General features: G+C 39.7%; 2 protein-coding genes and 1 long non-coding RNA gene across 5 annotated transcripts in view; 1 reads left to right on the top strand and 2 right to left on the bottom strand.

Moving 5' to 3' along the window:
* Window positions 1–15,624: 15,624 nt before the first annotated feature.
* LOC127527156 (uncharacterized) lies at window positions 15,625–16,134 on the top strand. Its single transcript, XR_007934454.1, has 2 exons — window positions 15,625–15,942; window positions 15,973–16,134. It is a non-coding gene; the product is annotated as an uncharacterized LOC127527156 (long non-coding RNA).
* LOC114647910 (zona pellucida sperm-binding protein 3 receptor-like) lies at window positions 15,756–42,771 on the bottom strand. 2 transcript variants are annotated; one of them, XM_028796615.2, is made up of 7 exons: window positions 42,604–42,771; window positions 39,687–39,786; window positions 36,530–36,606; window positions 31,748–31,927; window positions 22,506–22,685; window positions 21,373–21,552; window positions 15,756–16,287 (listed from the first exon to the last, which is right to left on the bottom strand). In XM_028796615.2, exons 1-7 carry the CDS (start codon window positions 42,683–42,685, stop codon window positions 16,235–16,237), a joined length of 852 nt encoding a protein of 283 aa, XP_028652448.2. In that variant the 5' UTR covers window positions 42,686–42,771; the 3' UTR covers window positions 15,756–16,234. The 2 variants fall into 2 exon arrangements, with proteins under 2 accessions (XP_028652448.2, XP_051780802.1); XM_051924842.1 differs by lacking the exon at window positions 31,748–31,927.
* Window positions 42,772–57,286: 14,515 nt separating this feature from the next.
* The window catches only part of LOC114647905 (sushi, von Willebrand factor type A, EGF and pentraxin domain-containing protein 1-like), a 46,601-nt gene continuing 31,798 nt past the window's right edge, over window positions 57,287–72,089 (bottom strand). The window contains exons 9-13 of one of the 2 annotated variants that reach the window (XM_051924820.1): window positions 70,534–70,607; window positions 69,912–70,097; window positions 65,185–65,281; window positions 61,628–61,708; window positions 57,287–57,828 (exon numbers count right to left, since the gene is read on the bottom strand). In XM_051924820.1, the coding sequence (XP_051780780.1) occupies window positions 57,825–57,828; window positions 61,628–61,708; window positions 65,185–65,281; window positions 69,912–70,097; window positions 70,534–70,607 (442 nt within the window). In that variant the 3' untranslated portion in view covers window positions 57,287–57,824. The remainder of the gene's footprint in view (window positions 57,829–61,627; window positions 61,709–65,184; window positions 65,282–69,911; window positions 70,098–70,533; window positions 70,608–72,089) is intronic. The other variant, XM_051924821.1, reaches the window with a different exon arrangement.

Here is a 72,089-nt window from a genome sequence, read left to right as displayed (position 1 = left end):
GCCTCCGTCTGGCCACTCTACCATACAGGCCTGATTGGTGGATTGCTGCAAAGATGGTTGTCCTTCTGGAAGGTTCTTCTCTCTCCACAGAGGACCTCTGTAGCTCTGACAGAGTGACCATTGGGTTCTTGGTCACCTCCCTGACTAAGGTCCTTCTCCCCTGATCGCTCAGTTTAGATGGCTGGCCAGCTCTAGGAAGAGTCCTGGTGGTTTCGAACTTCTTCCACTTACTGATGATGGAGGCCACTGAGCTCATTGGGACCTTCAAAGCGGCAGAAATTTTTCTGTAACCTTCCCCAGATTTGTGCCTCGAGACAATCCTGTCTTGGAGGTCTACAGACAATTCCTTTGACTTCATGCTTGGTTTGTGCTCTGACATGAACTGTATTCTGTGGGACCTTATATAGACAGGTGTTTGCCTTTCCAAATCATGTCCAACCAACTGAATTTACCAGAGGTGGACTCCAATTAAGCTGCAGAAACATCTCAAGGATGATCAGGGGAAACAGGATGCACCTGAGCTCAATTTTGAGCTTCATGGCAAAGGCTGTGAATACTTATGTACATGTGCTTTCTCAGATTTTTTATTTTTAATAAATTTGCAAAAACCTCAAGTAAACTTTTTTCATGTTGTCATTATGGGGTGTTGTGTGTAGAATTCTGAGGAAAAAAATGAATTTAATCCATTTTGGAATAAGGCTGTAACATAACAAAATGTGGAAAAAGTGATGCGCTGTGAATACTTTCCGGATGCACTGTATATACTGTATATATCTGTTTGTACAGTTCTGTTTTGTGTGATGTACATTTGGACATTTTTCTACAACTCTTATTTACTGTATTTATTTATTTGGTATCTCATTGTTTTATTGCCTGTACTTACTTCCCTGCATGCCCCACATAGCAGTGTACTGTATGTGACCATAAAGATCTAACCAAATCTAACTTAATCCATTGGACTCCCAGCTAGGTGAGCAGACACCAATCTCACTAACCCATCCATATCTGCCTTCAAACCTTATTGTGCAGTCCCACACAATGCTACACTGCACATCTCCTAACCTCCACTCACCTAACTAGTCATTGGCTCACTAGCCCTCAATTTTCACTTATCTACACTTTCTTTTTGGGAGCTCTTATATACAATTCCTCAGGACATGCTCCATCAACCAGGTCCTTCATCCTGCAAGGATTCCTCCCCTGGCTGGGATTTAAATGCTTGGTTTGTGTCTTTGTTGTTCGTTTCTTATTTATTTATATGTGTTGTTATTTATTTTGTTTATAATTTGTAGTATTCTTTATGTTTTCTGCATTTGTATCTAAGCTTTTGTTATGTTCTAAGTGTTTTATGGGTGTTCCCCAAGAGATGGGGCCATCTACCAATCACCACCAAAAACTGCCTTCCAATCTATAAATCTGGAGGGTCTCCCACACTACCTGGTGGTTCAGTTTTAATGCTCTTTGAAGTTGTGAGCTCTTGTGATTTTTGGGATTTTCAACATTTCACTCTGTATTTCAACTATTCTTGGGATTTCATTTTGGACATTTCTTTTCTTGTTTAGGACTGCCTTATAGCTTTTGAGCTTAACAGAGCCTTGTTGATACTGAAGAACATTTTTGTGAAGAAAGCATTTTTATTTAATAAAGATTCTATGAGGCCCTATTTGTGTCTAGCCTGGGTTTTTGATTGGATTTTTCCCTCCATTGGGCATTTTTGGAAGGGTTTTTAAGACTTGAGTGCTTTGGTGCTCCCTGTTCATAACACTTAGGTTCAACTAAATTCAAATGGGCTTCTGGGTGGTTGTGTTTTCTTCTGTCAAAAAAGGAGTCTGATTACGAAAACCTGTTGCACAAGACATAGTAACATTTCTGGATGACTAACACCTATTAATTCTGACTTCTATGGAAATGTAGAACTTCAAAAGACAAGTGATGACTCACATTGATGGCTTGAATCCAATAATTCCTGTGTGCACATCAAATAAACCCATCATGAAGTATTCCTGTCATTTGGGTTGTTCACATTGTATTTGAAGAAATTAACTGGCCATGCATTATTGTGAGAAATGTCCTTATGATCTTTAACATTGCGTCCACTAAGATGGTCATGAAAGTTAAACACCAGGGGCCTCATGTATAAACGGTGCGTACGCACAGAAGTGTTGCGTAAGAACGTTTCCACTTTCAAATCGCGATGTATAAAACCTACACTTGGCGTAAAGCCACGCACTTTTCCACGGTACCTCATACCCTGTTGTACGCAAGTTCTCCGCTCGGTTTTGCAGACTGGTGGCACCCAGCGTCAAAGCAGTGCTACTGTTCCTGTGTGGTTACCCTTTCTTAGATCCACATCCACGACGGCGGCTTTATTAAATACACTGAAATTAACCACATATCGTTCATAAATTTAATGCATCTGATTGTAATTAACCTGTAACAATATAATGGTCCACAGAATGGTCAAACTTTTCTAAATACCATAACTGCTTTAGCCTTCTTCTTCTTCTTCTGTCAGCTGCTCCCGTTAGGGGTTGCCACAGCGGATCATCTTTTTCCATATTACTCTCACTGCACCACTCGGGGTATTTACATCACTGTATCTGAGTGTGAATCACAGATCTACAGTAATCGGAAAGAGAATTATCGGTATACAACAGCAAGCACTCGCTGCCTCAGCCATTCGCTCTTTGAACTGCTCTCATCTGACCAACGCTTCACAGCCTTTCCTATTCGGACCTCGCGGTTCACAAACAGTTTCATCCTAACAACTCTAAACGCACTCAATCAGTCCATCAAGTGCTCCTTGTAGAACTGTTTGTACTTGCAAGTTACCGTGAGGTAATTGTACTTATGATACAGTTATAATATTGCACAACCTGAGCCACTTTATAAAGAGCGTATTTACGTATGATGACGATATCATTTTGAAGATGAAATGCAGCAAAATATGTTGATTATATTATACAGATAAAATTTTAACTTTAACTACACGGTGCTGCAGCGCTAGTGAGCTTCAGCTCTGTTCACAGGTTGTTCCTGCCTCGCGCTATTTTCATGCTGTGGCTGGCGTGACACTGGAAGGATAGATGGATAGAATAATTAAACATTACGAAGATATTTTGTTGTTCCTTAAAAGTTTTGAAGATTCGGTGTTCTAAGCTTACAGATGGCTTAACGTCTGTTACAGAGCTGATTGTGTGGCGATTGGGTATTTGGAGAAAGAAAAGTAAGTGCAGGAATTGGGGGTTAGTACATTTGAAAAAGACAGTACTTCTGTAATAAAGCATTTTATTGAAGGTCACGAATGGTGCAGCAAGCATCTTGTGTAAGACATGAACAATCACTGCGCCACCGTGTTCCCTTGTTTTATTAACATGCTTTAACTCATATCATCATGAAAATGATATCATGTATACTTCTCAGTATTTTAATTATTCAGAGAGCTGTAATATTATGAACGTAATGGATTCTGTGTCCTGTCAGAGGAAGAGCAGGTAGTGATTCAGGCACATAGAGCACATTTAAGATCAAATACAGAACAAAACATTTAACGTGCTACTTTAGTTACGATGGGATTTGAGAAACTAGTAAATTAAACAATTTTAAGGTGAAGTTTATGATGTTCTACTTTAATGACGAAATAAACTACGTGATTAAAGTGGAAATTTTGAGATTAAAGTTGACATTTCGTGCTTTTTTCACACTGTGTGCCTTTTTTTTCACTGTACCCTAATAAGCTTTCATATAACACTCAGACGGTGGGCTACGACTTGCCTTTTCACACCGACTTTGATATGGGACAACTTTTTTATTTCGGGCACTGTGCGACTTTGTGAACTTGAGCTTTTGAGTTTCTCCGACACGCTATGTCACTCGATCAACTTTCTTTTGTTGCTTATATAACTGTTTAAGCCAACAAATAGTACGTTTTTCTTTGCCTCCATTTGGTATTCGCTGAACTTCTTCTATTTTTCCTCGTACTTTTGCCATTGCCTTTTCATAGAACGCTGGGCATAAGGGCTATTTATATTGATTTGCATATTCAAAGAGGCGTAATTCTGGGAGGAGTTGGGGCGGAACAGCAGGCGCGTGCATGAGCATTTATTTCCACGTTGAGCGGGATTTATGTAGCGGAAGAACGCAGAAGTTGGCGAAAGCACAGATTCCTGCATCTGGATTTTTCTGTGCATAAGCTCATTTCGGCTTTTGTGCTTACGTCATGTTATAGTGCAAATTCTGTGCACGGCGTTATGCATGAGGCCCCAGGAGATGTGCATCTCCATTGGCAGTTGAGTACTGGATTTTCTATCTAGCAAATCACAACTCCTAAAAACTGACCTCTTTCAGGCAAATTTGGAAAACTCTGGCCCCTCAGGGCTGCTGTCTCATCCCACATTGTGCTCAGTGTTCATGTACTACTGAACTGCTGACTCATCACATCCTTGAATTCAATGACACCACAGTGGCTGGCTGACCACTAACCACGTCTAAACTATACATGAGAGTGATGAGGTAATTCTGACAAAGACATCTCTATCAATGAACGTCACCAAGACGAAAGAGTTCAGTTTGGCTTTCACTAGACTTAAAGAGAACCACAGGATAGAGCAAAAGTGGCAGTTAAATGTTTCATTAAACCCACAACAATTGAGTAATAAAGAATTTTAAAAAACCACAGCATTATCCCAAGTCACCCTAGAAATACAATGCCAATGAACTGAAATGCTAAATTGAGTTACTGGATACTTAGAAATGTTCATATTAGTAATTCAGAGGATGTTGTGACTAAAGTGCCATCACCATGTATCATGCAACCCAAATACACAGAAGAGAAAGGTCATGACGTCTGTTCAAAGGCGATAAGGTGTGATTCAGAGCAATTCACTCCTAATTTATTTGGTTCTGTTTTGTTGAACCCCAAAAGTCCTGTTCGTTTAAGTAGATGTGAACATGACGATCACACTCTGGTGCAGACCAAATCAACCGTACCAAGACCCTTTGGAAAAAGCGGTATTAGTATAGTACATCCCCGGCGCATATCGGGCTGAGCCCCGCCCCCACCTCGGCTACTCAGACCACATCTCTGTTATGCTAATTCCGGCATACAGACCACTTGTCAGGCGTTCAAAACCGGTTCTGAAGCAGGTGAAAACCTGGCCAGCAGGAGCCATCTCTGCTCTTCAGGACTGTTTCGAGAGCACTGACTGGAACATGTTTAGGGAGGCTGCAACTTACGGCGACTTCACTGACTTGGAGGAGTACACTTCATCAGTGACCAGCTACATCAGTAAGTGCACCGATGACGTCACTGTCTCCAAGAACATCATCTCACGACCCAACCAGAAACCGTGGATTACTGCGGAAGTGCGTGCACTTCTGAGGACCCGAGACTCTGCCTTCAAAGCGGGAGACAAAGTGGCCCTTAGAAGAGCAAGGGCCAAACTCTCTCAGGCCATCAGAGAGGCGAAGCGCGCACACGCCCAGAGAATCCACAATCACTTCATAGACAGCGGCGACACACGGCGCATGTGGCAGGGTTTACAAGCCATCACACACTACAGGACGACATCACCTGCCTGTGATGGTGACGGCTCCCTCCCAGATGCGCTGAACAACTTCTACGCTCGGTTCGACAGACAGAACGATGTGGCGGCGAGGAAGACCACCCCTCCTCTGAACGACCAGGTGCTGTGTCTCACTACAGCGGATGTGAGGAAAACTCTACGCAGAGTCAACCCACGTAAAGCTGCTGGACCAGACAACATCCCAGGCAGAGTGCTCAGAGAATGTGCAGAACAGCTGGCAGATGTTCTTACCGACATCTTCAACATCTCTCTGAGCAGCGCCGTCGTTCCCACGTGCTTCAAGGCCACCACCATCGTACCCGTGCCCAAGAAGTCTTCTGTGTCCTGTCTCAATGACTACCGTCCTGTTGCACTTACACCCACCATCATGAAGTGCTTCGAGCGGCTCGTCATGAGACACATCAAGACCCTGCTGCCCCCCTCACTGGACCCACTGCAATTTGCGTACCGTCCTAACCGCTCAACGGACGACGCCATCTCCACTGCACTCCATCTTGCCCTCACACACTTGGACAAGAAGGACACATACGTTCGAATGCTGTACATAGATTTCAGCTCAGCATTCAACACGATCATCCCCCAACAACTGATCGGGAAGCTGAGCCTGTTGGGCCTGAACACCTCCCTCTGCAACTGGATCCTGGACTTTCTGACCGGAAGGCCTCAGTCAGTACGGATCGGGAACTGCACCTCCAGCACCACCACACTGAGCACAGGTGCCCCACAAGGCTGTGTGCTCAGTCCCCTGCTGTTCACACTGCTGACTCACGACTGTGTAGCAACACACAGTTCAAATCACATCATTAAGTTCGCTGATGACACGACCGTGGTGGGTCTCATTAGCAAGAACGACGAGTCAGCGTACAGAGAGGAAGTGCAGGGGCTAACGGACTGGTGTAAAGACAACAACCTCTCTCTGAATGTTGACAAGACAAAGGAGATGATTGTTGACTTTAGGAGGACACGAGGCGACCATTCTCCGCTGAGCATCAACGGCTCCTCTGTGGAGATCGTCGACAGCACCAAATTCCTGGGCGTCCACCTGGAGAAGGACCTCAGCTGGTCCCTCAACACCAGCTCCCTACACAAGAAAGCCCAACAGCGTCTCTTCTTTCTGAGAAGACTGAGAAAGGCCCAGCTCCCACCACCGATCCTGACCACCTTCTATAGAGGAACTATCGAGAGCATCCTGAGCGGCTGCATCACTGTCTGGTTTGGGAATTGTGCCATATCGGACCGTAAGACCCTACAGCGGATAGTGAGGACAGCAGAGAAGATCATCGGGGTCTCTCTCCCCTCTATTGAAGACATCTACACCACACGCTGCATCCGCAAAGCCACCAGCATTGTGGCTGATCGGACACATCCCTCTCACACACACTTTACCCTCCTGCCATCTGGAAAAAGGTACCGAAGCATTCGGGCACACACATCCAGACTGTGCAACAGCTTTTTTCCACAAGCCATCCGTCTCCTCAACAAAAAGGGACTGGACTGATAAACACACACACACGCATGCACACACACACACACACAAACATTATCACTTAGCTTAACTCAACTACCTCAAAACATTGAGATTGGACTGACTAAACAACACAAGCGCAAACACACTGACCTACACTACCAAACTATCGTATACACCAACCTGTCAATGCTTTTTTTGCACAATATCCATTACTGGACAACTTTTTGCACTAACTTCTTTACTTCCTAATTTTTGCTGCTACACTAAGGAATGTTTACTGTTTCTCCACTACCTCAACTCATCACCACAACACCTTATTATTATGTTACGTTTGTGTTTTTGTCACACTGTCACTTTGTTGCTTTTGTTTGCACATTTCTTAGTTAGCTAGTTTAGTTTTTCTGTTAATTTATGTTGTAATTTATGTTGCATGTAGCACCTTGGTCCTGGAGGAACGTTGTTTCGTTTCACTGTGTACTAACTGTATATGGTTGAAGTGACAATAAAGCCTACTTGAACTTGAACTTGAACTTGAACTTGAACCAAGTGAAACTTGGACTAGTTCACATGCAGTTTGAACGAGATCTGACATGAGACAGATCTAACTACAGGAAATACTGTGAATTATGGGTGAAACTGTGTGTGCTGCGATAGTCACGTCAAACATCTGTTGCTGGTAATTTGGGAAGGTCAAAATAATTTCACACATAAGAACAAATGTAATGCGATTCACATAAAAACAACTTGTGAAATTAGCAGTTAATCAGATGAAGGGTCTGGATTCAAGCTAACAACCTCATGTGCGCGATCGGACAACAGTTGAAGAAAATAAAAAAGGTGTAAATTCACCTGTGATTGAGTCAATGAAAATTCATACAGAGGTGACGTGAAATGAACAGCAGTGCCCCGTGAATCCGACGATCAGACCACCTAATCTTACACCACGGAAGTGACACACGCAGATTGGGTGTCCTCTCAATGCGATCACTTATTGGGTGTGATGTGACTACTGACACATGAACTTTGACATATGTGGTAAACGTTAATCAAACATTACAAAATGAATATTACTATTATAAGATATTTACAAGATTTAAGACAGTAGACGTGTTCAAACATAACCTAAATTTAGGTTATGTTCATATGGTGGCTTCTGGAGTGTAACTGAGCAACATCACACAGTTAAATGAGACTCATCTGATCCGGCTCCTACTATAAAACTGAAGCACATCAGTGCTTGTCCTCAACAGCACTTGCCTTCTGATGTACACTCACCTATTTGAAATGTGTTGTTCTTTCCATACCATGCACGTGGTCTTCCAGTTGTTCAATATTAGTTGTTTTGCTGATACAGTTGTGCTTGGTAAACAAAACAAATAATTATGGAAAAGGCAGCGGTACGCAAACACAACTGTTGTCGACCCACTGTGATATTTACTCACGACAAAATAATGTTTCTACCTAATGAAAAAAGTCCACAACACATCAATGTGTGTTTATTGATATTGTAACGACCTGGTGATGCAGGAGATGGAGCAAGTTTTAGCCTCATAATCTTCATTGATGGTGATTAGCCTTTAAAGGGACCATTGGCATCTTCAGCGTTGTTTCCACCCACCGCTCAGGTCTTCAGCGATGCCATGTGCTCTAAATTTCTGGTCCCTTTGCCCCTTTATGCACACCACCCTGATCCGCCTCACCTGGTCAGAGGCAACCCGTTTGCCACACTATACCCCTGGCTCTCTGCGAGCCGACCTAAGTCCAGGGTCCAATCTGAGGTTCACTGATGCCAACACATCCAAGCCAATGGGCTTCAGAAGGTGGGAGATGCATCTGACTGACGTGCTCTTCTAGGTGCTGTGTCTGCGCCCTTCCTACCTGCTGCTTATGGGCTGCTTTATAGCCGGCTTCTCCAGGTATATACCCTTCAGACAGTCCGCAGCCACCTGAGGCGAGTATTTCCTAGTCTGTTTAAATGCCATCATCATAATTACACACTAACTCTGTTGTTAGCTGGCAATTCAGAGAGGTTGACAGGAACAGCAGATGGACCTGGTCAGTGTTGTGATCCTTCCAAGCCACTCTGAGGACTTGTAACAGAAATAACATGAGGTACCTTATCTGTTCTGCTTAGGGCAGCTGCTGATCCCTTAGCTGAATAGAACAAGCCACTCTCGGGGTGCTACTTTTAATTCCAACAGCATCACAGGGAGTGTTCTGAGATATAAATGGTAGTCTGGAGTGGTTCAGTGTGATCTATAAGGGCTTGAATAATGTAGGGCTAATATGTCTGTAACCTACTTCTTCTTCATCTTTTCCCACTTCTAGGTGGAGTTGATGTACCTTATCAACCTTCTCCATACAGCTCAGTCCTGCACCTCCTCGCCAATCAAACCCTTTTCCTTCAAATCTTCTTTTACTTTATCCATCCATCTCTGCTTTGGAATCCCTCGCTTTCTCTTCCTCTGTACTTCCATTCCTATCACTCATTTCCCCATATATTCATTGTCTCTCCTCATTACATGTCCATGCTACTTCAACCTACTTTTCTAGACTTTTTTCACTCTTTTGTTGTACCTCTGATTGTCTTATTCTGTCCTTGTTTGTAACTCCACACATCTATCTCAACATTCTCATTTCTAACACATCCAACTTCTTCTCCTGCTCTCCCGTTACTACCCATGTCTCAGCTCCATACATCACTCTTGGTTTACCACTGTCTTAAAAACCTTATCTTCAACCTTTGCCTTAATTCTTTGATCACACAATACTGCTACCTTCTTCCAATTGTTCCATCCACACTGCTCTCTTTAGGTTATCTCTGCATCCATTTCTCCATCTTGGGCTACCACTGATCCTAGATATTTAAATTTATCCACTCTTTTCAATTGGTCTCCCAGTAGGCTGAATTCTTAACCTCACTAAACCTCATATATTCTGTCTTCTTATTTATCTTCAAACTTCTAACTTTCAAAGTCCTTATTCATTCTTCCAACTCCATCTCCACATCCTCTTTTCTGGTGCAACACAACACATAATAATAATAATTCTTTCCATTTATATAGCGCTTTTCTCACTACTCAAAGCGCTCAGCAATTGCAGGTTAAGGGCCTTGCTCAAGGGCCCAACAGAGCAGAGTCCCTATTGGCATTTATGGGAATCGAACCGGCAACCTTCTGATTGCCAGTGCAGATCCCTAGCCTCAGAGCCACCACTCCACCTAATAATAATGCAACACATCCACAGCCAGATCAAAGAGATAAGGACTTAAAGAAGACCCCTGGTGCAGACCTACTCTAACTGGGATCTTGTCTGTTACCCCAACACTGATTTTAACCTGAGTCCTCACTCCCTCATACATATCTTGGACAATCCTCACACACTTTCAAATCGTATTATATGATGATATCATCTACTGTTAAATTCTGCTCTGTACTTGTAATATTTTTATTTTACTATTATATTGTATTGAGGATTACTTGTGTTCTGTTCTGAGTATTTTATTGTATTTACCCCCTTTTTTTGACACTCACTGCACGCCCAACATACCTGGAAAAATAAACTGTATTGTATTGTATTGTATTGTATTCTATGGTCCTCCTTTTCCTCTCATCTATCTATCTATCTATCTATCTATCTATCTATCTATCTATCTATCTATCTATCTATCTATCTATCTATCTATCTATCTATCTATCTATCTATCTATCTATCTATCTATCTATGTGTAAGACAGCTACTGTATATAGGAAGTGTTGGTAGCAGTTAGACATATTTTGGAACTTTCCCCAGTAGAGGCTCACATGATTAACACAACGAAAGAGGAAGATCTCATTAACATAAAAAGCCCCATCTGTTCAGAAAATGTAACTAGAACCAGGAGTTTCACAGGAGTCCAGCCTGCTCAGTAAGGTCAACTTGAAGATAAAGGAGGACACCTTCTCTGGTCTGATGATCCCATGGGAATATAAGAAAGGCAATTAAAGACAGTATGGCAGCTCATGTCTGACTTATAGTACAGGAGAAGGAACACGAACATGGATACATGCATTACCTTATGAATAACAGACATATCTTCTGAAAAAATCACTGTAATAGAAAAGAATTTTGAAAGGAAAGTAAAGAATATTTCCCTGATAACATGGACAGCCCTGAGATTTTTCAGTCAGCTATAAAAAGAACAAGTATAACTGATACAGTTTTCTTGAGTAAAATATACTGTAGGAGGGATGGACTCTTCAATGAGTGACTAGGTGTTTGGGTAGTGGAGCACTCCTAGTGGTCACGACACTTACCAGTGGCAGAAATATTTAGCAAAATGCTTTACTGCATATAAAGCCTGTTGTAAAGAATGGATTGCAATATGGGTAACCATTCAGAACAAGACGTGATTCTCAAACAAGAATACACATCTGGTGACGACTCAAATTAAAATGTTTGTAGTGAAATTCACTGCTGCAAAGGCTCCGCCCACAGGGCTTCACCCTAAGACACCTGCCCCAATTCAGTTCATGTACTTTAAACCGCCAGAAGAAAAGAAACTGAACGAAAAACTTGACGCTGACATAAAATCCGTTTTCTGTTCTTTTGACTATTTGTATCACTATATGACATATCAACAGCAAATAGAGTTTAGATAAGCATTGTGGTCTATGTAAATACAACATGATAGACGCTGCGGCTATATTCTGTCATGGCATGTTTGCATTTCAAATTAGACAGTAATATTGACTCACTTTAGATATTTGTTTAGACTTGCAGTGAAAAGGTGGATGTTGTGCAGCCTTTTCTGTGCTTCTACTGGTGTCATCTGGCAGATTTGTGGATTCAGGTGTTTTGAGTACTGAAGTCTGCATCTCCTGTGGCTCTTTATTATCACCTCTCTTAATGGCAGTCCTTTTCACAGGGTGTGACATATTGTTTAATTCAAATGCATATTTTCACAAACTTAGCTGCCAATTCTTTCAACTTTACATCAACTCCAATATTTTTGTCATAACTGTGAGTGACAGAGAGCACACACAGCACTTGAGGCAACTAACCATTCACTTCTACCACTCATCCATTGAAGTCCTCAAACGCAAATGTATAATCTAATGTTATAGAAAGATTTTTCCCTTTCTATAGGTTGCATTTACTTTTAACGTGAACAAGAAATATGCATTTATATATTTAACATGGGTCTTTTTAGGAGACTGTTTAGCCATAGAAGTTTTAATCATCATGACCACTGGCTTGCTGCCTGTTGGATCAGGTTAACTAGAGCACCTCTGCACTCTGCAGTTTAAAATCACCGCCACTACTTTGAGCGCCACATTCATGAGGCGTCTGATTGGTTTAAAATGCGACACTCAATGAGCCGTCTAAACATTCCCACCAAGTTTTAAGCAGAATTTACTCATTGTCGTCACCATGTTTGGCTTTGCAAGACTACAACATGGGTAAAGCAAATCAATGTATTTAGTAACATCCATCCATCCATCCATCCATTTTCCAACCCGCTGAATCTGAACACAGGGTCACGGGGGTCTGCTGGAGCCAATCCCAGCCAACACAGGGCACAAGGCAGGAAACAATCCCGGGCAGGGTGCCAATCCACCGCAGGACACACACAAACACACCCACACACCAAGCACACACCAGGGACAATTTAGAATCGCGAATCCACCTAACCTGCATGTCTTTGGACTGTGGGAGGAAACCGGAGCATAGAATTTTTTATATTTCTGCATAAATATGACTTAAAACATCATCAGATTTTCACTCAAGTCCTATAAGTAGATAAAGAGAAACCAGTTAAACAAATGAGACAAAAATATTATACTTGGTCATTTATTTATTGAGGAAAATGATCGAATATTACATATTTGTGAGTGGCAAAAGTATGTGAACCTCTAGGATTAGCAGTTAGTTTGAAGGTGAAATTCGAGTCAGGTGTTTTCAATCAATGGGATGACAATCAGGTGTGAGTGGGCACCCTGTGCTATTTAAAGAACAGGGATCTATCAAAATCTGCTCTTCACAACACATGTTTGTGGAAGTGTATCATGGCACGAACAAAGGAGATTTCTGAGGACCTCCAAAAAACAGTTGTTGATGCTCATCAGGCTGGAAAAGGTTACAAAACCATCTCTAAAGAGTTTGGACTCCACCAATCCACAGTTAGACAGATTGTGGAGGAAATTCAAGACTATTGTTACCCTCCCCAGGAGTAGTCGACCAACAAAGATCACTCCAAGAGCAAGGCGTGTAATAGTCGGTGAGGTCACAAAGGACCCCAGGGTAACTTCTAAACAACTGAGGGCCTCTCTTACATTGGCTAATGTTCATGTTCATGAGTCCACCATCAGGAGAACACTGAACAACAATGGTGTGCATGGCAGGGTTGCAAGGAGAAAGCCACTGCTCTCCAAAAAAAACATTGCTGCTCGTCTGCAGTTTGCTAAAGATCACATGGACAAACCGGAAGGCTATTGGAAGAATGTTTTGTGGATGGATGAGACCAAAATAGAACCTTTTGGTTTAACTGAAAAGCATTATGTTTGGAGAAAGGAAAACACTGCATTCCAGCATAAGAACCTAATCCCATCTGTGAAACATGGTGGTGGTAGTATCATGGTTTGGGTCTGTTTTGCTGCATCTGGGCCAGGACGGCTTGACTTCATCGATGGAACAATAAATTCTGAATTATATCAGAGAATTCTAAAGGAAAATGTCAGGACATCTGTCCATGAACTGAATCTCAAGAGAAGGTGGGTCATGCAGCAAGACAACGACCCTAAGCACACAAGTCGTTCTACCAAAGAATGGTTAAAGAAGAATAAAGTTAATGTTTTGGAAAGGCCAAGTCAAAGTCCTGACCTTAATCCAATCAAAATGTTGTGGAAGGACCTGAAGCGAGCAGTTAATGTGAGGAAACCCACCAACATCCCAGAGTTGAAGCTGTTCTGTACAGAGGAATGGGCTAAAATTCCTCCAAGCCGGTGTGCAGGACTGATCAACAGTTACCGGAAACGTTTAGTTGTAGTTATTGCTGCAAAGGGGGGGTCACACCAGAAACTGAAAGCAAAGGTTCATATACTTTTGCCACTCACAAATATGTAATATACGATCATTTTCCTTAATAAATAAATGACCAAGTATAATATTTTTGTCTCATTTGTTTAACTGGTTTCTCTTTATCCACTTTTAGGACTTGAGTGAAAATCTGATGATGTTTTAAGTCAAATTTATGCAGAAATATAGAAAATTCTAAAGGGTTCACAAACTTTCAAGCACAACTGTAAATATATATCCCAAATTCACTCAAGAAGTGTCGCAATGGGCTTTAACAGGCCCTGCCTCTTGACAGCCCCCCAGCCTTGACTCTCTAAGAAGACAAGGAAAAACTCCCCAAAAAAACCTTGTAGGGAAAAATGGAAGAAACCTTGGGAAAGGCAGTTCAAAGACAGACCCCTTTCCAGGTAGGTTGGGTGTGCACTGGGTGTCAAAAGAAGGGGGTCAATACAATACAATACACAGAACAGAACAAATCCTCAATAAAAAATAAAAAATAAATTTTTAGAAGTAAAAAAAAATAAATAAAAATGTTAGAAGTACGGAGCAGAATTTAACAGTAGATGATATCACATAATAAGATTTAGATAATTTTAGACTCCTGGAGCCCTCATCCATCAAGCTGCCTCCCCCATTTGGCCATTCCATGGCTGAAACAGTGTTGGGCCAGCCAATCCGATAAAAGGTCCCCTCCTTCCCATGATTCCTGCGTTCCTCCATCAGGGATGACTTTACCTTAGGCAGGCAAAACAACTTGACAGGTGGGCCGTGGCTCCAAGTGCCACATTTGAGTACCGAGAAGTGAAACAGAATAGGTGAGGGTTAGTATCCAATACTAACTATCATGTTACTTATGTTTTAGTGCTAATGACTAACAACAGAGATGCAGTCTGTACAGTTAATCAGCAGCTCTAGTCAGGATATGCTAAACTGAAGTAGTGAGTCTTCAGCCGGGATTTAAAAGCTGAGACAGAAGGGGCATCTCTTATAGTAGCAGGCAGACCAGTCCACAGTTTAGGGGCCCTGTAACTAAAAGCTCGACCTCCCATTGTTATTTTATTAATCCTTGGAATCATAAGCAGACTGGCATCTTGAAATCTTAATGTGCGCTCTGGTTTGTAAGTCATGATAAGTTCAGACAAGTAAGCCGGACCTTGGCTATTTAATGCTTTATATGTTAAAAGGAGGATTTTGAAATCTGCCCTAAACTTAACCGGGAGCCAGTGTAAGGATTTAAGAACTGGAGTTATGTGTTCGTATTTTCTTGTTCTTGTAATAATTCTTGCATCTGCATTTTGGATTAACTGGAGGCTGTATAGAGAACAGTTTGAACATCCAGTGAACACCGCATTGCAGTAGTCAATCCTACTAGAAATAAATACATAAATTAATTTCTAAGAATTCTTTTTATTTAGAAAACTTTGCAACATTCTATGATCTGCTTCTCGCAACTGAAAGAGGGCACCGTGGCGGATGTTTGCCGGCTTGCAGACCAACCACAAGCGTTACCTGGTATACAATCAGATTGTGATTCAGACTACGAATGCCATGAATATATATATAAGTGAAAACACAATGTGTTGGATTCTTGTGAATGGCAGACTGAATTAACAAAATTGAATAAATATGTTTGGTTAAACAAAGAGTTTCACTGAAGACTGGAACCTGTGTTTATTTAAGAAATTCTGGGGGCAGCAAAAACAGCTGGTCCTCAAGACCAAGATGAAGATAGAGCAGTCTAAGATCAGGCTAGTACAAAAAAATCACTCCAGTTGGTCACAATTCTGGATGGGAGGACATTCAAATGAAAGATTCAAAGGGAAATATGCAAGTGTCTTACATTGTGTCAGAGACCCCCACAAGAAATGGGCTTGTGTGAACTGAAAGCTACTGACAGTGATGGCCAATCCAGGATCAATCTTCACATTGAGTTAGTGCTAAGATGAGGAACATGAGGTTTTCCAATATAGAAAATGTTGTTGAGTCTGGTAGGCACATCAGTTCAGGTTGGTGTGTTAAACTAACCCATTCTGGTCAAAAGTACATCTGAGTTGCTTTGCATTAATTCAGTTCATGGAGTTGGGCTCAATCATCCTAACGTCAGATCTGAAGCTGCATCTTCAAGTCAGTTAAAAAAACATTTTATTTTATTGAAGAAGCCATCAGTTTGGCAGGGATCTGGAAAAACAAAGTAGGAGGGAAGAGAAAAACCTCAAAAGATAAGAATATTCAAAGCAAAATTTCAGGTGGCACTGAAAGAAGTCAAGGTTACGGTTGACTTTATTATCCCAAACATCCATTTTCTAACTCTCTTATCCAGTTCAGCCTTAAAATGAAATTACTCTCTGTCCCTCAAAATAATTGGGTAGGAGTAAACATTTATCCTGCAAAATAACATGCCAGTGCAGGATACCTAAAGAAGTAGATGAAATGATGTAAATCTATGCTTTGGGCCATGAACGAATGTTCTGACTTTGATGCAAATCATGTGTCTGTCCTCAAGCATGGATAGACCACCAGGAGTATCTTTATGGAAGCTGCCTAAGCAGACATGGGTGTGATTCAGTTCATGCTAATGACTGACATTAACAACATGACACTTCGTCCATCTGTTCATCCATTATCAAAGCCCATTAAGTGTAGTTCAGGACTGATGGGGTACGGGCTCATTTTGGCAGTATCAAGTGCAAAGTAGGAACCTGCCATGGACAGGACACTAATCCATCACTGGACCCACTCACACACAGAATTGCTAATTAACATCTTTGGAATATTGTAGGAAAACTGAAGTCCCAAAAAGAGCTCCCACATAAACACTGGAAGAATCTAAAATCTAAACTCCACACAGACAACAACTGAACATGAATTCTGATACAAGTAGGCTAGAGCTGTGATGCAGTAGCACTAATCACCACACTGGTGTGCTGACCATTAATAATAATCATAGAAATTATGGGTTCCACGCATGGTTTTGGTTTATGTGGCCCATAGTGTAGTACTGGCACATTTTTCCATGCTTACATTCTTTCTGTGTATTAGTTCTTGCAGATACTGCATTATGTGGTGGGAGACCACATGCTGTTAAGTTTTTAAAAAAGCAAGATCTATAACCGTTGCTTAGTCCAAGAAGGGGCACAACATTGTCACATATTTTTTTCTTAAACAATGTTCTTACAGTAACCAAACCTTAACTTTGAAATCTGTGCCCGTATTTCAAGTGTCTCAGAATTACTGCTAGAAAAGTCTGACTAGGACAAGAATTTGTCCTACCTCAGGGTAGGACAGGACAAGTAGTTATGAAGCGTCCTACACCTACTCCCAGCCAGGAGTGAGAATTCACATTTGAGTATAAATGACCTTTATGGCACCCCATACTGCAAAGTGGTACTCATGATGATGTTTTGTAGTTTCCTTGAATATCATAATTAAGCTTTATAGTTTTCTGATACTAATACTAAAGGTTCAGCACAATAATAATAGAAGGAAAATAGGATATGGTGCTAAATTGCATATTTAACAATGAATGATCTACAGCCATCTTTTCAGAAGAATCACCTTCCAGATGCTATGCCCATGAGAAATGCCTCGTAAAGTACCTAGCCACGGCACTGTTACTGAAGTTATGTTCATGAAATGTTCCTGACTGTCTTCCACTGTAGTGTGCCATGTCTATTTTCCGTGATACCCCTTATTTTCTGTGAGGCTCTATTTATCTAATGGCCTGGAAGTCTCCGCCTGCTTTCTTGAACCTTCCCGGGCTTGTAAACTGTAACTTGAATGTTCCAAGTGTGTGTGGAATGCAGAGATTCAGCGTACCTGTGTGACATTTCACTGTCAATCACTAATCCAGCCCCGCTTATCTTCAAGGTAATATGCTGGCTATCACTATACTGTTTGTACCCATGACCACCTGTGTGTTGATAGTGTGGTATCTCTTGTGATTCAAATATGTGTGCTCAACCACACTTGGGGTATCTGCATGTCGATTTTCATGAAAGCAACTTGCTCTAATGTTACATCACTTAGAGTTGTGGGAAAATGTACGAATCACGGTATTATCTCACACATTGCAAAGGTATTTAAAGTTTAGTGCAAAATATGAGAAACTAGCCAACCCGCGGCATAGAATACGCTGCATAATTATGTATTGATGGGTGAACACTTCCTGAACGACACAGTTGTCCAAATGGGGTTGGTTTGAGGATACGACTGTGAGTGAATGAAAAGATGGACCTCTGGAGAGAGCAACATACAATTGCCCATGACTGAAAGCGGGATCGTCTGTGACGAAGAAGGCCACGCTGGTGAAAGTTACTTCATCGGTAGGGATAAGTGTCAGTACTTGTAGATTAAGGTGCAGCGAGTCTTCGTTGTTGACGGTTAATATAGCTTGCGTACTGAGTTGTTGCGGAGACTCAGTTGAGAAACACTTTTTTAATGTCTTTTAAGCACAGGGAAAAAAATTAACATGTGAAACATCCGTAATGTAATAAGCCACCAAGAAAAGTAACATTGCAATAATGCACGCTACGACCCATTCGCTGTAAACAGAAGTGAAAACAAAATCGAGCCCGGTGCATTCTTTAACTGCCTTGTAGCGCAGTGGTAGTGTTGCTGCTGTGCAGTAAGAAGACTATGGAAGATTTTGGGTTCGCTTCCCGGTTCCTCCCTGTGTGGATAGCGCTTTGAATACTGAAAACACCGGTATATCAATGTAATGAAGTATAATTATTCTTATGCGTCCAGCGCTCTCTCTCTCTCGCGCGCACCTGTATGTGTGTGTGTGTCGCTCGCTCTCTCTTGCTCGCTCGCTGCACGTGTTCCTGCAGGCATACACCGCATAATTATTTATTGATGGCTGAACACTTCCGGAAAGACACAGTTGTCTAAAAGGGATGACTTTGAGGATACAACAGTAAGTGAATGAAAAGATGGAACTCTGGAGAGAGCAACATACAACTGTCCGTGACTGAAAACTGGTTTTGGCAGATACATACATATCTTTTTGAAAGTTTGGCCCTGTGCCTTATTAATTGTCATCGCAAAGGCCAATCTAACAGGAAATTGTCTTCATGTAAAAGTAAAAGGCAAATTATCTGCGACAAACAAACTGTTTTACACGCTGCAAACCAACCCGCGGCACTACGCCGCATAATCACGGCGCTTTTTTAATGTTTTTTAAGCAGAGGGAAAAAAATTAACCTTTGCAAAATCCGTAACGCTGCTTTCAGTAAGTACAATGCACACGTGTTTAATTTGTCAGCCACTTTCTGCCATCCGTCTTTTCTGGTTTGGGCTGCTTTTGCAGTGTTACCGCTTGTGCATATTAAATCTTGAAATCCTTCGAGTAACTAATTAACTAACTAACACCCACCCACACACACAGCTTGTGTGAAAAAAATGCGCCCGTTCTTTCATCATTTTGTTGCAGCCTATCAAAGACTTGCTGATCATGTTTTCTAAACTCAATATACATTGGCTTTTCACTCAGCGCGGGGGCGCGCATTCATCTCGGATTATTACATCCAGCTGGACTAATCTGCTACACGGCTGCGTTTGAAAAACCGACTTATCCCGGATGAGTTTCACCAGCATTAATGATTAGGAATCCAGTTGGAACAAAACCCTGCAGCCACAGGGGTTCACCAGGACCGAGTTTGGCAAACACTGCTGAACACAGACGAAACCGACTCAGGTGAGGAGTTGGGGCAGGCAAAGTAGTTGCAGCTATTGATTATTCAGTGTTGTTTGCCTGGGTGTCTGATCTGCTCGACGGGATCAGAAATAAAAGGAAAACAATGTGAAGGCAATGTCACAGGTGTTCCTGTAGTATAGCGGGTCTACAGCTCCCCTTCAAAAGGCCATTTTTAAATAAATAATCTGTCACCGCGCTCACAGCGTAGCGAGGGGCGTGGAAGTGTGGCTGAAACGGTTTCTGGGTGGAGTCGTGCTGTGGGCGTTTCTCCCCTGTGCAGTGTGCGAGCGAGTGAGGAGAGAGAGAAAGCCGGTACGCTAGAGTGAGCGAGAGCAGGCTCGAAGGCAATGTGTTCCAGTGGTATAGCGGGTCCATAGCTCCCCTTCAAAAGGCCATTTTTAATCAGGCGACTGACAGTAGTGGAGTCAGGCACAGAGAAGGTCAGCTGCTGAGAGAGCGTCTCGACTGTTGCAGGGCTTGCATCGGTGAAGCAGGTGAGACGCTAATGAAAAAGAGGCACAGGGCTTATTGGATTGTTTTAAGGATTCCATGGGATACCCCTCGCAAACTGTTTTACACGCTGCATACAGCGGTTCACATCCGCGAGAAACATGCCTCTATGAACAATCAACGTGGCTCAGAGGTGCATGTGGACTCTAGCACAGACGAACATAAATGACGCCGTGTTTTCTGAGTCGTTGCGTCCGAGTTGGTGGGCGTGGCTCTGTGAGTTGTCGTCGTATCCAATGGTCTTAGAGTTGGTGGGCGTGGCTCCGTCCTGCGTGCTTCCATGGGTGTCTTGCTTGCACTGGAGGCGGCTTAGTGAATTATATATATAGATGTTGTTTGTGACTAATGCAAATCTGTATTTCACATGTAATGTTACCAACACTTTTATTTAGCCAAACAGCACATGGCTTCTCCATGTAGATGGAACAATCACATCACATATAAAATTTGTTATGAATATTATTCCATCTTGGTTGATATATTTTTTTACAAATTCATTACTGTCCAGTGTTTCCAAACATTTCTTGGAATGTGCGTGTCAATTTCTGCCTGAACACTCATGAGCTCTCCTAAATCCTGGTGAAGTTAAGTTTCCTAAATTAGGAAAATTGTTAAAATGCTTGTACTCCTACTCCTAAGAATAGGACCAAATCTGCGTCTCTCTGAGATTTTTGAGGCAATTAGGACCATTTTCCTACTCTGAGACATTTGATAAATACGGGCACTGGACTTGCTGGTCAGTGCTGGTGGAGTCAGTGACTTCTTTTAGCTCATATTTCATACAGTACATGCAATGCTGAGATTGACCAAAGGATAACTGTATTCCTGTTACGTATAATGAACTGGCATTCCAATTTTGACAGTTTTGTTTACAGCTGAGACAAGCCACAGTTCCTTTTGACACTGACTTGGCTAAACAAGTATGGAAGAATAAGGTAACTTAAACAATTCATGCACTGTGTATTAATAAAAGTAATCCTGCAATTGGGTCCTCATAAAAAACAACTGTTACTACCAACAAGGAGTTTTTGTATCAAAGCAGAAATCAAAGCACTTACCTTCTTCACATTTTGGAGGTGAAGGGTACCATGTGTCGTATTTTATACAAGATACTCTTTTTTTTCCTTTAAGAATATATCCAAGTTTGCAAGCAAATTCGATAGAGTCATCATATGTGTATGGAGGATTAATATTTGTCACCCACCCATTTTCAATATTTGGAAGTCTGCAAATACTCACTGCATCAAAAGAAAACATGGTATTCAGATACAATAAACAGGACAGGAATCCATAGTCAGAGCTGAGAGTTCCATCTGGTATCCCACAAGCACCAGTGTAGCTTATTACAGTGTCATTGGTGGAATATTCATATGCCCCCAGTTATGCTTACCAAGAAATGTTTAAAAATGGCACAACAATGGACTATAGGTTAAGTCACAATATGGTGCTTCCTCTTGTGAGGATTATGCAAAATATGAATTTGAAACCCATCTGCTTGTTAGCCAGAATGATGTGGTGTTTAGTGTCACACAGCTCCATAGTCCAGTGTTTAAATCCCTCCTATGCTGCTGTCTACACAGAGTTTGTATGTACCCCCTGTCTGTGTAGATTGCCTCCTGTCTGTGTAGATTTGATGCACATCCTGAATACGTGTTCATTATTTTAATCAGTGGTTCTAAGTTGGGAGATGTGTCTGAGAATGTGTCCTGCCATGAACTGGCCTCCCAGCCAGGTTTGTTTCTTAGGTTATGTGTAATGGATGATGCTGAGATAGTCTCCAGTAGACTGACCCTGAGTGGGATTAGGGAAGACTGAGTCAACTTGAAGGACAACTCATACAGAGCTAGAGACAGCATACAAGCTCCTCACAAATACTGTGAGCAAGCAAGGATTTGAACCAAGTACTCTGGAAGTGTATGGCTTTATAAATGGGTGGAAGGTCAGCAATTCAGTTTGATTCTAAAGGTGCTCTGTGAATATTCTATCATCTGTTTACTGAGCTTTCTTACTCAGTTAGCATTAGCTTTCCAGATACCATCACAAACCTGAAATGATTGCATAGTTCTTCTCATTCATTATTTTTCAGACTTAGAAATTATTAAGACGTTTGAAATATAGGTGAACAATTATGTAAAAATAGAGGAAATTATTATAGTCAGTTAGAAATTACTGCTTTTTTACAGTTCCTTACTTTTACTGCAGGTAGGTGGTTTGGAAGACCATTGCCCATTTTCTTGGCACATGATGGTGTCACTCCCTTCCAGCATGTAGCCATCATTACAGGCAAAAGTGACAACGCTCCTATAGCCAGATGATCCGAATCCTGCTGAAATCCTGCCATTTTCCACAGGGACCAGAGGGCAGTGGATTTCTAAGTTTACATAAAATATGAAAGATGAATGAACAAAACGTTCTGCATATGAAAGATAAGCAGCTGACCAACACACACAAAACATTACTGGGATGCTTATAACACTCTCCAAGTAGAAAATCTAAATTTGTAAATTCACTATTACAAAAACTTTATAAACTACAGTACTATACAATTTGTTTCAGAGACAGTTTGATCTCTGAATGATTCGAAGACTGAATCAATTTTCCCCATTAGAAATAATGGAAAGGGAATTAATCTGTTCCCAGACACTAAACATTACCCATCTTAATAAATTTAAGCAGCAAATACACATACATTAAGATAAAAGTAATGTAATTAAATGCCCTAAATAATAAATTAAAGCATGAAAGCAATAAATAAAATACGGAAATACTGTATAATAAAATGAAAATTACATTTACAATAACTTAGCAAGAAGTGTTGATGTCCCGTGTGGCTGGTGGAGATGAAGAGAAAGGTTACTCTTTGGAAAGGGAGTCACCTTCCATAAGTACGCGTCATGACTGGTTCCTTTTTCACCTCAATCATTGATACTACAACCTTCCTCTGAGGCTTTGTTACTTCCGCACTCTTCTTGGATGCCATGGTTAATAGATAGGGGTTATATATATAACCAAACACACCAAAAATAAAGCAAAATAAGCACTGAAAACACACAAGTGTAACGCAAGAGATGCTTTCACAGCGAGAGTGAGAGATGATTTGGGCGCACAACAAATGACGTTTCTGCTCACTGTTTAAGCGTCATCTGCTGCTGTATTTTCTTCACTGAGCACGCAGTTCGAATGTAGAAGCACCATTCAAAATTTCTCTCGAATTTTGCGTTCAAACTATGGAATGTTCACAGTTAGAATTGTTCAAAGTACAAGGCACCACTGTACTCAATAATATCCTTAGCATTACGTTTAGCCCCCAGAAAAAAGGAGCCAACAAGACCAAATTTTTTTCAACAAGAAAAAAATATTATTACGTGTAACAGAAACATGTCAACATAAATACAGTAGGAAAGGTATGTGTAGTGTCCATTGCTGTACTGATGCAGACTTAGGACACGTCGTTCATGTGATGTGTTTTGAAACAGTGGCCACAACACAGCCCGATGTCACAATTGTTACAGTAGTAGTGTGTTTCTTTGGGCATGTACAATGTCAGTGCCTCATCTGCATGCGTGATGCCAGCAATTGTGTTGTAAACTACCATGGCTCAAAGTTTTGTTAATGCCACATTTCCCCTGTCACAAACATTGACATTTGCTGCATTGTGACCACTGCTTAGTGGGCTAACGTATTTCACCTGATCACAATCATTTTGCCTTTTTGCCACATAAATATTGTTCCCTACTGTAGCTTCACACGACTTAGGACACTGGGCATATCATAGCAGTTTGGTCATACTGTATGCACCATTTCCACTATCTGTGTCAATATCTGATAACCAAATCACATGGTCATCACTATTGCTTGATTCAACTAATGGTTCCATTTCAGTTTGCTCTAAAACCGGCTTTACAGCTTCTCATATTGTTTGTTTTGGTTGAATACAGGTGCTCCTCACTTTACGACTGAGTTCTGTTCTGACGACTATGCTGTTAAGCGAATTGGTCGATAAGCAAGGAGCTTGCGCCGGGAATATAGGATTGTTGTAAAATTATATAAAATTATGCAACAAACTTCAAATTTATTCATAGAAAGACATGCATATGTACATATTATCATTTGTAAATGATTCTGTCGGTTTTTCGCCTTCACGTACCTTCAAAGTCTCAAAGATACTGTGTGCCTTAGTTTGAATTATTAAAAGGCTTATCGGCATATTATTTTGCCTCTTGTTGTCAAAGCAGATCACCAATAATTTCTCCATCTCATTAATAAGACCTTTTCGCTGCCTAGTTATTATGGCTTTAAATCCTATCGATGATTTCACCGCCTCTTTCACTCTAACTTTATCCTTTAAAATTGTTGAAATTGTCGAATGTGCCAATTTCAAGTCACGTACTATTTCTTTAACCGTTTTACCAGCTTCGTAGTCTTGTATGATTTTTATTTTAATTTCAAGGTCGATAGCTTTCCTTCGTTTCTTAACAATTTCTCCAGATGATGCCATACTTTTTCTTTTTATCGACATATGTACTATTTTGGGGTTACAAATATGTAAAAAAAAAAAACGAGGTTACACAGTGACTGCTTGTAGGAATGAAACTGACTGAAAAAGCGCATAGCAAGCCTATAGTACGCTCAGTGCGCATGTCACCATTCGCCACTGACCGACACTCAAGCTGAGAAAGGGGATTCCCCGAATTGCAGGTCGAAACTCGATTGGTCGTAAGTACGAGTGGTCGTTAAGCAAATAGGTCGTAAAGTGAGGAGTACCTGTACTCTGCTCCTCTCATGAATATTGATGAGTTTCCACAGAGTGACAAAACACATACAAATATTCACGATTTTTGGCAGTATGGTGTTTCTGAGCAGTACTGGGCTTAACACTTTACATCGGATCATAACAGCTTCATCTGAGAGACATTTGGGGTTAAACATCTTTATACAGAATTATGAGTCTGAGAGATACCTGGGGTTAATGCCAAGAAGGTTAAACAATTCATTATGTTTTATTTGTAAGAACCTGAAAAAATGTTTTTTTTAGAATAGTTCTGTCCCATTGCTATATCTCATTCAACAAAACAATTTCTAGTACACTTTCTGTTTCACTCTCCTGTTTCCATATAGGAATAGTGAAGATACAATTCTTAGTTGTTCCGACTAGGACACACTATCCATAGTAATATCCTCAATCTTGTACTTCGGAAGACCCAAACAATGTCAAGCCATTGAAGAGACGTGGTCCTTAAAATGTGTTCTGCATCTGCTGCTGGGTCTTCTTCCAATTGTTCATACCTTCTCTTTGAAGGCATCCATGGGTCATACTAACTACATGCCAAAACAACCTCAGGTGGTTCCTCGCAATTTAATGAAGCAGCATATTCTACTCCAAGGCCCGCTAATATTCTTGTTTCCGCCAGTCAATTTCCAGTGTTTTTTTCAGTGTTTCAGTCATAGATTGGACCAAAATGGAGCCAATGCATCTCTAGGGACAGCATGTCCACTGGAGTGAGAAGTTCCTAAAAGTACTCATTCCATTTCTTGACAATGCAATCAGGTGATGTCAATGTTTCTGACAAATTTAGAGAACAACCTGAGTGAGAACAAAATTAACTTCTTATAGATGATTGCTGGCCTAACTCCATGATAGGGTGAAGAGCTCAGCAATATGGAAGGACCTTTGGATTGAGAGAAAATAGTTGAGATATTTGTGTTTGGGGATACACATAGAGTACTCCCAGGCACCACCAACAGGACAGGACTCGGGTGTTATGCCAAACTCCACGAAAGGCACAATAATGGAACAGAGGTGACCAGGTGAAGGGACATTAAGAAACTAGGCAGAGATTTCTTAACAAATGGCCTGCCTACCTTTCATTAACCCAAATATCACAGCCCTTTGCTAGAAGCCTGAAGTCTAATACTTGGAAGAGAATCCTAAACACTAACCATGACTGCAATAAATTTCTCTGTGTTTCTTATCTGCAAACTCAGGTGACCAGGAAGTGCATGACGCTAACCTTTTCTACTATCATAACGATAACATCAGCATCACACACATCCAGAAGACTTTGTGGTAACTGCAAATCACAATGGCAGCACTCATGGAAAAAGAAGATGACATTCGAAAAGACACAAAATATTTGTAATTACATTAAAACAGAATCTTACCTAAAAAGTATCGATTCTGTGAACCAAACAATTATGATAAGATAGACGTTTTCAAGCAGAGAACTCAGGAAAATGTGTAAAACATTATAACAAACAAAGACCATAACGCAAAGTACACTTTAGGGATTATATCTTTGAAATGGCCTGTGAATATAAACAAACTTACCAGTACTGAAAAAAATGGGGACCTAAGCTGTGCAGCTTGGAACGCTGCCACTGTGATCATCACCAGGAAAAATAAACAGGAAGACGTTACCGAAAAATGTAAAAAATCAAACAAACACACCCTACAGCTTTCTGATGATTGTTACATGTACAAATTTTTTGAAATGTGATTAAGGTTAGGGATAGGGATAAGGCAATTTAAGATTATGTACTTAGTGTTGTGGCAGGTGGCCGGGTGTGGTCATCAGCAGCCTGCCTATTTAAGGGGCCGCCTCCCTTCAATCAAGGCTGGAGTCGGGTGAGGAGGTGGACGAGGTCGGAGAGGAGGCGGTGAGGAGAGGCCTGAAGTGTGTGTGAAAAGAGAGAGAGAAAGAGACGGCTGGGGAAGAAGCCGGGACAAAGAGAGGTGGCTAAGTGAAGCCTGGACTTTGGGAGACTGTGGGGGTTTGGTGGTTGGTGCACTTAGGACTTGTAAAATAATATAGTGTAAATAAACGTGTGGTGATGGCTTTAAATGTGTCTGCCTGCCTGTGTCCGGGCCGTACTATTTCACAGTGTTTAATTACATAATGCAAAAGTTTTACAAAGGAATGTTCTTATAAATTGTGGAATGATGAAATACATTTTTTGTTTCTTCATTTTTGTTAATAGTGTCAACATAACTATGTCACCCATCAACAAAATGCACTCTGACCCATCAGCATTAGTTCACTGCTGTCTGGTTGCCATATTTCTTCATCTTTTATAAATTTATCTTTTAGCTCAGGGATGACAGTGTCAGTCCTGGAGGGCAGCAGTGGTTGCAGGTTTTCATTTTAACTCAGTTGATTAATTTGAAATCAATCCCTGCCAATCTCAAGACCTTATTTAATTTTATGTTTTGTTAGTCTGCATGGTTAGGTTCTTATAGCATTGATTTTTTTTCCTTTCCAAGGATATCATCCAAATGATTCGAAGCCTCAAGTGCATAATTTTCAGTCTGTCACATTTTTCTGTTAAGTGTTTCATACTACATGATGAATCCACACAGGTGTAAATGAAAACAAGTTAGATGGAGAACTGCTGGCTCCTTTGTCATTTACATCTCATTGCTAATAAGGAGCCATCAAAAACAGTGGATGAAACTGTTTAAGACTGAAATAAACAATTAAGTGTGAGGAACCTTAACAAGCAAGACCACTAAAATGTAGCATCAAAATGTCACTTGAGCAGGAAGTGCTTCATCAGCAACAATTGACTTCTCATTAAGGAACTGGGTTGGAACAAAAACCTGCAGCCACTGCGGCCCTCCAGGACTCTTGCAGACACTGAATTCAAAATACAGTGGAACCTCGAGATACGATCACCTCTGTATACGAGAAATTCAAAATACGAGGAAAGTATGAGAGAAAAATTCAGATCTAAATACGAGCATTGGCTCGCGTAACGAGCCACGAGCCAGGCTGTGGGTATAGCTCGCGGCTTAGCGAGGGGGCGTGGTAGCAGTTGCGAGCCGCAGGGCGATCTGCGGTGTCTGCGTTTCTCACCTAAGTGCACAGGTGGGAAACTGCCCACATCCATGATTGTTCCTGTGGCTGATGGGCTGCAGCTGCCATGTCCTCCTCACATATATAGAAAAGAGCGAGCCGGTTAAGAGGGAGAAGAAGTAAAAGAAAGGAGAGGAGAGAGAACGGAGGTTGCAGGAGGAGGCAGGAATCGGCAGCAGTAGGAAGTCGGTGCGGGAGAGTGAGCGAGTACAGGCTCGCGTGTAGCTGAACAGGCGAGCCAAACAGCTGAAGCAGGACGGTGTAGAGAAGGTCAGCTGCATTAAGTGTCTCGCCTGTTGCAGAGCCCGCATGGGAGAAGCAGGTGAGACGCTAACAGAGAAGAAGCACCGGGGATTGTCATCTGTTTTTTAAAGCCTGCTTCCTGTTGACGTTTTAACCTCGTGTTAAAGGATTGTTATTCTTGTGTATTTTAAACCTCCACTTCACAACTCTTTTAAGGATTATTTATTTAAAGATTTATTGAATGCTCTACTGCACTTTGGACACCTGTTTTGATTCTTTTAATAATCAGTTATATTATTTACCAGTGTTATTTATTAAAGGTAGACTACAGTATACAGCATATAATTTATCAGTGTTATTTGTTAGGAAAATTGATTTTCATGTTAATATATTTGGGGTGCGGAACGGATTAACTGGATTTCCATTATTTTCAATGGAGAAGTTTGTTCTAGATACTAAAAATTCGCTATACAAGCTCAGTGCTGGAACGAATTAAACTCGTATCTAGAGGTTCCACTGTACAAAGATTACCTTGTAATTGAAGGCTAGCAAAAAACTGAGAATCACGTGATTTTTTTTATAGCATGTATACTGTGCTTTTATTGGGAAACACCATTCTACATTGTTGCTATTTATTGTTTTACTTAAAAGCATAACTAAAGGTACAACAATTAATACTGGACACTGTAACAACAATGCACAGCACTGAAATTACTTCTCTGTGTTATAAAAACTCTCTTTTTTGGGAATGGGATTTTGAGTCAGGCTGAGCAATGCACCAGGGCACTATACAGCCAGATTCCAGAATATTCTGATTAAAACATAAACTTGGTCCAGGTGGGAGTTGTAATCTCTTCCTTTAAAGAATCTAAAAGATCCCTAATCTACATGGGGTTTTCTATGGATTCTTGCCATGTTTTTTTAAAGGTTATGGACATGTCCTCTGTGATAGAATACAATTTTTCTTCTTCTTCTTTTTCTTTCAGCTTCTCCCGTTAGGGGTTGCCAAAGCGGATCATCTTCTTCCATATCTTCCTGTCCTCTACATCTTGTTCTGTTACCCGCATCACCTGCATGTCCTCTCTCACCACATCCATAAACCTTCTCTTAGTCCTTCCTCTTTTCCTCTTGCCTGGCAGCTCTACCCTTAGCATCCTTTTCACAATATACCCAGCATCTCTCCTCTGCACATGTCCAAACAAACGCAATCTCGCCTCTCTGACTTTGTCTCCCAACCATCCAACCTGAGTTGACCCTCTAATGTCCTCATTTCTAATCCTGTCTATCCTCGTCACACACAGTGCAAATGTTAGTATCTTTAACTCTGCCACCTCCAGCTCTGTCTCCTGCTTTCTGCTCAGTGCCTCCGTCTCCAACCCATATAACATAGCTGGTCTCACTACCGTCCTGTAGATCTTCCCTTTCACTCTTGCTGATACCCATCTGTCACAAATTACTCCTGACATTCTTCTCCACCCATTCCACCCTGCCTACACTCTCTTCTTCACTTCTCTTCCACAATCCCCATTACTCTGTACTGTTAATCCCAAGTATTTAAACTCATTGAATACATTTTTTTTTCTAATTTGAGATAATATAGAACCTCACTTACCCACTGGATTATAGGCGGGCTGGGATTCTTCCAGTTAGGTCAAGTAAGGTACACCGGTCATTCTCAACATTAAAACCACTGACAGATGAATTGAATCACATTGATTGTCCTGTTACAATTGCGCCTTTCAAGGGGTGGGATACATTAGGCAACAAGTGAACAGTCAGTTCTTGAAGGTGATGTGTTGGAAGCAGGAAAAATGGGCGAGTGTAAGAATCTGAATGACTTTGACAAAGACCTAATTGTGATGGATAGCCGACTGGGTCAGAGCATCTCCAAAATGTCAGGATTTGTAGGGTGTTCCCAGTATGCAGTGGTTAGTTCCCACCAAACGTAAACCAAGGAAGGACAACCGGTGAACCAGTGCCAGGGTCATGGACACCCAAGGCTCATTGATGTGCATAGGGAGCATAAGCTATCCTGTCTGCTGTGATTCCAAAGAAGAGCAAATGGAGCAAAAATTGCTGGAAAACATAATGCTGGCCATGAGGGAACAGGCGTCAGAACACAAAGTACATCGCAGTTTGTTGTGGAAGGGGCTGCATAACTGTGGAAAGGTCAGAGTGCCAGTGCTGACAATGGGCACATGAGTATCACAACTGCACCATGGAGCAATGGAAGAAGACAGCCTGGTCTGATGAATCACATTTTCGTTTACAGCATGTGGACAGGCTTGTGCACGCGTGTGTCATTTACCTGGGGAAGGGATGGCAGCAGGATGCACTATGGGAAGAAGGCAAGCTGGTTTAGGAAGGGTGATGCTCTGGGCAATGTTCTGGGTCCTGGCATTCATGCAGATGTTACTTTGACATGTACAACCCACTTAAAGATTATTGCAGAGCAAGTTCAGTCTTTCATGGCAACAATATTCCCAGATGGCCTCTTTTAGCAGGATCATGCACCATGCCACACTGCAAAAATTGTTCAGAAATGGTTTGCAGAACATAACAAAGAGTTCAAGGTGTTCACTTGGCCTCCAAATTGCCCAAATCTCAATGCCCACTTCGCAATTTACAGGACTTAAAGGATCTGCTGCTAAAATCTTAGTGTTAAATACCACAGGACATACCCAGAGGTCTTATGGAGACCATGCCTCGACAGGTCAGAGTTGTTTTGGCAGCACGAGGGGGACGTGCACAATAGTAGGCAGGTGGTTATAATGTGGCTGATCGGTGTAAGTCTGTGTGTGGTATCGGCTATTACAGCTGACTTACCCCTATTCACTTTAATGCCATCTGGAAGTGCACCAAATATCGCCATTAATGAAGCAGGGGTGATTGTGACACCAAGGCTGTCTGAGAAGATTTGTATCCAAAGTGATGTTAATTTAGTGCATTCCCAAAACATATGGCCAAGTGAAGCTGGAGCTAGATGGCAGCACTCACAGGCTGAATTTTGCCATGGGTACATTTTATATAATTTTAAATGAGATACTTTATTTTGAATGCCATAGCTTTCCAAGGCTCTGTGAAGAGGCATGTGAGCAGCATATGCTGGGTATGAGGTCAGCGTCATGTAAATCATTCATTCTGCATGTATCTTCAATGGAAACATTTAACATTCTTGCAGATTATTTCCATTCAGGCAGTATTACTTTAAACTGCTCCTCAACATTTTAAATATTAAAAAGTGTAACAAACAAAAATCAAACCTTCTTATTTGTCCTATTACAATTAAAGATAAAGACAGCAACAATAGTCTTGAACCCTCAGGATGTCACCTTACCTTTACATTGGGGAGGAGGATTGCTGTAATTTCCATGCGCTGTGCAGTATATCGTTCGATGGCCAATCAGATGACCCTTTTTACACTTGTAGATTACAACTGAGCTGAATGTCACTGTTTCTTCACGGGGGTTGACAATTTCTCCATCAGGGATTTCAGGAGGATCTTCACATTTCACAACTGAACGATAATAGAAAGCAATGGTCATGGCAATTCTAGTCTCTCCCTTTGCCCAATGAATTAAAGTTTGTTTCCCCAGTTCTTGATGTTATTGTTGGAAAGGAAAACCTTGTATGTTTAAATAACTTCAAATAAAGCCTAAAAAGTATGTCCACCAGCGATGATTACTAGAATGCTGAAGTCCAGGTTTAGTATACTGGTGACATTCAGAAAGGAAAGAGCTGTTTGGATTGATCCTCAAGATAACAATACAACTGCAGAAATGGGACATTTTTGCTGACAGAAAGGGTCAAATGTGATCTTAAATAAGGGAACAGGGGGCCATGTTACCCAGTGAAATTACTAGATAGACAATTCAGAATGTACAACAGCTTCCTTTTAATTGTAAGACTGAGTCAGGGTATAGAATTAGCAAGTCCCATAAAAATGACATAGGGCTTCTGAGTATTGTGAATTTCCCTTTGGGATTAATAAAGTATCTATCTATCTATCTATCTATCTATCTATCTATCTATCTATCTATCTATCTATCTATCTATCTATCTATCTATCTATCTATCTATCTATCTATCTATCTATCTATCTATCTATCTATCTATCAGTTTGATGGTACAGACTCAGAAATCCAGTAAGGTTTGAATCAAGTGTAAGAGGAACAAGGAACAGCTACTGAAGAAGAAATACTCCACTGAAGCCTATGGGGGCATAAGAGGAATACATTTCACACCATATTTAGATGGCCTCATACCCTTAAGCACGGTCTGTCCTACTTCTACTGTACCTTTCCAGTCTCACGCTACATCCACAGTACTATGTTTTAATTTAAAAAATGCAGTCATTAGTCTACATTTTCATTTTTCATCCACACTACTCCAGTGTTTTTAACGCCTGAAAAACTCAAGACTTTTGGAAACGCTCTTCAGAGCCATATAACTGTGAAAATGCTGGGCCAACATTGCAATGTGGACATGTATAAATGTAGACTTTTGAAAACACAGACTTGCACTCTGGTTTGTTTGTGTGTATTACATAGCTCTTCCCTGATTGGATCCTGCTTATTACAACATGTCATTCTCTGATTGGTCACCCATTCAGGGAAGAAACCATATTGTAGCATAGCAGACATAGAAGAGTTGCTTTCCATGGTGCTTGTTGTGCTGCTTCTCTGTATACATCTAAGTTGCATTTTGCACCATTTGAATGCTGCATACATGCATAAAATGTAAAGATGTTACCAGTCACTACAGTTTTGAGATAAATCCCATGCCTGGTGGTGTTACTGTCCCTTAAATTCAGAAACTCGCTTCACAAGGGAGAATCATAGTTTACAAAAAGATTAGCATAAAAAGCTCTTCATCTCCATTTATAGAAATTGAGTCTACAATCCCTATGTATTCTTCAAATCCCTGACAGAGATCATTCCCGATCATCTGGCTTCTGAGTATTTTTTATGACTTATTATGACTTGAATGAATACACTGATATCCGGGCGCTATTTTGTGTATGCTTTCATATCCTTCACGTGGAGTGTCTCGTGATTCTGTGTTGAGAACAGAGGCATTCAGAACGAGACTAAAGTTGTCTCCACACTGCTACATTTTCATTTAACAAAGTAGAAATTAGTCTCCATTTTCACCCTTCACTCACTGTGATACGTTTAATATGTCACTGTACTCTGTGCAACTATATCTTATAAATCTGCCTTTTTCTACTCACATGTACTGTTGACACAGAGCCAGATTTAGCACAGGGGTTCATCATATAGAACTGCTAGGCAAGCATTATAATATAAGACAAGACAGATAGAGACAACTGAGAAAAGTGCAGTCAGACTGAGGACTGTCGTCTACTTTTTTTTTGTCTATCAAAGTCAGAATGAAACTGTATCTTCTTTTGCCTTCTTTGGAATTGCATGATTCACCTAAGTGTGGGCCTGCACGTGAAGAAAGAGTATAAAGCCTTGGAACATTGCACAGCACACCTTTGAAGCAAGACAGACAGATGGGAGATAACATTCCTTCCACTGAAACGTCAAAAATGGCAGACTCTACACATCGGGCCCCCACTCCCGAACTGGGTTCTTGCCACTGCCTTCCTTCGTCTGTTATGCAGCGTAAGCCGACATTAAACAAAGCTAAGTTATTTCTCTTGTGTGATTTCTTACTGCCATATCACTAAGGAGGGATATCGTTTTTTATTTTGTATCTATATAGATTCGGGTTATGTAACATGTTGCAATCTCGAAATAACTCATTCCCAGGGAGCTAGTGCTTTCTGCTGGATACACTCACATTACCCCCGAACATGAAGAATTTTAAAAACACTCTCCAGAGTTGTAGACTTCTGAAAACACAGGCTCTAATCATGCTCTGATATGTTCATGCTTATGATGTAGCTCTTCCCTGATTGGATCCTGCTACAATGTCTCATTCTCTGATTGGATACACTTCATGGAAGAGAACCATATTCCAATACAGCAAACATCGGAATGTTGCTTTCCAAGGCGCTTCTTGTACTGCTTACCTGTATGCATCTAAATTACATTTTGTACAGTTTGAATGCTATATACACGTGTAAATGGCAAATAAATTATCAGTCACCACGGATTTTTCACCAATTTGCAGATGCCCAATGTAGGTGAACGTCAATGTCATAATCGTTTACAGTCATTTAAGTTTGGACTGAGATACTCTCATAAACAATATGAGAACACTACGGTGGATGGAGATTTTTTTTTATCTAAAAACCAAGTTATTTTTAAAGAAAAACTGGGTAAATGTAGCCTCACAATCGTATTTTTACTTGTTTAGGTTATCTGAATACTGGATTTTCAGTACCCACTCTTCACCTCCCCACCCCACCATTCCATAAAAATGAGTCACTCCTTTCTATATTGCTGACTAGTTTAATGTAGCTCTGCGTGGCATCGTTGTAAGTGCATTCCTTGGGAATATATTGGGATTGTACCCTGAGGTACTCTGATATTTAATAAGCTGGACTGCAAGTACATTTCAGCCTTGGTCTGAAAGTAAAATCACAAGTAGCACCAATGAGGAGGAGAACTGGGAGAGACATGCTTGATGGTTGGTGATGAGGACTATTTTTAAATCAACAAAAAATAAAGTGTAGTTTTGATTTTGGGAAATGTAGCTTTTGCAGGTGTTAAGAGAGAGCCAAACTGCTGGAGAACTAATATGATATAAAAGGGGTCCAAGTGCTGTGTAGGGATATGAACACAAGAACAAGAAGACTACTATAGTGGTGGAGGACATTAAACAGTAGAGGAGAGGGCTACGGTAGTAATGAGTTAGCAGTCCAAGAGTGGTGTGTTGTCTGTCTAGCTCTGTCCTAAGTACTAGCAGTACAACAACAGAAGGATTAGTGTACTGGTGCCTTAGCTGCCTGTGTTCTGGGATATTGAGTGGCTGGGAAAATGATAAAAAAATAAGTAATAACATGCACATTAGTTTGGTATCCTTTGAAATTCATTCTGGGTATTGGGAGTGATAGTAAAAGTCCTCTAGAACATTATTTGCTGATTGTCTCAGAACTGTTCAAATAGGAGTTACTGTTAATAGAAGACTTGATTTCTTCCAGCATAATTTTCTGCAATATGACGGAACACATCAAGCAAAACATTAAAATGTGGTATTTCCTTCATTTTACTCAAACTGGAAAATTAACATTATTAAAAGAATAATACTCAAGGGAGGCATGGTGGCCCAGTGGGTAGCGCTGCTGCCTTGCAGTATGGAGACCTGGGTTTGCTTCCTGGGTCCTCTCTGTGTGGAGTTTGCATGTTCTCCCCGTGTCTGTGTGGGTTTCCTCCGGGTACACTGGTTTCCTCCCATAGTCCAAAGGCATGCAGGTTAGGTGCATTGGTGATCCTAAATTTTTCCTGGTGTGTGGTTGGTGTGGGTGTGTGTGTGCCCTGCGGTGGGCTGGCACCCTGCCTGAGGTTTGTTCCCTGCCTTGTGCCCTGTGTTGGCTGGGATTGGCTCCGGTAGACCCCTGTGACCCTGTAGTTAGGATATAGTGGGTTGGATAATGGATGAATGGATGTTTTGCTGGTATGCTAAAAATTAGGGAAAAACATGGGAATACTTTAAAATGCAAAAAGGAAACTGGAAATGTGTTGGTGTATTCAAGATCTTTATGTAGGCCCTTGAATGCGACCTGTGAGTAAAACGTGAACCTACCCCTTTAATAGCATTACTCAGAGAGTTCTGCAGTGGATGCAAACAGGAAGAAATAAAAAGGCCACATGCTTGTTGTGTTTATTTGGTAGCAGTGGCAGTGAGCGAGCAAACGTATCAGGAGAAAAAAATGATTGTAATTTTTAATTTGAGAGAGCTGAGTACCTGTTATCGAATTTTCGAGGGCAAGCCTCAACGAATGCATGCCTCCTGCTCCTGTTGCCACTGTCTTAAGTAAATGTTGCATGTTCTCTTTTATTGTTAAATTAGTTCAAAGTCTGCGGATCTGCATTACTGTTGGGTTAATGTTAATGTCGTGCTACTGCTTTGTATATGTAAACCTCCTCTCTTTTGTAAAGAGCTATATTTAATTATAAACTGAACTGAATTGGAGGCCCACTCTTACCTTCACAGTAGGGTTCAGCATCACTCCACTTTCCATTAGCTTGACACTCCCTGGTTACACTGCCGATGAGATTATACCTAAAATGAAGAGCAAAGCATCCTTTTCAGTGGTCACTCAAAACAAAAAGTGCCTTGTCAAAGTAATTATGTGATTTCAAGAAGCTGAGGATGCCACTCCATGAGCCACAGATGTTAAGGCAGTCGAAAATGAAGGTACAGTTTAGTGCAGCTTTTGCAAGCCTGAGTTCTCCTCCATTTTCTTTCTTTTCAAGGCTGGTCACTTTCAAAGTGAAGTGCTGCCTCCATAGTGTTTGTTCAATGGTGTTTCTTCTCTGGAATCTGCTCTGTGGTAGTCTTTGGAATGGAAAGAAGCTGTCTCATTATAGTGACCCATAAAGGATAACTCCACTTGTTTTGAAGATGGGACAGCCACAACAGCATGCATCCTTGTATGTAACGTCAGGTTAACACTCTCCCAGCCCACTGCTTTTACACACCCCTGGACTGTTGCATGTGGCTAGGCTCTGTCACCTAGCCTCCACTGTTCATTCTAGATTTATTGACTCTTGTTAAAACTGGGAGTAGAGAACTTGTCCCAGGAGTTAGCAGGTTAGCATTCTGACCTTTCCTGTGGGGACATTTCTGCAGGATCGTGACTTTAATGCTTGTCATCAATATTCTGGTGAGGACACTAGAACTGAAGTGGAAATACTCTCAGTTGATATGGTGAATCTTCCAGAGACAATGCTGATCCACTCCAGAACATTTAGGTGTTAGCTCTTGAAAAACAGGAACTTAACTACCGCAAATTACTGTTGGGCCACAAATGACCCTAGAGATCATTAGCTTAATTTTCTTCTTGAGGTAATTGTTACAAAGAGGTCAATATCTATCGTTACTTTTGTTTTGACCATAGACCAGTTTCAAAATCAGAAAACACTCTTTGTCGTTATTAAAACATGCCATTAAATTTGAACTTCTTCTCCTTGTTCCCATTACGTGTTGTGTCAGAGTTGTGTCATCCTACTGGTATATAACTGGGAAAATCAGACTAAATATTCTGTGGACCGAATAGAAGCCCTCAGTCCATTCAAAATTTCATTTTTCAGTATTTTATTAGAAGGACAACCTAAAGGATACGTTTGGTATTTTTCAAGTTGAAATGACTTTTTCACAAATATGGTATATATGAATTTGCAACACAAAAGTGTGTTCTAAAGTTTTCTATAAATTAAAAAAAATACCTTGCCCACACTTGCACTTTATAATGGATGAAATGGGGCATGGAACACCACTGGAAAGAGCTTAAAAACTTACCAGATATGCCCAAGACAATTGTTGAGTACTGATCCATGTCTTTAAATTACAAACTCATTGTAAAATAGCATGCATATGTTATTTTTGAACAAAAAAAAACCAAAAAAACACCAAAATTATTAGATTCAGTCATTCTAAAAGAAGGCCAGCTGTGTGCGTTTTCTCAGCACTTGTCTTCCACCACAATAACGTTTTATGTTGAGTTGTGTGGCTTAATTTCAAAAGACCAAACCACAGTTAGCCTATTCTACCATCTGCTTTATATCATGTTGATTTACTTCTGTATTTATGTGAGAACTCCCCCACAAAGTCACTTCTATCACACAAGGAAAGAGAAAACACATCTTTACAATGAGATAATAATAATAATAATAATAATTCTTTGCATTTATATAGCGCTTTTCTCACTACTCAAAGCACTCAGCAATTGCAGGTTAAGGGCCTTGCTCAAGGGCCCAACAGAACAGAGTCCCTATTGGCATTTACGGGATTCGAACCGGCAACCTTCCGATTGCCAGTGCAGATCCCTAGCCTCATAGATAGATAGATAGATAGATAGATAGATAGATAGATAGAGCTTTAGTAAAAAAATATGTAATAAAACTATGATTTTCATTTCCCTTTGTTGTCAGAAACATGCATCAGAAACACTGAAGGCATATTTTCTTTTAGCAAAACTTCTGCCACTTTAAATTGGGCGTACTTGGTAAGTTGTTAGGTTTTTATTTTCCAGTGGTGCTCCATAGCCTCCGTTACAAAGTGACAGTGTGGGCAAAATATGTTTTAAAATTTCATTTCACTGACTGCAGGTTCGCATCTCTCCTTTTGGCAGATAATGTGGTCCTGTTGGCTTCATCAGGGTGTGACCTTAGACTGGTGTGGTTGCTGGTGTGGTTTACAGCCAAGTGTGAAGCGGCTGGCATGTGGATCTGCACCTACAAATCTGTGGTCCTGATTCTGAACCAAAAAGGGTGGCATGCCCTCCCTAGGACGTACAAGGGGTGTTTTCTCAAGGGGAGTAGTTTCAATATTTCAGCGTCTTCTTCACAAGTGATAGAAGAAGGGAGCAGGAAATTGACAGGCAGATCAGAGCAGTGTCTGCAGGGATGCAGATGTTGTACCAGTCGGTTATGGTGAAGCGATAGCAGAACTGAAAATCAAAGCTCATGATTTACTTATCAGTCTACATCCCTACCTTCACCTATGGTCATGGATACAAACAGCAGAAATGAGTTTCCTTCACAGGGGGTTTGGGCTCAGCCTTAGAGACAGGGTGAGAAGCACAGATGTTCGGGAGGAGCTCAGAGAACAGCTGCTGCTCTTTCATATCAAAAGGAGCCAGCTGAGGTGGTTTGCTCATCTGATTAAGATGCCTCCTGGAGGCCAACCTGCACGGGTGTCTCAGGCATGTACAACTGGGAGAAGACCTGGCAGACCCAGGATGTGCTGGAGAGATTGCATCTTTCTGCTGGCCTGAGAACACCTTGGTATTCTCCTTGTGGAAGATGGGTGAGGTGGCAGAGAAAAGGGATGTCTTGGCATCTTTGCTTAGACTGCTGTCCCTGCAACCCAGACTCACATACATGTCAGAAAATGGATGAATGGACACAGATCAACAGATAAGGACTCTCTAATGTCAAAGTGAAAACAGATCTCTGCCAAGTGGTCTGAATTTATTCCAAACACAAATAGACTTCAGAGAGAGAAGGAGGAAAGAGACAAAGAACTAAATGGATTACCATATGAAAATTCCAGCTGCACAATATGCTAACACAATGTCAAGTTCAACTGTATTTTTCTCCCAATATCCTACTTCAATTATGACAGCCGAGAATACTCACCCTTCGTTGCAAACTGCATGTACAACATTTCCAAAAGTGGTTCCCACTGGTATTTCAAAATATCCATTCATTAATTCCCCAACGGGACCACAGTCAATCTCTGGAAAGGAAAATAAAATCGAATTTAAAAAGCTTTAGGACTATTTATCACTGTAGCTAAAAATCTGGAAAGCACTCTTAAGACTGGAAATTTCATAAACCCCGACATCCATCCATGCAGTTTTTGGATCCTCTTTGATTTAGGGTCTCATACACCAGCAGCAATGGGCACAAAGAAAACACCAGCTCTTGGTACATGCCAGCCAATCACATTTCCCAGCCACACTCATTCACATAAGGCCGGTGAGACTAACACACACACCTTTGGACTGGTAAACTCTAGGATTCTTTTTGAAAAAAGGAATTCTAAAGGCATGGGAAATGTCCATTCAGTTAATTAGGCCTCAAAGTGTCCCTCTGTATAATATAGTCATTGAATCTGTTAATATATCCACAAATTAAAACTCCTTAAGGCTTCGATGTTAAACATAAAAATAGAAATATGATAAATACTTCAGTAATGGTTCTGATGCCACACTTAGCAGGCAATTGTGGTCCGTCATCTACACAGTAGAATATTAGAAGGTACAGCACTTTCAGATTTAACTATCCATCCATCCATTATCCAACCCGCTATGTCCTAACTACAGGGTCACGGGGGTCTGCTGGAGCCAATCCCAGTCAACACAGGGTACAAGGCAGGAAACAAACCCCGAGTAGGGTGCCAGCTCACCGCAGCAGATTTAACTAGGCACAGGAAAATCAGCATACCAAGAACACTAGACGTTTTATAAATGAGAAGAGGCCATTCAGTCCATGAACTCATTTGGCCTTTTAATAATTAAGTTGTCCCAATCGTACATTCAAGTACTGAACTTTTAAAAACCTGTCAAGAGCTAAATTTTTATCAACTGCATCAGATTCTAACTCGATATGTCATCTCAAGACAGGAAACACAAGAACCATGCTGTTCACACATTTTACTTGACCTTAATGCATTTTAAAAAAATTTTGCTTTTTATAAATATTTGGTGATTTAATAATTAGGGTTCTGCGGTGGGTTGGCACCCTGCCCAGGTTTGTTTCCTGCCTTGTGCCCTGTGTTGGCTGGGATTGGCTCCAGCAGACCCCCGTGACCCTGTGTTCGGATTCAGCGGGTTGGAAAATGGATGGATGGATAATTAGGGTTGTTATTTCTCTGCATCTTAACTGAGTAGTTTAACTTCTTTTAAGTTTTCTTACTCATATTATATTAATTCATTGGTTATTTTCCCTTTCCAGAGTGATAATACAAAAGAAAAACATTTTACAATGGGCAGACAAGTGAGCCAGTCCATGAGTCAGCAAATGGCTCCCAGAAGGTTCCTGAAGACCACGTATTGTATGGGAGGACCTCACAGGCATTGTTTAAATATAGTGAAATTAAATAAGCAAATAAAATAAACCAAAAATCAGAATATAAAACTTTAGTTCCAATGCCATGCTGTGAGTAGCACAATCCTCTCTGATTTGATACACTTTTCTTTTCTTTGGTCCCTTAACAGTGCTCATCATCTGAGGCTAAGTTCTCATATTAACAGAGATCTTATTCCCCTATTAAAACACACACACCGTACAGTATTTGTATTAACAGATTGTACCTGATTCTTTGTTAAGGTTCATATTGATCACATTTGGTTTGGAGTGGGTATACTCTCATTACGCCCCTGAGCTGCCTGCGTTCTTTTTCCCTTATATTTACACTCCACTCCCAGGAGACCAACATGAGGGGAGCAACACCTGAGCTCCCTAGAGGTTAATTATTCTCTAATTATCTGTGTGCTTTCAGTAACTTACAATAAACAATGCAGACACACTCATGTATGAAGGCTTCAGGGCTGCCATAAGAGACCCTCCATAGCCCACTCTGCTAATATTCAAATATTAGAATATTCTGGATGAGAACAAACCAGTCAACCCAACAAAGCTTGCCAGTCCTATCCACTTAATTCTTCCAAAATAACATCAAGACGAGTTTTGAAAAGTTCCTAAAGTCCTACTTTCTTTTGGTAACGTATTCCACTTGTCTGTGGTTCTGTGTGAAGAAAAACATCCTCATGTTTGTGTGAAATTTACCCTTCATAAGTTTCAAACTGTGTATATGCATTCTTGATGAACTAATTTTAAAATAATATTTAAAATAACAGTCTTGATCCACTGGAATAGTTCCTTTCGTAATTTTAAACACTTGTGTCTTCTCTTTTAATCTTCTTCATAATCCATCCCGTGTAGCCCTGTGATCAGCCTGATCGCTCTTCTCTGGACATTTTCCAGCACTGCTATGTCCTTTTTGTAGCCTGGAGGCCAAAACTGCACCCAGTACTCCAGTTGAGGCCTCACCAGTGTGTTATAAAGCTCGAGCAGAACCTCCTGTGACTCCACACATCAAGGCGCTATATAACCTGACATTCTGTTAGCCTTCTTAATGGCTTCTGAGTACTGTCTGGCGGTTGTGAGCATAGAGCGCACTATGACCTCCCATTGTCTATTCAGACCTAACAATTTTACTTCCTATGTGTAATAGTTCACATTTCTTTACACTAAATATAAATAACTAATAAATATACACAAAACATTTCTTAACCCCACTGCCTTTTAGACTATTGGTTACCCGATATGAACCCCCTCCTTCTCCCCCCCCAAATCCTTCTCCTAAGATTTTCAGACCTCCCATTGTGTATTCAGACCTAACATTTTTATTTCCTATGTGTAACACTGAAAATGTACTTGCATTAAATATAAATACACAGTAAATATGAACAAAACATTTCTTAACTGCACTGCCTTTCAGCCTATTAGTTATCTAAAATAAAAATAAATAAAAAAAGATACAAATTACCTTTTATGACCCCAGCAGCCACCATAGATCCACAGAAAGCGGCCCCCAGTAGAATACAGATCACTGACATCTTTTGAAACATCTTCCTCCTGTTACAAGTTGCAGTCCTCTTTTGAAGACAGAGAGTAAACTACAATGGTTAATAAGCAGAACTGTTCTGGACTTTGACATGTTTACCTTGTCCTTAGGATGATGCTGGGTTTGTCACTTTTGGGTAAACACTGCCAGCAATTGACTCACAGTTCCCAGTCCAGCCTGGAGATAAGTACATTTTCAGTAAGAATGATATCATAGTGCCCTCTGCACTTAAACAGGGAACAGTAAACACACATGATAGAGTCGATTAGCTATTAAAATAATTTTGGAAATGCAATTCAACTTTTAACACCATGCAACTTTATTTCAGTTTTCTGGTGAAGTGTTAATGAGGGTTTTTTGACATTTCATTTTGCTGAGCTCTGCATGTGTGTGTGCATGTCTGGTGGTTTGTTTGATCGTTAGCTCTATCTAAATATAATAAACAAATGTTATTCCTTTCATGTTATGGACTGGATGATAGTTTTTATTTTGGAGAATCAATTTTGCAGGGTTCCAATGATGTATACAGAAGTTCCTGCGATAAGTGGTCAGTGGCACTGTGGTGATTTTAAACAGTTGCAGGCTGTAATCAGGCGCGGGTGGGTGCGTGAATGCGCTTCGCTCCAGGGACGGATGGTGGGGGTACCTGCCTGATTGCAAAGGCACATGTAAGTGGGTGGGTCAGGCAGGTACCTCATTAATTCCTTGGATGGAGCGGCGTGTGCACATCTGTGCCCCATTAGGTGTGGCAGGGTAGAAAAGGAGCCTACTTGGGTGAGGCAGGAGGGGTAACAAAGACGAAGATGAAGATGAAGAGAAAGAAAGAAAGAAAGAAAGAAAGAAAGAAAGAAAGAAAGAAAGAAAGAAAGAAAGAAAGAAAGAAAGAAAGAAAGATACCGTGAGGACAGTATCAGGGGAGAGACAGGATGAGGCTGCCCGCTTGTGTGTGAAAGACAGCATTGTTGAAGGTCCCGTGAGGGAGCTCACGTCCCAGGTGGGATGGAAGGTGTTCCCCTACCCAGGTGGGAGTCCAACGTAACAGATGGACAGAGGAGGCTGCATTTTGTGGAAAACTGTTTTTTCTCCAGTATGGTGAATGTTGCATTGTCCTGTTTCAGTTACACCTGACCCCGAACAACTATCTGAAAGCCATAACGTTGCTCTGACAATACTCAAGTCTAGTGTGAAATAAAGTACCTCTGCCTCAGCCAAGTGAGCTACTTGGGAATGGAGTTCAATAAAATCTATTTCGAGTAAAGTGAATAGCAATAAATTGGACTGAGATTAAGAAGAAGATAAAAGAAATTTAATTTTCTGAAAAAGATTAACAGATCTTGTTCAAGGTCTGAGGTAGCAGATGCCCCATGTGTCATTACCAGTATGTCTGTATGCTAGTGTATGTGTGCCTTTTTATGTGTCATCTGGCTAGTTAGTAAGATGAAGCAGATCCCAAAAATGGGGGATGCCCCTAATTAGTAATAGGGGTTCATATCCAAATTTTAGAGATAAAGCCTACAGGTGAAGAGCAATACATTTGAATTTTGTTTCTATGCGGTGCTCAAGCAAGTAAATTTAAAACTAGGCAACCCATAATTTTTGAAGATGCATGCCTGACAGAGCCTGCCATGTGTGGCTAGACACAGGTCAGATATTAAAGCTTAAACCAGATGCACGACCTACTGACCCTGCAGAGTGTCAGTAGCGAAATTAGCACTCAGGCAAGAGCTTACATGAAGTAGTAAGATCTGAATTCCAATTCAAGTATTATATGCATAAAAAATGTGTAACTACAAGTCTATAGATTGTGTTTTCTCCCCAGATTCCACAAACACTCTGTGGTCAAAGAATGGAACATGCAGGATATCCAAGATACATGTCGCAGGAGACAAATTTAAAAGAAGTTCTGGGCAAAGCAATCAGACATATAGCTGACCAAAGGGGGTGAATGTTTGCTCATCACAAACTGATTACTGGACAGTTAACTATCAGGATTGTTATTCTTGCAAGCTGATTAATTATGGAAGTGTAAGGGTTTGAAATCTTGTGTACAAAATGTTTAATTTATAAATAGGGAGACCAGAACCCTGAATAGCTGTGAGGTGCAAACAGACTCTGAATGCTGTCACATTATCCTACTGATTTGTTTCCATTTCCTCATTTACAGTATATTAAGAGAAAAGGTTTGCATATTTGGATGAACAAGAAGTTAACAACATGTCAGTAATAATGAAATGTATTGCAGCACTGAAGCCTTTATGTACATTCATTTGTTAAATAAAAATGGTTAATATTATCAAAAGCTTTAGTTGATACATCGAAACATAAATGTATGGTCAGTTTCAGGCTCAGTTATAATGCACTCATGTGGATTATTGAGTCCGTTATAACGAATATATGTGCTATATGAGAATGATTCAGATGTTTAACACTGGTCTATAGAAGCTGTGCTTTTGTAATATCTTAAGGAAAATTAAAGAGATTTATATTTGGTGAGAAGCTACAGTTTGTTATAAAGTTATAAACTTTTGCTTAGAAAATAAAATGAATACATCCATTTACAAATTAAAACTGATAACACAAAGAAGAAGCATACGTAACGGCGTTTATAAACTGCTCAAAAAAATGAAAGGAACACTTTGAAAACACATCAACTCTCAATGGGTAAAAAGATCCTGCTGGCTCTCTCTACTGATATGGACTGGGTAATGTGTTAGGAACGAAAGGATGCCACATCGTTTGATGGAAATGAAAATGATCAACCTACGCAGGGCTGAATTCAAAGACACCCCAGGGCTCTGGCAGTGCTCAACCAGTTCCTACCTGCCTAAAGGAGCAGATACCGGTCCTGCTGATGGGTTAAGGACCTTCTACGGCCCTGTCCAGCTCTCCTAGAGTAATTGCCTATCTCCTGAAATCTCCTCCATGCCCTTGTGACTGTGCTGGGAGATGCAGCAAACCTTCAGGCAATGGCACGTATTGATCTGTCATAATGGAGAAATTGGGACTACCTGTGCAGCCTCTGTAGGGTTGAGGTATCGCCTCATGCTACCAGTAGTGACACTGACCGTAGCCAAATGCAAAACTAATGATAAACAGTCAGAAAAGATGAGGAGGGAAAAATGTCAGTGGCCTCCACCTGTTAAACCATTCCTGTTTTGGGGGTCGACTCATTGTTGCCCCTCTAGTGCACCTGTTGTTAATTTCATTAACATCAAAGCACCTGAAACTGATTAACAACACCCTCTGCTACTTAACTCACCAGATCAGTTGTTTCCCACACCATAGCACCAAAACACAAATAAAGCAGCCCACAGCACTTCTTTTCTTTGCTTTCTCTTCTTTCTTTCTACCTCCACTCCTCCTCCAACAAGCTTCGTCCATCTTCCTCCCAACTCTGGCTCTTGGAGCAGCGGCAGCGGTCTTCTTTTATCCTGCACCCAGGAGTACTTCTGGAGGCCCATTAGTGTTGTCCAGAAGCACGTCTGGGTGATGAGAAAACCCAACAAAGTAGGGCTAAGTAGTCCCTGCAGCACCAGCTGGCAGCACCAACAGAATCCAAGACGGCTATGCCGAGCTCCAACTCTCATGAAGCCCTGTGGGAACCCGAGGCACCATTAAAACCTAGGAGCACTGCCATCTAGCACTCTGGGGGGAGGTGGTGCCCTGAGCATGTTTTCAACACCTGGTCCTTCCACCATGGAGGCGTTCTGGCCGGGTAAAGGTCCTGGCCTTCTGCCACAGTCGTTAAACTACCTTATCTAGATCTTGAAAACTCAAGTGGAGTGTTTACTTACAATGTTACAAGCACAAGTTTTTTGATTAAAACTATCCATTTGGAGCTTCTTTATGCACAGAACTTGAATGATAAGGTATGTAGTGGTTCAATGTGGGCAGCACAAAGCATAGACAAGTTCTTCAATTGCCTTCATTTTTTTGAGAAAACCTCTAAAATCCCCGGGGGAAATTTACTGACATGATTCGTATGGAGCTACTTGAACTTGGGGTTATTTTTTACGGAGTTTTATAGAAAAATAAAAGCAATAGGGATGGGATTAAAATTACAGAGGTCCTCTGGTAATAATTGCTTTACCCTACTGTCTGGAGTGAGACTAATCCTGTCTGAACAGGAGCTTGGAGAGTCCACAGGGTATGGGATGCAGGACAAATGCCAAAGATAAAGAGAATATGACGACCATTCATTTGAGAATCTATTACATTGAAGAGAAGAAACAAAATGCATAGTTTTCATTTTGGTCCACAGCATTCATCTGAATCAGGGTTGCCAAATTTTCAAAATCACAGATCGGGACAGCACCATTTTGAGCGACAACCAACAACAAGATGTTAAGGAACAAAGGAAGACGAAAGAACAGATAATTTTAATTAAATTGTAAATATAGATATATAAACATCTGCAATCGTCATATCAAAATGAATTACACACAAGCACAAGCAGCCATGATGAGCATGAGAAACGTTCAACGACACAAGCGCACAACGTACACGAACACACGCGATTCAAACACTTGGATTCAGCTAACATTTACAAATTTTTTTCATAAAGAAAGTTAAGCCATGCTGTCAACAAAAATTTAGCTTGCCTCTTTACCTAGATAGTCAATATAAAAATTTAATTTAGATTTTTTTTCCTACATACAATTTTTATTCAAATGGGATTTTTAGAGGCAAAGTGAGACTTGGGACAGTCCTCCTCAAATCAGTTCATCTGGCAAACCTGATCTGAATAGACAAACATGTGCAAAGAGTGACATAAATTCAACTTCTGAACTTCCCTTCATTATAAAACAACTAATATATACATTTACCTAAGGTGCAAAATTACTACAGGACATTCCATCTTTTATATCTTACATTTTTAACATTTATTTTATTTTTAGTTTAATTGAAATAAATGGCATCCATTACTGTTCATTATGTATAAAAAATAAAATCTATTGTCAAAAATGTATATACTGTATGTTGCCAAAAATCAGGTAGAACTTTGGGCTAAACTGCCTTCCTGTAAATAAGAGGCACATGTTGCCAGTCCCGTATTTTACACATATTGTTAGCATCTTCTTTTCACATTGAATCATCTTCATAGTCAGTGGTGCGGGTTCAAGTGGGTTCAGCCAACATCGTGGAGAGGCCACAGGGTTTGTTTCTCATTCATTTTGGCAAATATATTGCCTTTTAATCACTAAGGTCACATTTAAGTAGACAAGACTCTCTAACAACACAAATGCCTGAGTTTTCATTGTCATTTAGTTAGAACTTCTAGTGCTTTGTGAAATACATGTAAATAAATAAATGAAAAAAAAAATACAACTTACCCTTCTTGTTGAATTATTTAAACACTGCTCTTACTCAATTCATTAAATACAAACTTGCGCCAAACCTTTGAGAAAACAAGCATGACAAATGTTGACCAGAAAAGTCCGTGGGTGCTTCCAGTAGAATTGATCCAAGGTTCAATGACCTGTAATGGTCACGAGTTTCCCAAAACCTTCCTAATAAACAAGAAGCTATGCAATTCAAATCTCATAGGTTCATCTAAGGCCCGTCAAAGAGGTGGCGTGCCTTTTGGTGGACATCCACAGTCCCACTCCAAGGATTAACCACCCTGTCCGTGGCACAAACCACACGGTCATTTCTTTCTAGTAAAATGACGAACACACTTAGTCAGGATGAGTGGAGGAGTCTACACATTTGGAATGAGAACCTCTCATGAAATGCCTTATCAGCGTGAGCTTTAAACAGTGTCCCTGATTTGGAAATTAACTTTGAACACTTGGTTATTTTTCAATTCAAATGGAAAAATGAGAATGTTAAAGTGCAGCTAAAAGGAAGTAAAAAGCAGTAGTGAGTTCAATGCAGGTTCATGATGCAGTCCTGTCTCTGCTGAATTTAGAATTTATTAGTGGAACTTCTTAATGTATACACATCAAAGCACAAAAAAAGACATTTCTTTTGCTTTCCAGATTCAGAAATTCTGTGCCTTCACAATGAAAGGAACCACTCAATGAAAAAAGATTAAGCTTCTTTTGGTAGAGCTGTGTGGCTGCCAGGGGTGCACCAACTCCCCAGTCCAACACAAACAGACACAAGGCACAACTCCAGCACACACAAAGCTTTTTATTCGGGAAACTCCTCAAGCAAGAGTTTCCCACAGCAATAAGCACTGTCAAAATAAGCACAATAATAGAGCACTCAGCACTTCTTCTTTGTCTTTTCTTCTCATTCTCTTCCTCAGTCCTCCACCTCCTGACTCTCCAAAAAAGGCGGGCAGATCCTTTTATGCTACACCTTGACAAAGTAGGGCTCCGCAGCTCCCCCTGGCGACCCCCATTGAACCCAAGAGGGCTGTGCCAAACTCCAACTCCCATGGAGCCCTGTGGGAATCTGAGATGCTGCCATCTAGCGCTCTGGGAGTGGCAGTGCCCTGTGCATACCTGATAATCCAGCCCTTCCTTTAAGGTGTCCCAGCCAGGTAAGGGCCTTGGCCATCTGTCACAGCTGGAATTTCACAGAGCAAGTGATAATCACAAGAACTCAACATGAAGGTAGTCTGGAAATCTACTCTTTCTTCTGTTTAAGTATGAGAAATTCCTGTTAATATATGCAGAAAGGCTGAGACAGTCAGAAGATGACATGTGACCCAACGCACACAGTGAACAGTCATACTACATAATAGGTGGCATCAGTTGCACTCAAGGCTTGTGTATACTTGTTACTATTCTTATACTACGTAATCCTAACTCCAAACTTAACCATTCCTAAACTTCCATCCATTTGTATCATTTTGTGCTTTACGAGATGTTTTGTCGTGGTAGGGTCCTAGGGTGAACCTATTTTCCCTTTTAGGCTCTTTACTACATAGACCTTAACAGAATGCCCCAACTCCCATTTACAGTATAACCCTTGTAAATTTACACTTACCAGTCTGGTAAGAGTCAGGAATAACATCTACTGTAGTTCAACTCTTCCCCATTTCTTGTACGTTTGTAACTCACGGCAATTAGATAAGAGTACCAGAACTGACAGGAGCGAAATTTACACATTTATTCATGTATTATAAGTAATATGCCCAAAATCTAAGCAGCACACAATGAGCGTGACAAAATAATACAACCTGGACAATAGGCTACTAGGTGACCCTCTGTCTTAGTATGTTGATTGGTCTCTGGTCTGACATAGTCTGGCATGGCCACTGGGTGGAATGGCATTAACGTCATGGCTGTCTGCATAGGGCAGCAAGCAAGAGAAAAAGAGGGAGAGACTAAACCTCTGTGTCAGACTTAAAGAAATCATGTGGCTTCTGGGCAAATACCTCTTGAACCAGAGGAAGAGCAGTGTTTTACAATGATATCTACTCTACCGCAGGTCAGCACTGTTAGGTTTTGTTTATTTTTCTTGGATGTTTTAATGTCCCTAATGTGGTATACCGCGGCCGCACAGCTCCCTAAACCCGGACAAAGACAGACACACAGGCGCATGTGCAAAACAACACACAGTTTATTTCTTCGTGGGGTAGCTCTATTTCCTGCACACTACACAATTACTCACATTTGTAATGCTTAGTCCCTTCTTCGTTCTTTCTCCTTCATTCTCTATTACTCTGCCACCTCCACTTCTTTCCCAGAAAACTTTGAATTCTTCTTCTCGACTCTGGCTCTTTGAACTGAGTGAGGCGGCCTCTTTTATAGGACACCCGGAAGTGCTGCTCCAGGTGCTCCTGGATCCACTTCCGGCAGCACTTCCGGGTATGGCTTTAGTGCTGCATGCCAAAGCTCTGGAACTGTCCAGGTGCCCCCTGGCAGTGGCCACAGGCCCCAGCAGGATTAAGATTATAAACTCCAAACCCATGGCCCCGGTGTAAGCCAGGGGGTTTGCCGTCTCCTGTTCGGGGGAGGTATTGCCCTGAATTTGTCCTCTCCCCCAGTCCTTCCATCACAGGGGCGTCCCGGCCAGGCAAGGGCCCAGGCTGTTCGCCACACTGGCCAAAATCTATACATAGTTCTGGGGATTTTCTTGATTAAATATTTTGAATAATCCTTCATTTTCTTAATTTAACACTTCATTTGAAAGTATATTATTTTTGCTTACCACAACGGCATTTTGGATCCAGACAGGCTGCACTATTAATTGTCACCCAAATCTCCTGTATCTGCGCATTTCAGTGGTGATACAGCACTTAGGATGCGTGAACTGGCAAGAGTTTAACTCTTTGAGGGCTGAATATTTTTTTCCAAAAAACTCAGTTTTCTGAAAAGTACACAAGGCAATGCTTTAACAAATAAATCAACATAAAATGTCTGCTACTATGTGCTGTGGCTGCCGTTGGTGCATGTTTGGCATGTTTTTGTGGCAGTGGCTGCACAGGGGCACCTTGATGTTCAGCAGGAATGCATGGTGGACTGCTGCCTGGCTGTCTGCGCACAGCAGGTGGGTGGCGATGGTGGTTGCAGTGTGACGCAATATGGTTGGTACCTCCTGTCATCATAAGTGGTGGTCCTCCCAGGCGAACGTTGCAATACGAAAGTGTTCAGCGCCATGATCAGCTGGGGACCAATCAGATGCTGGTACCTCACTCACCTCCAGATCACTTGCATCAAAGTCAGAGTCCTACTCAATGAAATTACGTAAAACGTCCATGCTTTGCACATTCACTTTGGTCTCTCGCCAGATAGCTCTGCCATTTTAGAGGTTGTTGGTTCTTCGCTACTCACACACGCGTAGGGAAATGAGGTTAAATCAACAAAGCTATGTAACTTTCCTTCTAGCCAAGAGAGTCAAACTAAAATGTAAGGGTGGGTTTTGTTGCAGTTTATAGCTGATTACCATCCTCTGCCCCTGAATTTTGACAAAAGTAGACATCAGCCCTGAAAGAGTTAAAGGCTGTCCAAAATAAAACTGCAGTATCCGAGTTAAGGATCCAAAGACCCATTCTGTGCCTTGTCCTTGGGATGTCACATTTTTGATCTCCTGTTAATTAACTTTGTGTCCTTTCATCTTAGCCACCTGGCCAGAACTGGCTTTTTAACAAGTCTTTCTGAAGATCTTATCTATATTAGTTCTGACCTATAGTAAGTATATCAACTGGTTTCTAAAGTATTTTAAGTACACATTTTTATCATATTATTATTGCACAATCCTCATGATACTAGAAGCTATGGATATCTAGTGATGAGAGAAAAGATTTGCAAAAAATTGAATTCACAGTTAAGTTCAGTGCTTCTCTGTGCACACAAATTAGTAAAAAAAACACACAAAAAAATCGTTTCACATTAATTCTGCATGTCTGTCTATCTTTAAGTTTTTCAATAAAGATTTCTAATGAAAACAAAAACCCCTGAACTCAATTCCTGTCACGTATAGGCGCTTTGTTGAGCTATCAGACACGTGTTGTGTTTATGCTGGTAACAGGACACGTGCGGGCGATAATCTCCATTACACAGCTGCTGAAAAATTTACGAGAGTGAACAAATCTTTAGGGAATAACATGCCCTGCTGTTTAGCCCAAAAAATCTTTAACCACCACCACCAGTGACCCCCCAAAAAATGTTTTTTTAGTAATGCTCCACTGACAGACTGAGGAGATCGTTCCTCCCCCAAACTATGTGACTCTTCAATTCCACCCGGGGGGGTAAACGTTAACATTTAACATTATACAAAGTTATTGTCTGTTTTTCACCTGCATTATTATCATTCTTTAATATTATTTATTGTATCAGTATGCTGCTGCTGGAGAATGTGAATTTCCCATTGGGATTAATAAAGTATCTATCTATCTATCTATTACAAAATTGACAAAGAAATAAATTATAGTATCCGTTTCATGAAACAGTATGCAAATTGAAATTTGGGTGGTTTGCTCATTAATGAAATCTTTTAAATCACGAGCCAATGTCAGATTATGACTGCTTTTTTCACCTCAGTCTATCATTTTGTGTGTATAAGTTTCTGAAAGGCAGCAAACAGTTAAAAAGAAATGATATTTGTAAAGAATTGTATTTTCACTAGGTTCTAATGCTCATTTCAGTAATGTCAGTAATATTGACCATTGTGCTGTAAAAACAATACCTGTCCCTCAAGTTACGTGCATGATGTGACCCTGCTCCTTTAAGAATACCAGTTCACTTTTGAGAACAGGCCATTAAGCCCAACAGGCTCATCTACCCTACTCATCAAGATTCTCTAAAATACAAATCAAATATATTAAGAACCTTGAGCATGGGAAAGGTGCTATATAAATAAAAAATGTATTAATTGCCTTGACCATGAGAAAGATGCTATATAAATACAGTTTAAACTTGGTCCCAAAAGTCTCACTGTCTAGCACATTACTGTAATTGCACATTTATTCCATATGTTTGTGGTTCCCTGAGTAAAGAAAACTTTTTTCCATTGCAAACCAAAGAAATGTATGTATAAAATGACAAAAGATGCATTCATTTTAAAACATTTTAGGAAAAGAGGTGCATTATCAGAATAATATGTAGGGCTACCAATATTTTTGGCCACATTTGTGTCTGGTGTTCTACTGTGTCTCTTCGGCAAATCTTTGGGTACTGCTGGTTTGACTTTGTGTTGAACAAGCAATTGCTTACCGAGTCCCAAATGAGGCACATTACTTGAATTCTGAGAGAGCATAAGTTACGGCACTATGGCTGTGTGGTACGTCTCCCGAGGGTGATCCGGCTTACAGGACCTTCATTGTTGAGGACCCTAGCAGCTGAACCAAGCCAAGGGGACACTCATGTAATACGTGACTGCGGCAGATAGATGGCCATTTCTGGAGGGGTTTGGGGTAATGGGACTGGACCGTGCATCTGTCTGGGAAGGGTTGCCAAATGGGATCTCGAGCTGTTTCGTCATGGGGTGGGCGCGGCAATGTGCTGTACTCATGCATTCTCCCCTACCTGACTTGAACCTTCTGCATCTCCTTGACATTATTCCCAGTACCAAGAGGCCACGTGGGAGCTTTGTCTCATTACCTGCCTGAGGCTAAAATGATGTGCTTGGTGTGGATTTTGTGCTGCAGTGCCACAAGGGTAGAGCAGCAAATGAAGTTCAAGGTGTGCTGTCACTGTTGTATTCTATCTCATATTACAGTTAACAGATCTAAATAAGTTATAAAATGTACACATGCTGTAACACTGTAATGCATTTGGAGACTATTTTGAGGGTTGAAGCATTCTTCGGTTATTGCTTAATAACTTAACCACCATATTGTTCCTTATTACGTATTTTTCTATTCTGCCATTGCACTCAGTGAAGACACTGTACAATTTGTCATTTTGTAACAATGACAAATTCAAAAAAAGTAGTGATAGTAGAACAAATCTGCTTGCATTAACAGAGTACATAGATTTAACAGCATTTTACAGCGCCATTGTAGTTAATAACTACTAATTCAGCTTTCACCAACACCAGTTTCCAAATAAGTGGTTTAAACATTAGATCGATTCATGTATTATTACTAGTTGTGAAGAGTTTGTGGTTAATTGAACTCCATGTTTCTTAAACATAACATTTTGACAGTACCACCGACTGGCTAGTTAAAATCTCTTTTGCAGTTGTCCTATCCCATTTTTTCAGTAACTTGTATTTGGAAATTGTTTAGCCCATCAGCAGCTGTTCTCAGACATGTAAAAATGGAAAATATAGAAACTGACATAACCTCACAAGAAAAATGCATGTTTTTCCGTTTCAGAGAGAAAAACAGACACTATTTTTCACCCAAGAAGTAAGAGAGACACTTTAAGAAATTTGGCAATTCTTTTTTTTTTTTTTTTAAAGGGAAGTTTTCAAATTTCAAAACCTTGTACAGCAAGTTGAGATATCCCAACAAAAGTCAAACTTTCTTAAAGAAAAAAAGCAAAATTTATTTAAATTAGTCCACAAGGAGCCAAGTTGTTGTATGCAGACGAAGACCAGGTTTATACTTTACACGACACGATACGTGCTCCAGCAGACGCTACTGCTACACAACCGTTGTACTATTCATACTTGCATGCGCACTTTACATAAATCTGAAGATTCCACCAGGTGGCAGTGCAAGATATCATCACGGTGGGAACAGGTTCGGCTTCGCTGTGTTGTGAATTGCCTGAAACACCCATTAAATTCTGAGGACACCTTGCCTCAATATCTCTGAAAAGGATGGATTTTTAATGATTAAATCCATTAATCTAGGGATGTGCCCATTCCTGCTAGCATCGGGCATGAGGCAGAAATAATACCTGGATGGGGCATCAGCTCATCGCAAGGTGAACACAAGCACACACATACACTAGCAGCATTTTAGCGTCACCAAATCCCCAAACCTTCATGTCTTTGGAAGGAAACCAAAGCACACTGTGGAAACCCACCAGGAAAACATGCAAACTCTAGGCAGGGAACACCAGGGACGTGACTTCCTGGGAGGCAGACTGTGCCGTCACGACATGTGTAATTATTATCAATATTCATTATTTAAACAAGGTTAACGACTTATCTGTAAAATGTAACATCCATACTTTAATTTATTTCATCATGAAAGTGATATCAAGTATACATCTAAGGATTCTAAATGTGCAGAGAGCTGGAGTGTCATACATTTAAGGTGTTCTTTGTGGCGATTGCTGCTGTCACGTCAGGAGGAAGCTCCAGAAGCACGTAGCGATTAACAGCTGGGTCGGTTTTAAGATGATGTTGCCGGTGGTCTACTTATGAGATTAAAGTGGACATTTCGAGATTAAAGCAGAAATATCGACTTTAATTACAAAATAGACTTTTTCAACAAAAAAATAAAAGATGGTCCAGAAGATGGTATGTGAGACCTTTAAAATGTATCGTGTCATAACGATGGGGATTATGCGACACTTCAATGTAAGAGCACCACGAACGCATTTGTATGTCGGCATTTTCCTTCATCACATCAAATACTGAAGCATGCACATCGATCCCGGAGGATCCTCATAGCAGTTTTCTGTCACATGTGGATAGTAAACAGAGGCTCTGATATCACACTCCGACTTTTATCACACTTCGCCCCCCTGAATTTTTGCTGGTACTGCAACTCGCACACGCGTCACGTTAATTTCTGAGGACGTGCTCAGTGGACGAGTTAAATGAACGCTGGAAAAGCGTGGCAGCCATGATGTGTGCGTGTTCTGAACGTGAAGTATAAATGAGCCCTTGCACACACATATGATGATAATAAGTGGTTGAGAATTTTGAATTAAAAAAAAGAAAAGAAAAAGACACCTTGAAATAAAAGTCATATGGACTGTTTAAGTAGTTGAGTTTCTCATTCACACGTCTCCTCATTCATAGTATACAGCAAATTAAACAGATCTGATTTTAGTCACTAAAGCATCATGTAATTACAACAAAATTTTCTAACAAGTAGAGAAGCTCAGGGAAGATGATATTCTTGCTCATATGTCGGAAGAGGACCTGGTAGAATAAGCCAGGTCTCTTTGCAACTGTCGGTTACCTTGTACTGCAGGAAATAGCTCATGTTCTGTAGAAATGTAATAGTTCATATCCCCACAACACTAACCATCACACAACATAGTATGTAATGTGCTAAATCCAAGATTCACATTCTTATATAATACAGTGTGAAGTTCATTATAACTTTGGGATTTTCTTTCTTGAATATGAAGTACATATCTATGGCTACTGGTAATCAGTGGCCAGGATCAACTTTGAATTAAACTTTATAAGGCCATCTGTTGATTCCTGCCATTGTACTGCATTCTCTCAGATTCATCCCATATATTGGAGAGTTTAATGCATCCATACATTAAATTCTGGACCCCCTGAATTTCATTCAGAGACACAGAGGCCAGAGCACCCAAGTTAAAAGAGGACCTCTTGGCGGCATTTTGATTAGTAACCTCTCAGTGCCCTTTATTACCTTTTGTTACGTTCTGGTATTCACTTTGTATCTTATGTATACAATTTGTCATTCTTTTTCTGATGGCAATATCAGTACTTTCTTTGGATACCCTGTGCCCCGATGTGAAGATGTAAAAATGTTTTGTGCTCGCAATGTTACAAGTGTGATTTGCTACTTGGTAACTTACTTTGAAATGTCACAGTGAAGTTCATCGTGAACAGTACTTGAAATAGCAAATGCCATGGTGAGATATCAATTGAATTCTGGTCATTCAAAGGAACATTGAAGATGATGTTAAACTATTACATACTAGCCTAAAAAATACAATAAAGTTTGTCATGCCATTTTGAGAATGAACTGTGTGTAAATAGATTAACAAAGACCAATGACATTTTCCACAACATTACCCGGCTTGAAAAACGGTGTGAAACATCAGAGTGCCTTCAGATTTCCAGGTCCTCAAGAGAGATGTCATGCTATAGCCCTGGAATTCTAGTGGTCCCTATCCTTGTATGGCAATCAGCACATACACCTCATGTAGAAATATTTGTCTTAACAGCAATCAGGAGTTGTTATTCAATTTGATAGACAGATTAGAGAAGACAGCGTGTGGTAAGTTTGTTTAGGGGGCATAAAACCGGTACTCTATTGTTAATATACAAACAATCACTTCATCTGATTAGTAGCTACAATTTTCTCCAGTGAGTCTGAGACTGGGTTTATACATGAGTTTAATTTGTGATCAACCATTTTCACATTCACAGTTGCTTTCAGGTTTGTTCAAGCCCAAAGATGGAAAGGAGATTATCAAAGTGTACTTCATGATGAGTTCATGCATTGCTTATCAATTATTATTCTCCAGTTCTACAAAAGGATTACAGATTACAAAAATAGTGTATTCCGTTGAATTAAATGAATAGAAAAATAAATCAGATTACATATTGCTATTATGAAGATCACTGATGCATGTATAAATGTGGCTAGGATATACCACATGCTTGCCTAGGCCAGTATAATGGAGAATCTCAAAAGGTCTCTTCCATTGCTTGGACTGCTCTGTTTCTATTTCCACTTTCGTAAGTCATCTTCTTTCTTTTAAAGGGGAAATCCTAAGACCCATCTGTGCAAACAGAAGAAGCCTTGACTGAAGAACAGGAAAGTCAAAGAGCATCTGGTAGTCTCAGGAGCTTAGACGATAGGAAGCAGGAATCTGTGTTCTCACATCTTTCTGATCACTTGGGATGTTATGCTGTTAACTTAAGAAAAAGACAACACAAACAATGATCATACTAGATGTTCAAGTGCTCTCCTACATGTGCCATTAGTGGTTTTGTCTCTCACCTTTTTGACAATGTATCATCAACATTTTTAAAAGACCATCAGCCTTTAATATGCACTTGAGGCCTGCCTATTTCATTTTTACATAAACTATTTACTGTGTACCAAAAAACACCCTTCAACCCAACCATTTTACTTTTATGAAATACCAACATTTTCCCCATTGTTGCTTATTTTATATAGGCAATAAACGAATAAAGGTTATGCTTCTAACTGCAACATTTGTGATAAAAAGCAGCTGAAGAATAAAATAGGACTTTCCTGTTCTAAAGATGTGTCCACCTAATCTACATTAACAGTAGGAATTTTCAGTTCAGGGTAATATTATACTTTGAGCCACGACTAGACATTGCAACAGCTTAACATGAGTACAAAGCAAGTCACTAATAATATTAAATCATTATAAAGTGTCATTTTGAGATGTGGTCTACTTTTCCCATTAAAGCAAATTAGAGGTGAAAATATTCTGTGACAAGAGAAGGGAGATTTACTGAAATAGACAGCAATCATGCAAAGATTGTTTGAAGTAAACTATTTAAAGAAATCAATAGTCAAATGTACAGTTATGAGCTTATTCCAAGACTTACGACTTACTGAATTACCAAAAGACAGTTTTTCTATATCTAAGGACATAGACCCATTTTAATAAATGGAATACACAATTTTTACTTCTTAATCCTGGCCATGGTTTTATTGTGCTGAGAGGAAAAAAAACACTGACTCAGTCCATTTTTTACGTAACCTAATCTCTGCTCTCTTCATACAGGACCTCAAAAAAAAACCTTTCAATTTAAGCTCTGCCTGTAATCAGCAGAAATACCCCATAAACTCAATAGGTAATTATTTTTAAATGGGCATTCGTCATGGCCACTTCACTGGCTTGCAGCATTAAGCTTAATCTGTGAGTATTTACTTGAAAAGGGAGGTGTGTGCCAATGACCACCAGCAGGCAACAAAGGCAAAGGAGGCAGCAAACTTTGATGGGATACCAAGGGGTCAAAGTGCAGAGTTACACCCACTGGGTAAAGTTAGCATTGTCTGCGAACTTACAGTACCTTCATGTATTTCAGCTATAGGAGGATAGAATCCCACGCAACACACAAAACACTTAAGGAAGGAATGGATTTAGACTCTAAGCAGCAGCACTTTATATTACTAACTGACATGTCTTTCATATTATTGTAACAAACTCTTTTCTTCTGTTATACATTTGTGTGATGGCTTTGCAAACTGCCACCAATATAATTTGAACTTTCTGTTGTAATTTAACTGTTACCTTTGCACAGTTCTGCTGAGATGGACACCTAAATTTATGACATATTGAATAAAAAAGTGTGCCAAAGATATATAAACACAGAACCCCCTAAACTCTATGGCCACTTCTTTTAACCAAACCTTGCAATATCTATATCAGTAGGTGGTGCAAACTGGAGATTCCAATAGTATTAACTGTAAAAGCATATCTTAGATGAATCAATGTTAGATTCATGCTCCTCTACTTTTAAGAATATATTTGTGTTGCAGAGATCACAAGCTGTGCAATTAAACAAAAACACAACAGTTGCACTTTATCCTGTTAAGATGGTAAACCTAATTAAAGCCAGGCTGAAAAAAAACTTTACATTTTGCAGATTGACATGGAAAGTGACCACAACAGTATTTTATGTGAAATGGCTTCCACAAAAGAAAGTATTAAGTGAGAGATGAGCCCAATTATTTATTTTTAGTTATACCTTTTCCACTTCATCTTCACGTATGCTGCTGCTTAGAACTAAAACCCTTAAAGTGAGCACTTCAGTAATGTTCTTACTCTTTCCACATGCCCAGCTTTACAATGGATGGAGAAAGTAATAAATACTAAATATTTAATTTATTCTAATTTCATTTTAAATGAGGTATTTTCTGTATTCACTGTTGTCTATATCCAGTACATATTCTCTCATTTTAAGCACTATGACTTGCATTTCTCCAATTTAAATTACCTGTATAATAACTCTTTGTACAACTTCCCTACTATTCCTTCCACTAATTCTCTTTAAAAGATTAAATAACTACAACAAAGAGGATTAAGTTAGCTTCACCTACACCTTGTTGATATTTTATATCCTTTCTTTTCTGTGCACTTTTTTTGTTGTTGGTTTCAATAAAGCTTGGCACGACCAAATGCAATGAGCAAAAATTTCCAACGCGAAAGCTTGCATTGTTAATAAGCCAAGGTTTTCAATTCAGAACATATCACTATTTTAAAATTAGTCTGTGATTTGAATGCCCTGATGCAATGCAGAAGTTGAATATTTTAAAAAGATTTTGACGAAAGAGTGCTTGTACTTGTAAATTACCATGCATTAGTGTATTTTGCAAGACGTATTAAACGTCTCTGTGTAGGTTTCATCCTGGAACTCCCAATAATCCACAGTGCAGTTCATCACTATTTATAAATGTGAATAAATGCAAACAAAATTACAAATGATCTATCACTATGAAAAATTATGGAAATAACTTAATCTAAACTTCTGTAAAGCACAATTTTGCAAAATGCTTTGACACATTTGCATCCCACCTAGTGCTAGTTTAATTCTTATTTTGCACCCAATGCTGCTAGGAAGGCCATTGGATCAGCAGGTTAGAAAATTAATGGTTGGATGGACTTGGCAGGTTTGGCTGCATAAAAACTATTAGGTTATTGTAATATGTCAATCACTGCAAAAGGATGCAATATACAGCAGCATTGTTTTTTTATTTAAATGAAATACTCTTTTCAATCAAGATGTAACAAATTTTAAGAACATATTACCATTACCAAGTAAATTTGGGAAAATTAAGTATAATGCTACAAGGCTGTGATGGTGTCAATGACTAAACTTTAAAAGATCACAGCCTAAAATATCAATCTGTATATTCCAAGTAATTATTAATCTGTCTACTTTGGAACAATGAAGTAAATACTGCAAAGGAACCAATGTGATGTGTTATATTGCACAAACTTGTGAAAAAAGGAAAAATAGTCTTTTCATCACTGGAAGGATACTTTGCATCTAGAAGATGGTCTGTCCAGCAGTTAAGTAACTGCAAGCTACACAAACACTTTTTTGTATCATAACTCTGTAGACATTATACATACGGTACACACCACTAAAGGAAGTTACATTTAACACTGTTAAATTTTTTTTTGCATTTGGACTTGACTTTCACATTAATAAAAGTATAGTCTGTGTTTCTGTATGTGTGTCTGTCTGGTTGCTATCTCTTTGTCATTCCAATAGATGACACATTATAAATATTAACACTGCTTTTACAAATCCCATACCAAAGGACATATAACGGAGACCTATGCATTGTATGGTACACTGCAAAAGTTAACGTTGAGGTCTATGTTGATTACTTAGATTTCAACCCATCTTAGACAAGTAGCACAGCTAGTAAAAATATAGGTTAAGAACATCGATGGCTTCTACTTCAGCACTATTCTCAGCGACTTATCTACTTTCATTCCAGTTAACCACAGATATCATGCCTGTTAGATAAAACATTTGATTTATCTTTGTTGAGCTGTGCCAAATTCAAAATTATTGAACAACTTGCATGCTTCCAAGAGCATAGCTATAAAAAGTGCTTTGCTCAACTAATGTAAAGTCCTTACCTGTTCACTTATAAACTGTCTACTAATCACATAAATCTGCTGCGTACATCACTGGTCCTCTTCACACATAAGCTTACCTTCTTCTCTTCAGAGTGCACACTGGAGGTTTTTCCCAACCCTTATTTTTGCACCTGATAGTTTTCTCTTTGGGTTTATATCTGTTCATATGAAAAAGAAGAATGAAAAAAAAGTCAAATCACACAGCCAATCACCACACTCTAATGTGACAATGATCACAAGCCTCCTTCATATATCAATTTGGCAGAATTTCCCAGGAATTGTACAGGAAACAGTTAGAATGAGGGGCCATGTCTTATGTGTTAGCACATCTTCAGATTTTTGAGTTCTTTTATGCAGTTCTGCTATTTTTGCATAAGTAAAGTTGCCTAATTTTTGAAAAGATTATGATTTGGGGACAAATAAAAATATACATACATGTATTGAAGATTATTAGTAATAGAGCAAATGTATAACTTGACTACATCCAAACAGTTTTGTCTTTGATAAAAATCAATTTTTACGGAACAGGTCACGTAATGTTTATTAAGACTTGCATTCACACACACCATGATGACCTAATAATTTCCCGGATCAATAGCGTTCACACAATCTCTTTAAAATTCATGTAAAGAAATTAGGAAATCAATCTCTATACAGTAAAATTTACTGGAGGGAATTTGATCAAAATTAATAGGCTTCTGCCATTTTACAATTCAACAACTGTGCCAAGTTTAATTTGGACTTCGTCATTCATGTTTATGTTATTGCGTCCATAATGTACGAGCACACACACACAGTCAAAAACAGCAACATTAACAAAATGCAGGGTTTACATGAATACAAGACAAAACTATTTTTGGCTTGTTATTTTTTTTTTTTAGGAAAGAAGTTTGACAAGTGAGAGATTGTGAATTTCCCATTGGGATTAATAAAGTATCTATCTATCTATCTATCTATCTAATGAGAGATTATATAAAGAGAAAGCTTTACTCTTCATCAACTGAATATACAGTATAATATTTGGTCACCTACTATAGAAAAAACTCAAGATAAATAAATGCTTTTCTTTACTATGCAAAACGAAGAGGCTTAACCAGTTGGAAGAATACACACATAGTTTGGCTGCTGCTTCCTGGCTCTGTAGCCATATATTATATTTTTGCTGTTTACAGTAAATATCTATCAACATAAAACACTTCATAAATCATTCAGCAGACCTTCTCTTGATTATGCAATGATGGACTGTGTTTCCTTCTTTTTTTGATCTCACACTTAACCACTGACATTATTCATCTGAAATTTGGTTAGAGATGCTGGCAGCCTTATTAATGTAAGTGTCAACCTGAGATATATTAAACTTTTCATTTTTTTTGGGAAACTGTTTGGCTTCATCTGTGCTTGTGATGGACAAAATGAACATACCGACAAAAGACACCTAAGTGTGACTGGGACTCTGATCCAATCACAGCAGCTACATCATTCCATAAAAATTATGCGTATGTACAGGACTTCCAGATACAAATGGAGTGAAGAAGCGTGAACACACACATGTTCTTTGGTCCTTGAGCTACATTCTTTAGAACCTTGAAGTTGATCAGGAAACTAACTCTAAAAATCTAACTCCAAGCTTAAGCTCTCTGCCAGTGACTGAGCCCAATAATGAAGAATTTAAAGCACAAGAAGGGAATTTCTGCTGAGGCTCACAAAAAACTCTAAACAAACAGCAGCCATCCTCTTCTGTTAGGTTTGTCTGTTATGTCACATTTTTCATGTTGATATATAAGCAATTTCATTATTTCTATAATCTTTGTGTTTATCAAGAGACTGTATTATTTTGTTTCTTAAAAGAAGCTTGCTACAGTTACCATGATATACACTCACTGGCCACTTTATTAGGCACACCTGTTCAACTGGTTAACGCAAATATCTATTTAGCCAATCACATGTCAGCAACTCAATGCATTCAGTCCTGTTAGCTAAGAACATGCCTGCCTGATCTCACAAGACTCGATTTCTGCTGCGACATTTAGATGGTAGGGTCAGAATTTGGGTTCAACAACATGAAAGCATGGATCCATCCTGCCTTGTATCAATGGTTCAGGCTATTGCTGGTGGTGTAATGGTGTGGGGGATATTTCCGTGGCACACCTTAAGCCCCTTGGTATCAACTGAGCATCATTTAAATGCCACAGCCTATCAGAGTATTGTTGCTGACCATGTCCATCACTTTATGGCTGCACTGTTCCCATCTTTTGACAGGTACTTCTAGCAAGAAAGCACACCATGTCACAAAGTTCAACTCATCTCAAAGTGGTTTCTTGAACATGACAATGAGTTCACTGTACTCAAATGGCCTTCATGATCACCAGATCTCAACCCAATAGAGCACTTTTGGGATGTGGTGGAATGGAAGATTCACATCATGGATGTGCAGCTGAAAAATCTGCAGCAACTACATGATGCTATCATGTGATTATGGACCAAAATCCCTGAGACATGTTTTCAGCAACTTTCTGAATATATGCCATGAAGAACAATGGCAGTTCTGAAGGTAAAAATGGGTCCAACCTGGTACTAGCAAGGTATGCCTAATAAAAGTAGCTGGTGAGTGTAAGTCTAACAGCGGAAAATCCCACCAGAGTCACTCCTGTTTTTTTTTTTTTTTGTTCTTTATTTCGCCTTATACAATTTCTTGCATTAGGAATTTGGTAGTTTTCACATACCCCTTGGGGTCAGAGCGCAGGGTCAGCCATTGTACAGCGCCCCTGGAGCAATTACAGGTTAAGGGCCTTGCTCAAGGGCCCAGCAGAGCAGTGGCCTTTTTTTTTTTTTGGCAGTGACGGGGATTCAAACTGGCAACCTTCAGGATACCAGCGCAGATCCTTAGCCTCAGAGCCACCACTCCGCCCCATGTAATGAACTTTAAGAAATTTCACTGTGTCTTCCACATGCTGCATACTATTGAAACTGCACTGCCCCCTTTGCTCTTAGTTGATCATTCTGGAGCTTCCAGAACTTTTAAAGATAGGATTGTTGACCAACAAATGAGGGAAAGGCAGATCTTCAAGTCAAAAAGCACAATATTATGGAAGTGCACCCTTCCTGTTTATACTGTATGCAGAGGTTTCTGGAACTGTTTTTATCATTTTAGCAAAAAATGCATGGATTACACAACATGAGTCATGTGAGTGTTTATTTTCCCCCACAAACATTTTCCAGATTATTTGTCATTCTCCAGCATTGGTCAGTATTGAATCCTATTTGATTAGAATCTTTGTTATGTACTTTCTCCACAAAACATGGAAATGTGTGTCTAGGTTGTAGCTACGTATTCAATTTGTCTTTGACCTCAAAATTTAAAACCCCTTCCAGTAAAAAGTCTTGACATTTTCAGACATTTTATGATCTTGAATGTTGAAAAAATATTGTGCATCATATCGAAACTTTAAGGCTCTGCAGGAATCTTGCAGCAATCTTTACCAGTGCGTTTCAAATGGCATGCGTTTGGGAATAATAAAGCAAAGATGAACATATATTGTGGACAGAAATAACTAAAAGGAAGAAGTGTATACACTAAAGATCTTCAGATAACAAAGTAGTATATCAAATGTTTACAAAAGCAATATAAACTGACCCATCATGGCAGGTGTACAAGACTGTATCATTAAATCTGGTTCCGCTGATATGTTGCTTTGCATTTTGCACCTCTGGAGGATGTCCACAAGACTTGCCTAAATAAAGAAGGAAAGGAAAAGACAGAATAAAAAATTTTTAGCATTCTAATCAAATTACAAAGTGTTAGGGGAAAAAAAAAAAGTATACGCATAGAAAAATAAGACATTCCACTTTCCTTCCACAACTCCAAAGACATGAAGGTAAGGCTAAATGGCAATTTTAAAAGCATCTCTGTGCAAGTCTGGGTGTGTGCCCAAGTAGCCACTCTGAGGAACTGCTGTCCTGTCCAGGGTTACTTCCAGACATGTGGCTAATTCTATCAGGACAGATTAAGGGAGTCTGAGAATGTACTTTTAATCCTCTGCAAGTACTTGGATAAGATCAATATAATGTACATTTCCTGAGTTCAATTAATGTTCTTGTGAGTGCAATTTGGTACTATTATACCCCCTAGTTAATCCAAGTCATTTAGAAAAATCGAGTGCTTTGGTGCTAGCCAACTAATGTTATGAATCACCAGAACATAATGTTGCAAAAAACAACTGATCATTGTGCCAGAAAAGTGTAGTAGTGTGGAATTAAAAAAAAAAAAATCAGAAGTATTGTATTTCTTCTAATTTAAGGTCCACCACAATTTCAAAAGTGGATTGAAGAAAAAAAAATGAACAAATAAATACTGTTATATACAAGAGATGATGAGATGTTAGAAGCACGCACTGATACAGCACATTGCCGCACCCACCACATGACAAACCCACTCAGGATCCCAGATTAGGACCCGAGTACATCCATGTGACACCTCAGTACCACACTAGTTCAGATGGATTGGAACCAATGTGAGTTTTTTTATGGTGGCTGGAGTGCCAATTCTGCCACCAACTCCCAGGTTTTCCCCTGCAGGTTGGAGGGCGGACATGTAAGGCTGGATGCAGATTAACGTCATACCCAGGACGAGTATTTATATACAAGAATTACAAGTAAGTAAATAGGTACACCTGTATTCTTTTTTTTCCTTTCATGGAATCCCTTTCCCCTTCACAAGCCCATTTATGCTTATTTCCTACATTTGCTTAGATGCAGTAGGTCAAATTCTGAACATTCAGAGAATTCTTATTTTCTTAGATTGCCTGTGTTTATATTTACACATGATAGCTCTTCCCTCAAAAAGCAGAACTTCCTTGAAGACTTTTGAGTTGTAACAAAAACATTATTCAAATTTAAGACACATGCCAGGTTTAACCTTAGAAAAAATGCATCTTAAACTAGAAGCAATCCAGCATTTATAACTTTACCACAGGTTTAAATTCTTAACCTTTTTGTCATTTTCACCTTTACCTGTGGAGTTTGCTGCCCTAACTGCACCTTAAAAATTACAATAAAATGACAAATGGAGCAGTCATCACTGCAAATGACACTGAAATCTGTGTTAGACGGACTAGCATGCTCATTGTCAATAAAATAAAAGTCCTAATAAAAGAAAGAAGCTGCATGGGTCAAAAATCGTCAGGAATGCAAGGGTCCCTAAGGACTGAACTTAAAAAAACTCATCCAAAATATTTGAATATTCTTCACAAAACCTGGATTCCACAAATCAAAGATGAGGGCTTTGATTTACTCTGTTTCAGTCCTACTGTAAGCATTTTTAAAAACTTAGCACATTCACATTCAAATGCATCATACTATTTTTGTGAAAAATTAAGCTGCATTTACTTTCCAAATCTTTTATTTTGATCGTGTGGCGGGACAACAGTATTTGCATACGGTATTTCCTCTAAGTGCATAAGGGCATTGATATGCAAAGCTACCAATTATGTAGGATTATTGCTATTAAAGTGACAGTTGATAGTTTTTGCAGAAAGAGAGAGAGAGAGAGAGAGAGAGAGAGAGAGCACGTAACACAAGAGCATAAGCGGGTTTGCAGATAGCACACTTTAAAAAAAAAAAGAATTCCTATTCATGCATCCAGTTCAGAGTCTACCAGCAGTACTGATCAAAAAGCAAAAACAAATCCTGGGTTATGTGCCTGTTCATCATGAGGCTAATTTTCATGTTGGACAAAAATATTTACAACTGTCATTTTAGTCAGTTTGTACTCATATGTTCATAATACATTTTGATTGTTCAAAAATCCTTTCACGTCAAGCACAAAAAAGGGAACAGGCTTACAAAAAGCCCACAAAACGCCAAAAAGTATACTATTTTTAGTTCTGGGCCCACTGAATTGTCCTTACCCCAGTAAGCCTGACATAAAATTCAAAAGGTAGTTTTTCCGGCATGCACAGACCCAAAAATGGAGCTCGAGCTTTTAAATAGTAACAGTTTAAAAATGGTCACAATAATTAAGAGGAAAACTGTAAAAACCTGTGATACAAACAAAAGTCTATTATATTTAAAAAGATTTATTCAGAAAAAAAATAATCTCTGTATTTGTCTATATTAAGTAACAAGAAAAACCAACACAGAAATAAAAAGGAGCAAACATTTTAGGCAAAACCTAAAAGCAAACATATCCAATAAACACCAACCAGGAACAGTGCCTTAAATCAAGGGTTTTAATCTAGGAAATCCAAACATGAATAATAAGTGGATTAAAAACAAAAATCACAATATCTACTACTACCACTACTACTACTACTACTGTATATTGAAGCTGTTGAACACTCTAAAGCTTCAACTGGAAAACCAACGACACAATTAGGTGGCCCTGCAGCCTCCTTGGAATCTACATATAGGAGCAAGAGCAGGTCACAAGCACTACGCAGCAAAGACAAATCATAATTTCCAAAACACAAAAGACAAAACAAGTAATGCAATATACCAAATTACAGTTAAATAACACAAAAACTAAGCAAACAAAAATAAAACTTGAGCCAGGGCAACAATTCCCTTCCAAATGGTGGCACCTGAAGATATCCAGAGAAAGTCCTCAAAACAAATGTCCTTATCTCCAGAAGGGACGATTCGGTATAAAGATCTTGATTAGGGAAGGATGAGATGAGAAGGTCTTGACCGAGCAGAATTGGCAAGAAGAGATCTTAATCTGGCAAAGGTGACATGGAAATATAACCAGAACCATGTAGGGACCAAGCAGCAGCACCATTGCCAGGTCAGGAAGAAACCAAAGCATGAAGTCCACCACCTGGCAGAAAGGACAATCGGTCTGCAACCAATAAACTAAGAGGCAAGTTTATAAGGTCGATACTCACCTCTTGACTCTTAAAGTCCACCTGGCAAAAAGGGCATCTTGGCACTCCCAGGCAGTAACACAATAACACTCCCTCTAGAAGACGTGAGCAGCAACAGCAACTCAAAAAGCATATTCTGAAGGCTGGGCCACACAGACAAAACTCGATACCCAGTCAGGACGGAGAAGGCAGGAAGTGGAGACAAACGTTCAACAGGAAAGGCAATCAGGGTGGGAGTGGGAAGTCAAAACCTACTGCAGCACACATTGATGACTTAAATAAAACAGAAATGAGCAGGTACTGGTGATGACAATTCAAAAGAAAAGACAGATTTATAGGAATAGGTGTTCAAAATATACTATACTATACCTTGGGTTTTTGAGGCTCAAATGACTCAGTAATAAGCAATGGAATAGGTGGTTCAAAAATTCTGAAGCAAACACTGGAGCAGGAGGTTCAATAAACTCATAAGAAAACACTGCATTATTAGCTCTGAAGACAGAAGACTTGGGTGCGAAGACTGAACACTTGGACTGAGATTCAACAATTGGAGACATGGATGCAATACACAAAGTCTTGGGTGCAGGAACAGCTGACTTGCATTTGAAAGATGCCCAGATCTACCCTATCTTCAGGTCTGGGCCCACTGGACTGGATTTACCCCAGGCAACCATGCCCTAAACTAAAAAGGCAGGCTTTCTGTCCTGACAATCTCTGATCCAGATAAAATAAAGCAAGCTTCTTACACAGAATTTAAAGATTTATTCAAAACAATTAAAAAAATATATAATGAGAAAAGCCAAAGCAGAAACAAAAAGACAAAAACAGATAGACAAAAACTCCAACCAAATCTAATAAACATCAACCACAAACAGTACATTTAAAGTGAATGCAGAGGTCTTAGCCAGTAAACTCCAAACATGAGCAAAAGCAAAGCCAATTAAAAACAAAACCACAATAATCACTATTATGATAGCTAATGAACACTCAAAAGCTTTAGCTTATAAACTGCTGTGGCCAAAAACAAATGGAACTCTTTTGCTTTAAACACAGGATTACAGCATTACAGAGAAACACAATAATAAAGAACATATACCAAAATAAACACAAAATGGGATTAATAACACATTATAAAAATGATAATTTAAATAAAACAGAAGTTAAATAAACAAAAAACTTAGGCCAGGTGCAGTAACCCTGACTTTGCCATAACATTAAAGGCACATGAAATGGTGCAACATTTAAGAAAAAAACAGCTAGAGGTTGAAGACCGATCCTTGTCTGATAAATATTTTGGTAAATATATTGAAATTAGGTCAAATTCATTATAGCAACTGTGGTGTAAAATATTATAAATTAATTACCAACTCAATTTTAACTGTTTAAATATTGAAAGTGATTTTACAAAAACAAGGCCAAAAAATACAGTAGAGCCTTGTTTCTTTATCATTGAGAGAGACGATTTTTCACCAGACAGTCTTGAAAACTCTTCCAAACTTACGTTGACAGACTTTGCCCGGGTCAGACCATGTTAAGTTGGGTAGGCAGGTTATTTTAAGCTGGTTCTCCTCCACTTCATACCCAGAGTGACATTTTAACACCAATTTAGTTCCAACAGTAAACATTGTTCCTTGTGATGGCTTCAGATATGCATTTGGAACAAATGGCATCGGACATTTACCTGAAACTAAAAACAAGGGAAAAAAAAAAAAAATCAAACAGAAATGTAACAAACAAACTCCACACATCCCCACAAACTACTTTATAATGGGGGGACTTCCTCTTATTACATTCTACTGCAAAAAAAGGTTCTGTAAACTTGAACACTTCAGATTGAGAAGCATGGAGTATCCAGTTTGAAATATTCATTCGTGAAGCTTTAAAACTTTGGTATTTGTTAAATTCTTTATATTTAAAAAGAGTAGACACTACTATAATGACGCAGATGTATAACAGAATGTAAATAATATTAAAACTGGTTACAGCTACAGTTCTCAGGAAAGGTTTGTGGAGAAGTATATTAAACAGTGTTTTGGCACATTAATCAGATACCTGGATATCTACAATGTGCAATACCCAATATGTACATGTATATGTAATGAAAACAAGAAGAATGTTGGTACCTTTGCAGTATGGGGGTCTACTACTCCAGCCATTCTGGGTACAGGTCATCATAGATTGTCCTACCAATGTGAACCTGATATGAAAAAAGAAATCAGCCTCATTGCAAATAGATGACATGACAGTAATATCACAGCAAACAGCTAATTTCATGAGAGAGGTGGTTGTTGATGGGCTGCCATCTATAAACAACTACTGTGCATAGTCTGTTAAAAAAAAATAGCCAATGGACCTTTGGGGCAAAGAACTTAAAAAAATAAAAAAAAGGCTTTAAACACAGAAACAACACACAAAAGATAAAAGTTTAAAACAATAAAAGTATACAACTACACACATACACATGTACATATGCAAATTCTTGCCAACCATGCCCTCAGAAGAGCCAATGTGTTTAGGAGTAACAAAGGTTGAATTATATATTAGCAAATGGAAGCAAGCCTAGCACTTGATACAGGCACAGTACTTCTCTTTCAACAAGTGTACATGGTTAATACGAAGTGAATGGTCTGACACCTTTCCCGAAGAGCTAAAAATTAGTTTAAAAAAAAAAAAAATCATTGAAAGACATAAAAAATTTTATTGAGAGACAAATTTGAGTAACTAGATAAGTTTTAAAAGGGAATCTAGTTGAGAACAAGCATACATATTAGTTTTCTTATAATAAGTTTGTGTCTATATTTACATATATACATTAAGCATACTTAAGTGTTTATATAGAAAATGTAACATAGGAAATAACACTTTGGCCATCAGTCGCCCCATAAAGTCCACTGTTTCAAGGATGCACTGTACTTCTCTCTGAATTAGTGCTCATTCACTAGTTAAACTTATAGCTATCAAACAAATACGTCACAGTACACACTCCCTCCGAGAACACGCACATTTCTTTGTCAATTGGGATTTCTCAGCCTTATTTTATTTATTTATTTATTTAAACCACAGAGTCTAGGAACAAATAATCACTGGTAAAAAAGTGCAATATGATGCCTAGGTTCTGCCATTTCTCACTGCCCTGTCACATTTTGCTGCTGCAGGTATTAAAAGCAAAGGAAACAACTTATTATGAATTATTATGCTTCCTATTAGATTTTGTTGTCCTAACAGACAGTAATGGGAAATATAAAGGGTGAGAAATCAAAATAAAAAATGACTTGACAGATATGTTTGGAATTAAAACTGCTAAAAGACCACTTCTAAATGAAACTTGGGGTCTGTGTTTCAAAAACCAATACACATTCAAAACAGTATTTAGTTAACTGCAACAAAAATGAGAAAATGAAAAAAAAAACAATTAATAGATAAAGAAGTTTATAAAGGCCTGTACTAGAAAGGAGTGAAAGCACAATGGAATAAGATTTGTAAACACTACAGATATGACACACAAAATTTGCAGCAAATTATTTTACATAATAGAAAACATGCAAATACAGTAAAAATGCTGCAAAAATTCAAATTTCTCCTGAAGCATTAAAAAAAGAAAAAAAACTAATTGGTGTGTGAAGAGTGCAGAGTGCTTATAATCAGAAAACAAGGAAATGTAAAGGAAGTGCAGGAGTTT

The sequence above is a fragment of the Erpetoichthys calabaricus genome, chromosome 3, assembly GCF_900747795.2.
Source record: "Erpetoichthys calabaricus chromosome 3, fErpCal1.3, whole genome shotgun sequence".
NCBI classification, from domain to species: Eukaryota; Metazoa; Chordata; class Cladistia; order Polypteriformes; family Polypteridae; genus Erpetoichthys; species Erpetoichthys calabaricus.
Note: the sequence above shows the minus strand (reverse complement) of the source record. Positions and strands in the feature narration are given on the sequence as shown.

What these genes read in the sequence shown, in the direction of transcription:
- LOC114647910 (XM_028796615.2), bottom strand. Translation starts at nt 42,685, where the DNA reads ATGTTTCAAAAGATGTCAGTGATCTGTATTCTACTGGGGGCCGCTTTC. An exon ending in GGCTGCTGGGGTCATAAAAG is followed by an intron (nt 39,787 to 42,603) that starts GTAATTTGTATC and finishes TTTCCTTTCCAG; the next exon opens with AGATTGACTGTGGTCCCGTT. An exon ending in ACCTCCAAAATGTGAAGAAG is followed by an intron (nt 16,288 to 21,372) that starts GTAAGTGCTTTG and finishes TTGTTTTTCCAG; the next exon opens with ATCCCTGCCAAACTGATGGC.